Consider the following 72,089-nt stretch of genomic DNA (forward strand, 5'->3'; position numbering starts at 1 on the left):
ATTCCAGAAGATGATATCAAGCTTAGAGCTTTCCCTTTTTCCCTTGAAGACTATGCCAAAGAATGGCTATTCTACTTGCCACCGGGATCCATCACATCATGGGCTGATATGGTAAGAGCATTCTTGAGAAAATTCTTTCCAACCTCAAAAGCCATAGGCATCCGTCGAGAAATAAGTGGCATAAAGCAAAAGCACTCTGAAGGTTTGTATGAGTACTGGGAGAGGTTCAAAAAGTTGTGCACAAGCTGCCCTCGGCATGATATTTCTGACCAATCTCTCATTGAGTACTTCTATGGAGGTTTGCTACCCTCGGAGAGAAAATTTATTGACGCAGCCTGTGGAGGAACAATTGAAAAAAAATCACCTCGAGAGATGAGGGACTTGATTTCCTCCATGGCTGCAGCTTCTCAACAATTTGGAGACCAAGAGCTGCCAACAAGGAATGTGAATGAGGTGAGTAATTCCATTTTATCATCCCAACTTTCTGAACTCACCAATGCTGTCCGTAGCCTTGTTGTGAGTCAAACCCAATAAGTCCAGCAGATTCAGCAGCCCAAGACATGTGGAATATGTGCCAACAACCACCCAACTGATCTATGTCCTTCCCTTCAAGAGGAGGACCAGCAAGTCAATGCGGTTGGAGGCTTTAATGGGCAAAGAAGGTATGATCCCTATGCAAATACTTATAATCCAGGTTGGAGGGACCATCCAAATTTCAGTTATGCAAGGGGACAGCAATATCCAAGCTACCAGCAAAGGAACCAAGCTCAAGCTGCACCTCAAAATTCTAATGCATCCCTTGATGAAGAGATTGTGAAAAATTTGGCAAATACTGTGCAGAATCTTGAGAAACAAATGGGGCAAATGGCTTCATCCTTAAACAAAATTGAATCACAAGGAAAGCTACCTTCCCAAACTGAGATAAATCCAAGGCAAAATGCTAGTGCCATCACATTGAGGAGTGGAAAGGAGTTGCAAGACAATAGGGCTGAAAAAGTGCAAAAACAGGGCATGGAAGAAATTCTGCCAGAAAGTGATCAGGGCAGTGATTTGCCCAGTTTGCTTGTAGAAACTGACCCGATCGCTGGGCAAACTAAGCTGTCCAGCAGTGATTTGCCCAATTCTCCAGAGAAGGCAGACAGTGCTTTGCCCAAATCAACAGACCAGGCAGAATCCAGTCAAAGGCAGAAACAGCAACCTATGGAGAAATTCAAGGCACCTCCTCCCTTCCCAAAGAGATTTGCAAGGTCCCAAAAGGAGAAAGAGGAAAAAGAGATATTGGAGACACTCCGCAAGGTGGAAATCAACATTCCCCTACTTGATGCTGTGAAGCAAATTCCAAGGTATGCCAAATTTCTCAAAGAGCTATGCACCAACCGAAGGAAACTTGCTGAACGTGAGAAGGTAAGTGTGGGGGAGTGTGTTTCAGCTGTCATCCAAAGGAAACTACCAGTCAAATGCAAAGATAGAGGAATGTTTGCGGTTTCATGCAAAATAGGCAATGTGGGAATAAAGAAGGCCATGTGTGACCTTGGAGCTTCAATAAATGTCATGCCTCTGTCTATTTTTAACTTATTGAATGCAGGTACACTCAAGGGCACCAGCATTGTGATCCAATTAGCTGACCGATCCATTGTCTATCCCAAGGGAGTGCTAGAAGATGTGTTAGTGCAAGTGGACCAATTAGTCTTTCCAGCAGATTTTTATGTTATTGACATGGAGGAAGACAAGAGCAACACTACCTCTGATATCCTACTCGGGAGACCATTCTTAAGCACAGCAAGAACAAAAATTGATGTGCATGATGGCACATTGACTATGGAGTTTGAAGGGGAAGTTATCAAATTTAATGTTTATGATGCCATGAAATTCCCCAATGATGTTTCTCATGTTTATGGCCTTGATGTTATTGATGATTTAAGTCAAGAAATTTTTGATTTTGATCAGGAAAACTTACTTTATGAAGGTCTTTGCAGGAAAGGAAAAGTGGACAGCAACATCTCTGAAGAAGACAAAACAGCAGACTGTTGTAACTTGCTGGATGTGGGTGATTTGCCCAGTGATTTGCCCAAAAATCTGCTCAAATCACAGCTCAAATCAGACAGCATGCAGACTGAAAACCAGCAGACAGAAAATGCACCAGATCTGAAACCCCTGCCTAACCACCTCAAATATGCCTACTTAGGAGCTGGAAATACACTTCCAGTAATCATCTCCAACCAGCTCAACCAAGAAGAAGAGGAAAAGCTCCTGGATGTATTGAGGAAGCACAAGAAGGCAATTGGGTGGACATTGGAGGACATAAAGGGTATCTCACCAGCAACATGCATGCATAGAATTCTCATGGAGGATGAATGCAAACCTATTCGTGAGGCGCAAAGAAGGCTGAATCCACCTATGATGGAGGTTGTTAAGAAGGAGATTGTGAAGCTCCTAGACATTGGGGTAATCTACCCCATTTCTGACAGTAAGTGGGTAAGTCCCATCCATGTGGTACCGAAGAAGACTGGGATTACCATTGTCCCTAATTCTGAAGGAGAGCTAGTACCCACTCGTGTACAAAATGGGTGGAGAGTTTGCATGGACTACAGGAAGCTCAACACAGCCACAAGGAAGGATCACTTTCCCTTGCCCTTCATGGACCAAATGCTTGAGAGACTTGCTGGAAAAAGCCATTACTGCCTCCTTGATGGATATTCTGGATTTTATCAAATCCCCGTTGCACCAGAAGACCAAGAGAAGACCACTTTCACATGCCCATTTGGCACATTCGCATTTAGGAGGATGCCCTTCGGTCTTTGCAATGCACCAGCCACTTTCCAAAGGTGCATGATGAGTATTTTTTCTGATTATGTGGAGAAGATCATTGAAGTCTTCATGGATGACTTTACTGTGTATGGCAACTCATTTCATGAATGCCTAGCCAACTTGGAAAAGATACTTCAAAGGTGTTTGGAGACAAACTTGGTTCTCAACTATGAGAAGTGCCACTTTATGGTCAGCCATGGCTTAATCTTAGGCCATATTGTCTCAGCAAAAGGAATTGAGGTGGACAAAGCTAAAATTGACACCATCAAAAATCTGCCCTACCCAACCAGCATTAGGGAGATTCGATCATTCCTTGGACATGCTGGTTTTTACAGGAGGTTTATCAAGGATTTTTCTAAAATAACTCAGCCTCTTTGCAGATTGTTACAGCAGGATGTACCATTCAACTTTGATGACAGCTGCAAATCAGCCTTTGATTTGATCAAATCACTCCTCATTTCTGCCCCAGTCATCCAGCCACCTGATTGGACCCTTCCATTTGAGATCATGTGTGATGCCAGCAACTTTGCTATAGGTGCAGTATTGGGACAGCGCATAGGTAACTCTCCTCATGTCATTCATTATGCCTCACGCACCCTAGATACTGCACAATGCAATTATTCCACCACGGAAAAAGAGTTGCTGGCTGTTGTGTTTGCATTAGAGAAGTTTAGACCCTACCTACTTGGTACAAAGGTGATTATATACTCAGATCATGCTGCACTAAGGTATTTAATCAAGAAAAAGGAGTCCAAACCTAGGCTGGTGAGATGGATATTGCTGTTACAAGAGTTTGACTTGGAGATCCGAGACAAGAAAGGCAAGGAGAACCTTGTGGCTGACCACCTCAGCAGAATTCTTTCAAAAGAGGAACCATGCCCCATCAATGAAACCTTCCCCGATGAGCACCTCTTTGCTGTCCAAGAAGAAGAACCATGGTATGCTGATATTGCTAATTTCCTTGCCACAGGTGTTTTACCTACTGGTTTGCCCAAACACATGAGAGACAAGATCAAGAAAGATGCAAGGTATTTTGTGTGGGATGAGCCTTACCTATGGAAGCATTGTGCAGACCAAGTCATAAGGAGATGCATCCCAAACCATGAGATTACATCTGTCCTAACTTTCTGCCACTCTTACAGCTGTGGAGGACACTTTGGGCCACGCAAGACAGCCTTGAAAGTCCTTGAAAGTGGATTATTTTGGCCTAACATATTTAGAGATGCTTATTTATTTTGTAGGTCATGTGCCAGATGCCAACACACAGGAAACATTGGCAAAAGAAGTGAAATGCCTCAAGCACCCATCATGGTGTGTGAAATCTTTGACATATGGGGCATTGACTTCATAGGACCATTCCCACCTTCCTTTGGCAACACCTACATACTACTTGCTGTGGATTATGTGTCCAAGTGGATTGAGGCCAAAGCAACAAGAGCTGATGATGCAAAAACAGTGTGCGATTTTGTAAAATCCCACATTTTCTCAAGATTTGGACTGCCCAAAGCCATAATCAGTGACCGAGGCACCCATTTTTGCAACAAGGTAGTAGAATCTCTCCTCAAGAAGCACCATGTCATCCATAGAACATCTACTGCCTATCATCCTCAAACAAATGGGCTGGCTGAAGTATCAAACAGGGAGATAAAGTCCATCTTGGAGAAAACGGTCTGCCCAAATCGAAAGGACTGGAGTACACGCCTCAATGATGCATTATGGGCATATAGAACAGCATATAAGACTCCAATTGGGATGTCCCCATATAGGCTGATTTATGGGAAAGCATGCCACCTACCTGTGGAACTTGAACACAAAGCCTATTGGGCTGTGAAGAGCTGCAATCTTGATGAAAAAGAGGCTGGAGTTCACAGAAAATTACAGATTCAAGAGCTTGAGGAGATTAGGCGTGATGCATATGAAGCTTCATGGGATTATAAAGCAAGGACCAAAGCTTTCCATGACAAGAACATCTCCAGAAAACACTTCCAGGTTGGTGATAAGGTTTTGCTCTTTGATTCCAGGTTCAAATTATTCCCTGGAAAGCTTCGGTCTAGGTGGATTGGGCCATTTTTGGTTGAGCATGTTTATCCACATGGAGCTGTTGACATTAGAAGCCCACAAACAAGCAAAGTTTTCAAAGTTAATGGGCATCGTTTGAAGAGATTCTATGAAAGTTTTACTGTCCATGTTGTGGAGGAGGTTCCCTTGGATCCCCCTTCCCAAGACTGCTGAGCAAGACACTGAAGTCCAGCCCAAGACAGAAAACAGGGCGCTACTGGGAGGCAGCCCAGATGCAGTGATTTGCCCAATACTTGCTCAAATCGCCGGGCAAATCGACTGAATGTACCATAGTCACAAGTGATCGGGGCAGTGATTTGCCCAATTGCCCAGATAATTTGACCAAGATCACCGGTCCAATCGCAAAATCAAGCACATCATCAGAAAAGGGCGTGAACAGTACCAACCCAGCAACTGCAAAGGAGAAGCGGTCTGGCCAAGTGATTTGCCCACTGCTTACCCAAATCACTGGGCAAATCACCCTGTCATAAATCCAGAGGGCCAGCATTTAATGATCAGGGCATATCACATTCCCTAATCACTTTAAGTAGTCTTTTCTTTTATTTTTACTCTTTAAGCTAAACTACTGTTTTATCTCTTCTTCTTCTTCAAGATTTCTCCTTTCCTCTCCGACCACCACTCACCCACCGGCACCATGGTAAGGATCAAGATGAAGGCCACCGGCGGACCGTTCATGTGGAAGAAATTAGGGCTTCCGAGACCCGTCCCTTCCGACAGCGATGACGAGGCGCAAGATGCCCCTCCACCAGCCACCGCCAGCGCCGAAACACCACCGGCCACAAGCACAGGAACAGGACGCACCGATTCACCGGCCGTCCAGATATATCGCCGGCAAAAGAAACGGCCAAGAACGCCGCCATCCACATTAGCCCCGACGGCAGGCCCTGAGGGCAAAAAGTTCCCCGAAACCACCACTCCCACCGGCCACAGCCAGAAACGGCCAAGAACTCAATCGCCACCGAGGTTCGAGCCAGAACCGGAACCTACCATCGCCAAAGACACTGATGCGCCAACTGATTCCACCAGCGATGTGCCCAACGCTGTGCCCAGCCATATGCCAAGCAATGTGCCTAGCGATGCGCCTACTGACTTCACCAGCGCTATGCTCAGCGATGCGCCCAGGGACTTACCAAGTGATGTGCCTAGCGATGTGCCCACAGACACACTCAGTGATATGCCCAGCAATTTGCCCAGCGATTTGCCCAGGCCAACACACCCAGATCACATCGTCAAAGCACTGACATTCAACAAAATTTCTGAACGCACCAGGCTGCTTAAAATTTCATCCTTACCATATCATCCAGGTAAGTATATCCATCATGCCACCCTTGGAGCACTGAAACTACATTCCCAGGTACGTTCTCTAATTTCTGCTATTGGCTGGGACACTTTCTTCCTCCTGCGCATGCCATCCTTCCTGGAACTCACACAGGAGTTTTTCACCACATTTTATTTTGATAAACCTGCCATGCACAACATACACACACCTGGCACCATTAGATTTAGATTGTTGGGGAAGCGATTTCGCTTATCCCTGCAGGAGTTCGCCATAGCCATGGGCTGTGAATGCCCACAGTCAACCTGGGACTTCCCTGCTGAGTTTGATCAAAACTCTGCGTACTTGGAACTCAGTGATAATCCACCTGACTCATACTCACCCACTAGGTCCAAGGACCTATACCTCAGCAACCCCAGTCTGAAATACCTTCACAGATACCTGGCCTACACATTCTCTGGGAGGAAGGATGCCTCCAACATCCTGACCAGAACTGAGTTGTATTTCCTTTGGTGCATGCACAGGGGCAGGAAAATACATCTTGGATATTGGGTTGCCACCCAACTATCCAGCATTATACAATATAATAGGCCCTTGATTTTTGGTCCTTTGATCACTGCCATTGCAGTGAATCTCAAGCTATTGCACCCCGCATATACTGACCTCTCCCCCACCCCCAAAACAACCCCCTTGGACTTACGCACATTGGATGATATGGGGTTGCTTTGTAAGGTGGGGGATGTTTTTTCTATTGCACCTGCAGGTCCAGTAACGCCACGCCATGAGCGTGTTTTCAGAAGGAAGAAAGTCACCATAAGCACCAGCACACAGCAGCCAGCCTCCACCGCAGAACCAGTAAATGAGGCAACCCAGGCAATAGGCCAAGGACCAGCAAATGAGCCACCACCAGCAGCCCCTCAGCAGGATGCTCCTCAGCCACACGAAGACGAAGCCCCCAACCAGACAGTCGAGGCTCATCTCAGTAGGATTGAGGACCAAATGCAGAGGATGGAGCACTTGTTGAACCTGCTGGTGGACCACTTTCTGCCCCAGCACCGTCACTGATAGCGATCTGCCCAGTCATTTGCCCAGTACTTGCTCAAGTCACTGGTCAAATCACCCTCAGGCCAGGAAATATCTTTCCCTTTCCTTTTTCATTCTTTTATATATATACTTACACATTGAGGACAATATGTGGGATAGGTGTGGGGGTACTGGAGAGTCTTTATTCCATTCTTTTGATCTGTCAATCCTTTTGATTTCTTTTTGTTTCTTTTTGTTTTTTTTTACCCCTTTTTGCACACACCAGAATTTTTTTTCACACTCCTATCACACACACACAGAATTTTGTAGCTAGTTGCTTTACTCAACATAAATAACAAGGTTGAAAGAGTGCCCTTATCTCATGACCCCATTGATTGGCCACCCCTCTAAGCCTTAGTTGAATTACTCACAGTATGCTACCTTCACTTAGGAAGTTCTTTACTTGAATTGAACCCTTAAACTTGTTGTGGTCAAGGGAAATTAAAATACAAATACATGCAAACACAAAGTGAGTGTAACTCCCTATGAGCTGATTTGCCCAAATTATCATGAAAAACCAGCACAAAGCACAAATCACAAACTTGTTCCAATGGTCTAAGACTATGAACTGAGCCTAATAGCCACTTGGAGAAGTAACTGACTGAGTAACCGGGGGTGTATCACCCATGTACACAATCGCGTAAAAAGGTCAGTAATTTTTTCAAGCAAATAAGTTTCGATGGTCTAGACTATGAACAGAGCTAGTAGCCACTTGAACAAGTGACTAACTGAGTAACCGGGGGTGTATCACCCATGTACACAATCGCGTAAAAAGGTTAGTGACTTTTTCAGGCAAGAATAAGAATAAGTGCTGCTGAAAATAAAAATATAAATAAAAAGGAGAAAGAGAGAAGGTGGCAGGTCACTCCTAGGGGTTGCATTAAAACTAACATAAAGGAATAAGCATGATTGATTCAAAAACCTTTCTCTTGACCATGGTAGGTGAAAGGAAACAAGGAAAGGAGAGGATGACCTTAGTGCATGTACTCTATACTGTGATAATTCAGATTAGGAGTCTAGGGGGAGCTGATTAAGTGGTACTTAGGCTCTAAGGAAAAGGGGCTTGATTGGCTAAGTTATTTGTTGCTTGAGGACAAGCAAAAAGCTAGGTGTGGGGGTATTTGATCAAGCACAATTTAGCCACATTTTTATTATCTCTTTTATTGCTTATTTACACATTTTCTAGCTTAATTTATGGTTTTTATCTTGTTTTTACAGAAAAGGAAGAATCTAGAAAATGGGAGAAAAAGTGCAGAAAATTTGCAAAAGGATGATTTGCCCAGTGATTTGCCCAAAAATCTGCTCCAGTCACTGCCCAGATCAAGCTAAAACAGATACCCAGAGGCAACAGACAGCAGTGACATGGGCAAGCGATTTGACCAAGACAATCGAGAATCACTGGCCAAATCACTCGCAGAGGCATAGAGGACTGACTCACAGAGAAGCGATTTGCCCAGTGATTTGCCCAAGAAACTGGTCAAATCGCCGGGCAAATCACTTTGATAGCAGAAAATTACAGCAGAGCGGGAAAATGGACAGCAAACAGAAATCCGAATTTTCAGAAGTCCAAATCCAATCCAATCACTACCAACACTTATCCAAGAGCCACGAAAGAACTTCTCATCCAAGGAAATCCAATTGCAATCAAATTCAACATCAAAAGAGTAGTCCAACATCAAATCAAAAAGGGATTTCAAAACCCTAGACAATTCTTCAGCTATAAAAGGGTAGTCTCAAAACCAGCAAAGGCATGATCGAGATAGCAATTCAGCATACTCTCCCCTTCGCCAGAAGCTCTGCAACTTTTCCCTTTTCTCTTCTTTTAATCTTTTTGTGTATTTTAGTCACCATGAGTGGCTAAATTCATTATTTTCTAGCTGAAGTTGAGAATATTCAGATTTGTGATGAATTGGGAGGTTTAATACTCCATTGTTGAACTCTTGTTTGTTTCAATATTTATGCAAACTGATCTTTTCCATAATTATTACTTTGCTTTTAGAATCAATAAGGGCCCATTGCTTTTAAATTGCTTAAGTAATATTGTTTGAATGATTTAGGTCCGTAATTGCTTAGGTTGTTCAAATACACATTTAATCAAGTTGCATAATCTAAACTTGACCACGCGGTTGGCAAGGATAGAATTGGGTTTTTCTAAGTCTTAATGCAATCAACAGTTGTTCGATGCTACAATGCCCCAAGGACATTCCTTGGCAACTTGTTGATTAGTGTTTGATTAGCGAACGTTTCCTAATCAAACTAGAACTAAGGAAGAATTTGGATTGTGAGAAGCGTCTTCCACAACCAAAACTGATTTATTGAAATCAAATAGGAGTCTTTAATAATCAATGATCAATTCTGAACAAACTGAATTAGACTCACACTTCAGCTAGAATCTCTTTCTCATTGAAATTCTCATCTATTTAAATTATTGCTTTCTTTTGCTATTTAATTTTAATCATCAAATCAAACCCCCATCTTTTAATTATTTGTTATTTACTCATCTTGGTTATTATTAGGAAGATCTTTAGTGTCAATTCCCTGTGGTTCGACCCTATTGCCACTATCTACAAGTTTATTGTTGATTGTTTAATAGGTTTATTTTTGACGGCTTCGACAACCGCCTATCAGCGGCCGAACCTGGACTTTCCTCACTTATGCTTTCGGAGGCCTAAAGCACACCCGCAACGCATGCATGTTCGGCGGCCGAACTTGAGTTTCGGCGGCCGAACCTGAGTTTCCTCCTAGGGTGTTTTTATTCTAAAAACTCATTTCCTCTTTACTTAAAATGATCAAAAACATTAAAACATTTCATGAAAACATAGTTTTACCCTTCTAGAGGTCTCCAACATCCGAAATTCCACCGGACGGTAGGAATTCCGATACCGGAGTCTAGCCGGGTATTACAAACTACTCGGAGATCCACCACCGGCTATTGTACTTTTCTAGGTTCACATATAATTTCATGGTGTGCCAAGAAACAGAATACAGTGGCTCGTTCCAGCACCGAGGCGGAGTATCGAGCTATGGCTCATGCTGCCGCCGAGCTCACATGGTTGGGCTATTTATTGGCTGATTTACGAGTTTCCATCCATCATCCTCCGGTTCTTCATGGTGACAACTTAAGTGCCTTGTATCTTTTTGTTAATCCTGTACTACATGCTTGTAGCAAACACATTGCTCTAGACTATCATTATGTAAGAGAACGCGTTGCTCAAGGGGTTTTAACTACTAAGCATATTCCGTCGTCATTACAACTGGCTGACATTTTTATAAAGCCCATGACAAAGGCTCGCCTGGCTCAATTTTGTCACAAACTTTGTCTGCAGCCCCGACAAAGTTTGAGGGGGGATAATGACTTAAGGGGTTATAAGGATGCAAATATCCCTCTGGAGTTATAAGGCTGGATGCCATGTGCTAGAGCTGTGGAGAGATAAGGTGTATTATTGTAAATATGTTTAGTTTGAATAAGTCTTAGTGGTTAGGATCCCACGGGTAATGGGTTTGATTACCTGAAATAGCTTAGTCATTTTCTCCACTTTCTTCGCTTTCTCTTATTTAGTTGCTACAGCAGTTGTTATTATTATTTTATTTAAAGCAGTGTATTATAGCTCATTGTAGGATTGGAGCTACATTTAATATTATATTATTCACTTCTTCATAATTTCTTGCTGAAACTCCTGACGGAGTCTAAATAGTCCTTTATCAGATTGGTATCAGAGCAAAGTTCGACCATGGTAGATAACCAAGAGGTGCGGCTTGTTGCGATTGAGGCATCTTTGGCAGAATTAAGGGAGATGATCAGACAATTGACCCTACAGCAGGGAATCCACCAACCCGCCGCCGCCGCACACCCTCAGCCAGTCGCCAATCCTGTGGCCTCCAATCCTGAGGTCACCTATGTGGTGAAGAAAATCTTATGTTCAAAAAAACAGGAGGATGAGACGCAAAGGAGGAAGATTTTCCAGGCAAAGTGTCGAGTAGGAGAGGCAATTTGCAGGCTAATCATAGATAGCTGCAGTTGTGTGAATCTGATAGCTAAGCAATTGGTGGAGAAATTGCAGTTGCCTACACAGCCGCACCCTTCGCCATACAAAGTCGGATAATTAAGGAAGGTCCGATAATTGAGATCAATAAAATCTGCAGCGTGCCTATCTCGATCGGTAAATCTTATGCTGAACTTGTTAATTGTGATGTTGTGGATATGGATTGCTGTGGAATTTTGCTAGGTTGCCCTTAGCAGTTCGATGTTGATGCATTGCACAAAGGAAAAAAGAATTCATACATGTTCACGTGGAATCAAAAGAAGATTACTATCTTGCCTTCCGGTTCTGTTAAACATTCTAAAATGGAAGGCAAGAATATTGTTGCTGTTTCCACGGGAGTACAGAGGCTATCAGGCATAGTTGAGAAATCTGAAGGCACACTGGCCTTATTGGTGAGAGCAAAAGGTACAATGGAGGATGCACCATCTTTAACACCACCCGTCAAAGAGCTATTGAAGGAGTTTTCTAAGATAGTGGAGGAATCATCCAAGCTTCCACCTCTGCGGGATATTCAATATCAAATTGATCTCATTCCTAGATCAAAACTATTGAATCTGCCTCATTACAAGATGAGTCCAAAGGAGAGTGAAATCCTCCAAGACCTGGTGGAATTTGCTAACAACAGTGTTGTCCATAGCTCCGCAAAGATGTCACCATTTGCTGTTGCGTACAGGAAAGTCCCAGCGCATACAGTTGATCTTGTTGCCCTTCCCACAGGTTCTCACAACAGTATTGTAGCAAGCAACTTGGCAAAGCAGCATGTGAATGTTTCAAACAGGTGCAACAATGTCTTACAGAAGCCAATGACAAATATAAAGCTACAGCTGATAAACATAAGCGTTTCAAGTCCTTCAATGTCGGTGACCAAATTATGGTGTATTTACGCAAGGAGCGTGGTGGAGGACAGAAAAAATTTGACACCAAGAAGATTGGTCTATTCCGGATCATTCATAAGATCAATGACAATGCCTATGTTCTTGACCTCCCACATGAGATGAAAATTTTCAAGACGTTTAATATGACAGATCTAGGAATTTAGGCCTTTATGCGAACATATTAATTTTTTTTTTTTACATCGCAGAGAAAAAAATTACAATTAAGCAATTAGGCCTTTATGAGAATTAAATATAAATTAATTATGTTATATTGATGATTTTTAATAATAAAATAAAAAATTGTCTTATTTATTGTTAACTGTAACATAAATTTTGCTAATTAAATTTTCTTTGTCTAAGTTTTTCAATTTACAAAATTTAGAATGCAATTGTTGATAGTATGATTAATTATATTTGAAGAGATATAATTAATTTTTTTTTTTACAACAAAGAGATATAACTAATTAATTAATTAATTAATAAGAAACATGAAATTAAAAAAATAAGAGAAATAGAAAAAAAAAACAAAAAATATATAATTTACTGAGGAAATTTTAATGTTTACCAATAAAATTTAATTAATAATAATTTTAAAAAAGAATACTTTTTGATAGAAAGAAAGTAGAAAAGGGATATAATAATATCATTCTATCATCAAATTATGAAGTATCAACATTACTAAAAATAGAAATTTATTAATTAATTTTAATTCAATAATATTAAAATAATAATAAAATGTGAAATAAATTTAAAATATAAAAATTCAGATAAAAAACTTTAGATACATGAAAATTGATCAATTGAAATTGAAAAAACAGATTGAATTGTTATAATTTAGAAATTTAATTTGATTTTAAAATAAAAATAGTTCGGTTTATTGATTTAATTCATCAGTTTGATAATTTTGATCTTATTAGTTTGATTATTGGCTAAAAATATTTCGTACAAATTAAACTGAACAGAGAGCTCCTACATTAGATTTAAATTATTGGTTTTTAAATTTAAATTATAGTAAAATTTATGAAATAAAGAAAAATTAAGATGTAATTAAATAAAGTATAAGAAATCAGCTCAACCAATTTTAAATTAAATTGAACAAAATCAAATTGATTTGATTTTCTCAGCATGCACTTTCTATAATTAAACAATTCAATTATGTTCCTTTAATTAGTTAGATTCAACAGTAATCTGAACCAACAATCTATTTTTAGACGTTAAAAAAATTATAATTTGTAAAAATTTTTATAATTTGTAAAAAATAAAATCTATTTGTAAGTATCTATTTGTATTATAATCAAATTCTTAAACGGGTTATTTGTTTGTATTGCAAATAGAATTTATATTTATAAAATATTTACAATATATTTATATTACAAACATATTTTTTATTTGTAAAATATTTATAATATGTTTGTATAATAGATTGACAAATTCGGTTTAAGATTATTTACCTTATAAATAAATTTTTTTCTAAAATCTATTTTTAATTTCTCTATTTCCATATATTAAATTATCAATCAATTCATAATCATTAAAACACCTATTAAATACATAATTAAATAGATGATTTAACAATAAAAATACACATTTAAAATTATACTTATAATAAATTTAACATAATACTATCAACAAATACTTTATTATAATAATAAAATAAGTCATTTAGTCAACAAATACTTCATTATAATAACTCATGTGCAATTATGCTGAACCTTCTAAAAACACAAATATCCCAAAATGTATTTAATATGTTAAATATAAAAAAAAATCAAATAAGAGATTCAAGATAATCATGTGAACCATTATTATCAGCTCTAGGATGCGAAGTACCTGTGGAGGATATGATGGTCCTTTTGAAGTTGAGAAGAACATGGTGGAGGAGTTTATGCACGCTGGACTACGAGCTGACTCATAATATGCAATAAGTTTTTAATAACATACATCATAACCAAAAATGGGCCAAAATGTTTTCTTCTTTTTGTGAGTGACTTCAAATAGCTTGTGCGAATGTGGCTCTTTTCTAAGCATCTTCGGCTTACCACAACGTTTACTATTATTATTAAATAATATAATTACAAAAATCATTAAATTAATCAAATTCATTATTATAATAACTAATTACCATCCTTTACCTGTGTATAAACTGTGTGAAATAAATCTATAACTATGTTTAGATATTCTGGTGCCAGATTCACCAATCTCATTCATCCAGTTTGAGGCAAATTTTGAATACTTTACTTTGTATTTATTTGTGGTCCATGCCTCTTGCCATTTCTTCCGTACATGGTTGACGTACTGCTATATTGTTTGTTTTCCTCTTCCTTGTTTTACATATTAGCCACTTACACCGATCAGAAGCCTTCTTCTTTTTCCATGGCTTCTTCTTATAAAAAATGTTTTTACAAAACTTTAGAGTTAAAATAGATTTCATCAAATATCTTTATATTATCACTTTATATCCAAATATGTTATACTTGACTTTTACATATAATTTTTTTATCTCCTTCAACATTATTTTCTAACAACAGCGCTCTCTACAATTAGATGCTCCTTAAATGTCAATGTTATTCGTCGTGAACAAATCTCTGAAGGGTATCTTGAATGATTTTTTTTAGAAAAAGAAAAAGCCTAAGCCATTTTTACAGTATTTTGAGGACATTTACATTCATTAAAGGCATTTGCAACATTTTTCCTCCCATATTCACTCCATAATGGAGTAGGGAAAAATTTATACAATATTAAAAATAAATAAATTATATATATATATTAAATGACAACTAAGCCCATATCACTTCTTTATAAGGAAAGCGATGCCAACAGCCTTTCTGCACCAATAGTTTATCAGTGATCATAACATCTCCAAAAACCTTTTCTCTCTCTTTCTTTTTGTTGAAAAACAAAAATGTCATTATCAGGCAAATTGGAGGCAAATTTAAAGGCATTTACTTTAATTTTAAAAAATGTTTCTACCCTTTTGGAAAATTATTAAAATCTGAAACAATTTATTAAAAATGACAATATATATTATAATTAAATTCTAAAAATATATTTATAACGAAATTACAAAGTCTTCCTCATTTTGTGTGAATCTATAATCATTAAATATAAATTAACTATATCAGATTGATGATTTAAAAAAAAATAAAAATTTATTTCATTTGTTATTAATTATACTTTAAATTTTAATAAAAATAATAAAATTTCCTTCATCTAACTTTTTCAAATTTAGAATCTATTTTATAAAATTTAAATTTAGAAGGTGATTAAGTTGTATTTAATTATTATGATGTTTGTAAATTTAAAATTTTAAGAAATTATGAATTGAGTCTAAATATTTAATAATATTTATTAACAAATTTCTTTTCAACCACACAACCAATCCTCTTTTTACCATTTGATCATATGCATGTAAATTACACGTGTCCCGCTTCCGATAATACTAGTCTCTCTCTATCCGTAATGCAAGAAAGGGACGAAGCGTCAATCCACAAATTACTCAGATATTGGAGTGTTCCTGGTATCATGAATAAGTCTAGCAAATTCAAATCTTCTGACAGACCATGTCTTGGAGAATCATCGCCAAAAAGATTCAGCTTCCCAGTTGGAAAGGAAATTCTCAAGAAAGCTATGCCTCGCCATAATTTGTTTCTTTGTTGGTTTTTATTTCCTAGGGCTGCTTTGCATGGCTTTCCGTCAGCTTCTTCTGTTTTCCTGATTCTTTTGTACTTTTTATGTGGTTACTCTATCATCATCATCAATAATTATTATCTTTTCTATAAATAGATATGACGGATTTAGTGTTTCAAAGTTATAATTAAATTATTTATTTAGTGAATATTTGGTTTATTTTTTTTATTTGATAATTATCAGTTTCAAAATAATTAATCTATGTGTCGATAAACTTCTAAAAAATAACTGATAATTAATAGATATTTTGTAAGTGATTTTTTCAATCAACTTTAATTTTAATTTTTTTTAATATTTATTTATTATATTTTTTTATTATTATAAATTTTAATATATATTAATAAATAATATACTTATAAAATACATATAAATATTATATGGTTATTTATTTTTATAGAAATATATATAAATACATTAAAAATAAATTTTATTTTATTAAGGATCATGTTTTAAGTCTTATATCTATTGCATCATAAATTATTATGCGTATTTTAATAATAAATAAATTATTTAATTTATTAATCCATCGAATTCGTATTTACTAATTAAAATTTGATTAATTAATCTATTATAAGAGAACAATTCAAAACTTAATTAATAATAATAAATAAATTATTTAAATTAAATCACTCAAATATATTAATTGTTATTTGTATTAATTTAATTAAATAATTAAATATTTATTTGAGTTAATTAATAATACATTATTTAGTTGAGATATTTAATAAAAAAATAACAATTTGAGGTGATATTTTTTAGAAATAGAAAAATAATAAAAAAATAAAATTAAAAAATATATATAAATTTTAATATAGACTCTATGTTTATAAATTAAAATATATAATATAAAATAAAAACTGATTTTATATATACATAATGACTTCTAAATACCAAAAGTACCCTTATTTATGTAAGAAATTCCTTTACCTTTTAAATCTCTAAATCATTTGATTGAAAGCAATTAAAATAAGTTTAGGGTTGGATTATGTTTAAGTTTTATATATGGAGTAACTATTTACTTGAATTCTTTTATATAAATAATTAAATATTATAAATTTTTTTTAATAATATCTATAATATTTTTTATATATTCTAATTTAAAAAAATAGAATAATACGAATATTAAATTTTAAAATAGAAATTATAAATGAAAAATTGAATTTATATATCTTATTATTTAAAAAATAAAAAATTAAGTTTGTAAATTATTCAAGACGTAGTAACCGGATTTTAAAACAGATTTGATTATTTTAATTCAACACTAAAAATAATAATTCACTTTGAAATTCGAATAAATTTCACAACTTATCCTATTATTTTTAGCCGTGGTAGTTGTTTTGTCCAACTAAGCTCAACCACGTGGAAGATATCGCGTGGAGGAGCTTGCTTGAATGTTGGATTTATTGTTAGTTGAATTTCAATTGAATTTTTTTAATGATTTTATTTAGTTAAATAATTCTGTTTGGTTACCAATAAAATAAATGGAAGGATTTGAATTTTATGTAAAGAAATATTAATAAGGGTTAGTTATTCTACAATTAGATAATGAAAAGTTGATAGAAATTAAATGTTGAATTATAATTCAGGAATTAAAACATTTGATTTTCTTTATTAATTAATTTCAGGACTGGAAGTTTTTAAACTGTACAATAAATATTTGCTCATAACCTTACATCACCTTAACACAAAAAATAAATAAATAAATAAATAAAATTCTATATGGAGATTTCATATTTATTTGCTCCCAATAATTTAGAAACACCTTTTTACAAATATTATATGTGATAAAAAAATCTTATCACTCACTATTATTGTCTTTTTTGTAAAATAAAAAGTATATTATAAAGTTTTTTTTTATAAATAATTATTTTATTAATATATTAAAAAACTTAATGCATCATGTGGATACTAACTTAAGTTAGCATGAAAAAATCTATGCGGAGATTTCGCATTTATTTTCCCCCAATAATTTAAAAACACCTTTTATTACAAGTGATTAAAAGAAATCTTATCACTCAATATTATTGCCCCTTTCCTCAAAATTTTTATTTTATTAATATATACAGAAAAACTTAACATAGTCAATATTTCTCTTCATACATCCAATTTAGAAATTAACATTTTAAGTGGAAAAAAAATATAATTTTTAAAAATAATAAAGAAAGAGCTTGGAGGGTTTAGAAAAGTTAAAATTAAAATTTAATTAAATTATGCAAATGAATAATTTAATTAATAAAATATTTACATGCTTGAAATTAATAAATTTTATTTTGAAGATTTATCAGAATAAAAATAGTTGCATTTAAATGTTCAATTAGAATAAAATACTTAATTCATTTGATAAGTTATATTGAGAATGATATTCCCCCAATTTGATATTAGTTTAATTATCAAGATATCTAATGCATTGAGAAGATATCAAGAATATATATTAATTAAAATATATTTAAAATATCTCAGAATAAGGTATCAAAAATATTTTAATTGCAAAGAAAATTATTTAAGGCATTTGCAATATTTTTCATCCCATAATACACGTTCTAATTGAAATTAATTAGAATAGTCACAGCTTCATAATTGAGTAGGAAAATATCTCAATTAGGCTCATGCCACTTCTATATAAAGAAAGCAATGTCAAAGGATTTTTTGCACCATTAGATTCTTCAGTCACCATAAGCATCACAAGAAACTCTTTCTCTTTATAAAAACAAAAATGACACTGGTGGGCAAATTAGAGGGTGTCGTTGAGATTGATGCTCCAGCAGTTGAGTTTCATGATGTTTTCAGTTGCAGACCACATCATGTACCTAATATGACTCCTGACAGAATTCACGGTTGTGATCTCCATGAAGGTGAATGGGGTAAAGAAGGCACCATCGTCCTTTGGAATTATTCTCATGGTAAACCTTCAATCTTCTTCCATTCACACTTTTTTTTTTCCTTTACTTTTTCTAAAATTTATTAATAAGTATAAAAATAAAAAATAGATGGATCTCGCAAAGTGGCAAAGGAGTTAATTGAAAACATAGATGATGTGAATTTATCAACCACTTACAAAGTGATCGAAGGAGATATATTGAAGGAGTACAAGAGTATCAAGGGTACTGTTCAAGCTACACCCAAAGAAAAAGGCAGTTTAGTGCGTTGGACCTTGGAATATGAGAAGCTGAATGAAAATATACCAGATCCCCATACATTACTCGAATTTCTTATTCATTGCAGTAAGGATATTTCTGCTCATCTCATGGAATGCCAGAAGAAATGACTATGAAATATATTACTTTCTGGTGTGTGGTTTGCCTAATAATTAAATAAGTGCTCTATAATGAAGCACCAATGTGAACGACATTTTTATGTATGAACTTATACTTATAATATATTAAATTATGTTTTCTTTTCTTAGTATTTATTTAAATCTTTGATTTTCTATGTAAATTTTTTTCTTATTTATTACTATAAAAAATTGAGAATTAGAGTACAGTAAAAAAAACAACTCTAGTAGTTTAAAATTTAACATAGAATGAAAAATTAACCTCACATATTCATATCTAAGAATCTCTTTGCTGATTTTTCAGACAATAAATAATTAATTAGTAGTATCTATTTATTGATCTAGTTATTTTTTTTGAATTTTTATCGATAATAAATAATTAATTAGTAGTATCTATTTATCAATTTAGTTAATTTTTCTAAAGTTTATTGATCCATTTTAAATTTATCATGTTGATAATTAATTATAATATATAAAATGAGAGACCATGATCTTATTCACACATATTGTAATAGAGATCATAATTTGGAGGTAGGATTTAGATTCTATTTATTTATAAAAGAACTATATTTATAAAATATTTTTCATAAAAAAATATTTTAAAAAAATAATTAAATTTTTATTTTTATTTACTTTGTTTTTTAAAAAAAGTTATTGTGTTTAAAAATAATTTAATGTTTTTATCAGTAAAATAATTTTTATTAATTATTTCTTTTGAATATTCTAAACATAAAAAATTGAAAGATATTTTCGCAGCATAATTTACTCTCTGAAATTCATTCAAGCTAGAAGTAGCATATCACTTTTAGATTATCATATATATTCACATTTTCATTTATTAATGATATATATATATATATATATATATATATATATATATATATATATATATATATATATATATATATATAAATTAAATGCGAGATTTACTATAATTTAAAATAACATATTATTTATTTATGTATCAAAATTATATATTAAAATTTCTTTGAAATTTTTCATCAAATAATGCTAAACACCTCTATGAGTTATGGCACCCTATTCGAGTAGCTAGAAATACCTAATCTTACATAAAAAATAAATATTTTACTTAAACTTTAATATAAATATTTTATTTAATTATTAAGACTAACTCACTGTTATATATAAATTTGAATAATTTAAATTAAATTTTAACTAAATTTTAAAATAAATTTAACATTAAAAAAATAAATCTAAATTCATAACTTATCTTATTATTTTTATTTGTAGTAATTATTTTATTTCACAAAACTTAATTATAGTGAATGAGAAACATATATTTAGGGATAAGCAGTATTCAGTTTAAACAAAACATATAAATCGAATTGCAGTAATTTGAAAATTTAATTTGATTTTTTATTTATTTTAATTTAATTTTTAATTTTAAAAATTTTAATTATTTTGATTGGATTCGGTTTTGATAAAAAAAAATTAAAAAATTTAACCGAACCAATTAATGATAATATTATATTATTTTTAATAATATAGAGAAATTAAATCACATTAATTTTAAAATATTCTAATTAAACTTTAAAACATTAAAAATAAAACGTAAAAAATAAAAAATTTATTAAAAGTTTAAACCGATCAAATCGAACTGAATTAAATCAAATTAGATCGATTCATTTTAATTCGATTTCTGATCAAAATCAATTCAATTCAATTTTTATAAATACTAAAATTTCAATTTTTAGTTTATTAAATTCGATTTGATTTTAAATCAAACTCACTAAATAATCACTATATAAAAATGTTAGATTCATTATTATTTGAGTTTCAATTGGATTTTTTTAAATTATTTTATTTAGTTAAAGAACTCTATTTAATTACCAATAAAATATATGGAAGGATTTGAGATTTAGGTAAAGAAATATTATAATTCAAGAATTAAACTATTTGATTTATAAATAAAAAAATATTTTTATTAATTAATTTAAGGACTGAAAAGTTACTTTATTTAAACCATACAATAAATATTTGCCCATGACTTTAAATAATCTTATCACAAAAAAAAAAAAAAAATTCAATAATTTTAAAACACTTTTTACAAATATCGTAAGAGATTAAAAGAAATCTTATCACTCATTATTATTGCTCCTTTTCTTTAAATTTTTATTATACTCAAAATATAAAGTATATTTATAAATTTTTTTTATGAATAATTATCATATTATAATATCCAGAAAAAAATATCACAAAAAACATTTCCCCCAAACATTTGAAAATACACTTTCACAAATATTGTCCCCGACAAAGGAATCCCTCTATATATTTAATTATTTTTATGATTTAATTATTCATATATTAAATTTATTTTGAATATATTTTTATTTATATTTTTATTGAAATATTGAAATATTTATAATTTCAAATTAGTTTATAAGTATTTATATTATCATTTTAATTTATTTTCTATTATTTAACTATTTAAATTATTAAACTTACATAAATTATTATCATTCTCTTTTTTAAATAATTTTAAAATTAATTTTTCATTGCAAATGAAATTTAATTTATTATTTAATGAAATGTCAACTATATTACATCTTATTTTTCCTCTATCTTTTTGCCTTTCCCATCTCCTTAACCAATATTTTAGGATACATTACCTTAATAATAATAATAATAATTTTAATGAAAGAAAATTATTTTAGGCATTTGCAATATTTTTCATCCCATAATACACATTCTAATTGAAATCACTCAAAATAGTCACAGCTTAATAATTGAGTAGGAAAATATCTCAAATGACAATTAGGCTCATGCCACTTCTATATATATATAGAAAGCAATGCCAAGGGACTTCATGCATCATTAGATTCATCAGTGATCATAAGCATTACCAGAAACTCACTCTGTATCTTTTTTTTTCAAAAACTAAAAATGACACTATGGGGCAAATTAGAGATACATTTTTGGATCGATGCTCCTGCAGATCAGTTTCATGATGTCTTCAGTTTCCGACCATACCTTATACCCAATATGTCCCCTCACAAAATTCTTGGTGTTGATCTTCTTGAAGGTGAATGGGGTAAGGAAGGCGCTATTATCTGCTGGAAATATTTCTATGGTAAGCGTTTAATCTTTTTCAATTGTAATTTTCTTTGTTTTAAAAAAAAATTATTAATCAAGTATAAAAATGAAAAACAGATGGGTCTGTTACAGTGGCTAAGGATCTAATTGAAACCATAGATAATGTGTATTTGTTAACCGTCTTCAAAGTGATCGAAGGAGATGTGTTGAAGGAATATAAGAGTTTCAAGTTGACAATTCAAGCTACGCCTAAAGGAGAGGGCAGTGTGGCGCGTTGGACCTTAGAATATGAGAAGATCCATGAGAATATACGAGATCCTTACTCCTTGCTAGAGTTTATTGTCCAATTTAGTAAGGATGTTTCTGCTCATCTCGTGAAATATCCGAAGAAATGATCATGAACATGTTATGCTTTAATATGTGATTTGCATAATAATTAAATAAGTGCTCTATAATGAAGCACCAATAGCAAACATATTTGTGTATGAACTTATATCTACAATGTATTACATCTTAAAACTATGTTTGTGTTTTTTTTTTTAATGATTACGCTTCCTTTATTAATATCTATCTAAATTTTTAATGTCCGATTGATGTTGATTCGACTTGATTTAAATCTATTTTTTTAATTTTTTATTATAAAAAATTAAAAATTCAAAGCGAACTCTTACAACTTAAAATTTAACATACAATGAAAAATACTCATGAAAACTTATCGGCATAAATTATGATATTCATATCCAGAAATCTCTTCACCGGCCATTTTCTTTGTTTCAAACAATGATTAGTAGCATCAAATCTAATTTTCCTAGAATTTTCAATCAATTTTAAGTTTATCAAGATATATTGAAAAATAATTAAGTATGATACGTAAAATTAGAAGACTATGATCTTATGAAGGCACACTGATATATATCATAATTTAGAGGATGTAGCCTTTGTTTGTTTATAAAGAATAAAATTTTTAAAAATATTTATTATGAAAAATATTTTTTGAAAATAAAAATAAATTTTAAGAAAATTTTTATTTATTATTTATATTAATATAAAAAAAATAAAAATATGCAGCAATCGCACAGATATATATATATATATATATATTGTTTAAAATAAAAGAAGAAAATATAAATTTATTTTTATTAGAATGAGATATATAATTATATAAGGCATTGTAACATTTTCCATCCCATAACACAAACCCTAATTGAAATCACTCAGAATAGTCAATGCTTAATAATTGAGTAGGAAAGATCTCTACTATATTAAAAATACATATATGACAACTAAGCTCATGCCACTTCTATATAAAGAAAGCAATGCCAAAGCACCATAAGCATTACCAAAAACTCTCTCTCCATATCTCCTTTTTCTTGAAAAGCAAAAATGACGCTATTGGGCAAATTGGAGGCAGATGTTGAGATCGATGCTCCAGCAGACCAATTTCACGATATCTTTAATTGCAGACCACACCATGTATCCAATATGAGTCCCGATAAAATTCATGGTTGTGATCTCCATGAAGGTGAATGGATAAGGAAAACACCGTCGTTTGCTGAAATTATTCTCATTGTAAAACTTTTTTTAGTTTTTATTTTAATTTTTTTAATTTTTAAAAATTATTAATTAAGTATTAAAATGAAAAACAGATGGATCTCGTAAAGTAGCTAAAGAAATAATTGAAGTCATAGATGATGTAACTTGTCAACCACCTTCAAAGTGATTGAAGGAGATCTATTGAAGGAGTACAAAAGTTTCAAGTTGATCATTAAGCTACACCCAAGGGTGAGGGAAGTTTGGATCCATGAGAATATACAAGATCCTAATACATTACTGGAACTATTTATCCACTTAAGTAAAGATGTTTATGCTCATCTCGTGGAATGTCAAAAGAAATTATCATAGATTATGTTAGATCGTAACGTGTGATATTTTGTGTAATAATTATGTGCTCTATAATGAAGCACAAGTGGCTGGGATATTTTGTTGCAGAAAAACTTGCCTAAAATCTATGTCATGTGTTTGTGTTACTCTATTATTATATGTCTTTTAATTTGATAAAATTAAAAAATAGAGATTAAATCATTTACTTTTTTTATAAAAAAAAAATTAACAGCATAAAGTAAGGATTAAACTGTTAATTTTAAAATTTTATGCAGTTATATATTAATTTTGACCTAATTATTTTATAACAATTAATTGCAATGGTCTCATCCGTAGGAAATTCGTAATTAATATATTTTATTTATTTTTATATATTTATTGTGTGTTGAGTATATTATAATAGGTTCCAACATGCAAGTAATAATTCAAAATTTGAAAAATGTGATCTATTATTTTGTCCCAATAAAGGGTTAATAATTGCATGCATAGAAGATTTACTCCAAATGGAAATTAATAAGATTTTTTTCCATGGAATTTTTTTTTTAACATTGCAGGGAATAAAATTACAATTAAGCAATTAGGCCTTTCTGAGAATAGGCCTATTAATCTGAAGGCAATATTTCTCAAAAACACAAATTTGTAATGATATGAATAATAGTGTTTGCGCACGTGGTGATGTTACATAACATTAACTCAAAATAAGTTATAAGTTGTCATCATAAAATAAGGATTATGTGGTAAAATTTAACAAATGGAAAACGTTGTCGCATTACAAGAGGAGACCCGAATACTTTAACACAGATTACCGTCAAGACTCGCCCTCTCCAGATAGGCCGAGTCTTGACACAAGGTTATCGTTATTAGGCACATTTCTATTTTGCCAGAGATCGTGGGATTACTAATCTAATTAGCTGACGATGTCCATTATCGAGTAGTTGATCACATTATTGTCGGATTTTCAGGAAATATTATATTTATCTTCATCCCCTTACATCCCCTTACAGTATAAAAGGAGAATAATTTTAGAGGAAATATATGCTATTTCTAATATTATTCAAATTCTAAGTAATCCTTCACATTCCTTCTGTTCTTCTAAACACTAACTTCAGCATTGGATAGAATGTCCTGGGCACCCACCATCACCTCACATCTCCTCTCTTGTAGGTTCTAGCCAATTACACCCACCACCACCTCACAATTAAATTGTATGGGTAAAAACTTATAAATTAATTACTCTTGTTTTCTAGAACATAAATTATGAAAGGATAATAAATTAAGAATAAATTATTAAGAGTAGCTTTATTAATTATCATTCACCTATAAAGTGTAGAGACTTAGAATTCGAGGCGCTTCACTCTATTTATTTATTTTAAAATTATTAATATTTTATAATAAAAAAATAAAATATCTATTAATATTCACATATTTAATTTGATGGTAAATACATTTGAGTAAATTTGAAAGTCTCGAATTCTACTATTTAAATATTTAATTTTTATTTCAAAAAAAAAATACAAATCTTTTATTGCGTCAATCATCACTTATTACTTTAATAAATTTAAATGATACTTAGAGCTATACTATCATTTAAATTACTTTTTATCTGATATCATTTTTAATATATTAGTTAAAAGAGCATTAAAAAAATTACCTTAAGGGTTTGCAGATTTAATTATAAAAATTCCACCATTTACTAGTATTTGAAAAATTAAAAAAATATTTTTAATAAAAAAAATTTAAGTCAAATTTAAAGGTAATTAAGTACCTTATTTTAAAAAAAAGTTTCTAACCTGTTATAAAATTATTAAAATCTGAAATAATTTATTTAAAAAATGACATTATATATTAATTAATTTCTAAAAATATAGACAGCCCAAAAAAAATACGAGTCCAATAATATAATTTAAAAATAAAAGAAAAGCAGCCCAAGCCCATAATACGAAAGTCCAAAAGAAAAGCCCACTAAATAACTCTACCCGATCACAAGCTAAACGGATCTCACAATCCAAACAACTGAACCTCAAAAGAATCACTAAAATTATAATTTATTAAATATTTAAATTTATAAAAATTATGAGAATTAAATATAAATTAATTATGTTATATTGATGATTTTTAATAATAAAATAAAAAATTGTCTTATTTATTGTTAACTGTAACATAAATTTTGCTAATTAAATTTTCTTTGTCTAAGTTTTTCAATTTACAAAATTTAGAATGCAATTGTTGATAGTATGATTAATTATATTTGAAGAGATATAATTAAATTTTTTGCCTCATCATATTGTCTCCACTCAATAATTGAATCCCTCAATTAGTCTAATCTCTTTGAATTTAATAATTTAATATCTATATTTTAACTCTATTATTATATGTCTTTTAATTTGATAAAATTAAAAAATAGAGATTAAATCATTTACTTTTTAAAAAAAAAAATTTAACAGCATAAAGTAAGGATTAAGCTGTTAATTTTAAAATTTTATGCGGTTATATATTACTTTTGACCAAATTATTTTATAACAATTAATTGCAATGGTCTCATCCATAGGAAATTCGTAATTAATATATTTTATTTATTTTTATATATTTATTGTGTGTTGAGTATATTATAATAGGGTCCAACATGCAAGTAATAATTCAAAATTTGAAAACATGTGATCTATTATTTTGTCCCAATAAAGGGTTAACAATTGCATGCATAGAAGATTTACTCCAAAGGGAAATAAGATTTTTTTCCATGGAATTTTCTTTTTTTTGTTTTTTACATTACAGGGAAAAAAATTACAATTAAGCAATTAGGCCTTTCAGAGAATAGGCCTAATAATCTGAGGGCAATATTTCTCAAAGACACAAATTTGCAACAATATCAGTAAACGGGTTGCGAACATAGTGGTGTTACATAACATTAGCCCAAAAAAAATTATAAGTTGTCACTGTAGAATAGGGATCACGTGGTAAAATTTAACAAGTAAAAAACGTTGTCTTACTATAGGAGAATCCTCAAGACTCGTCCTCCCCGAATAGGCCGAGTCTTGACACAGAGTTACTGTTATTAGGCACATTTCTATTTTGCCAGAGATTGTTGGATTACTAATCTAATTAGTTGACGATGTCCATTATCGAGCAGTCGGCCACATTATTGTCGGATTTTCAAGAAACACTATATTTATCTTCATCCCTTAGAGTATAAAAAGAGAATGATTTCAGAGGAAATGTATGCTATTTTTAATACTATTCAAACTCCAAGTAATCCTTCACATTCTCTCTGTTCTTCTAAACACTGACTTCAACATCGGATAGACTGTCGTGGGCACCTACCACCACCTCACGTTTCCTCTCTTGTAGGTTCTAACCAATTATAGCTCAGCTCCATTTCGGCTACGTCATCAATCCAATCTTAGCAACATCATTTGGTTCCATTGTCGGGAAAAATCCATTAAACTCACTCTTGGATCAGGCCCAGTTTCCTATCGTCTTTCCTCACTCAAAATGGCCGGAAACCTTAAAGTTGCTGACAATACCATTACCAATGAGAGGGTCATCATTTCCTTTATCCCAAATAACCGAGAGAACATGCATCAAGTGATCAATGAAGTAGACCTTAATAATTTGAACAATGAGCATATACTCCAGTATATCCAAAAGTTGTAGGCCACTCTTGGGCAGTATAAGACCCGAGAAGAGGCGTCTACGATGGACTCCGAAAGAAGAGATGAGACTTCCGTAAACACCCCCAAAGCTAAGACGGAAGCACCTAAAATGCGGCATAAAGGTAAGTGTGAATTTGAAGATAAATCAGATGAGATTTCAAAAGAAATGGATTAGAAGCTAGTACGGGCCATACAAAGATATTAAAGAGAACAAGAAGAGGATTTTAGTTTGGATGGGGTCTCGCCTCTTTCGGAAGAAATACTGGCGGAAACTTTTCCCGCTAAGTTCAAGTTGCCCTATTTGGATAAGTATTACGGGACGGCAAACTCTTGAAGCCATCTAGCCATTTTTAAGACGACCATGGAGTTTTAAGATGTAAATGATTATATGTTATGCCGAATATTCCCATCGACACTCACGGATTTCTGAAACTTATTAATAAATATAAAAATAAAAATAGATGGATCTCACAAAGTGGCAAAAGAGATAATTGAAACCATAAATGATGTGAACTTATCAATCACTTACAAAATGATCGACGGAGATCTAATGAAGGAGTACAAGAGTTTCAAAGCTACCGTTCAAGCTACACCTAAAAGAAATGGCAGTTTGGTGCATTGGACCTTGGAATATAAGACGATAATTGAAAATATATCAGATCTTCATACATTAATGGAAATGATATTTCTGCTCATCTCGTGGAATGTCAGAAGAAATGATCATGGAATATGATCATCACATATTCATATCTAAGAATTTCTTTGTTATTTTTTCAGACAATAAATAATCAATTAGTAGCGTCTATCGATCTAGCTAATTTTTTCGAAGTTTTCGATCAATTTTAAGTTTATCAAAGTGTGTTGATAATTAATTATGATACATAAAATCCGAAACTATGATTTTATTCATACATATTATAATAGACATCATAATTTGGAGGCAGGATTTAAATTTTATTTATTTATAAAAAATAAATTATTGTCTTTAAAAATAATTTAATATTTTTATCAGAAAAATAATTTTTATTAATAATTTCTTTTGAATATTCTAAACATAAAAAATTGAAAGATATTTTAGCCGGCCTAATTTCCTCTGTGAAATTCATTCAAGCTAGAAGTAGCATAGCACTTTTAGATTATGGTATATATTCACATTTTCACTTATTAATTATATATCTATATAAATTAAATATGGGATTTACTATCATTTAAAATAATATATTATTTATTTATGTATCAGATTTATATATGAAAATTTCCATGGAATTTTTCATCAAATAATGCTCAACTCCTCTATGAGTTATGGCACCCTCTTCGAGTAGCTAGAAATACCTAATTTTATTTAAAAAGTAAATATTTTACTTAAACTTTAATATGAATATTTTATTTAATTATTAAGATTAACTCGCTTTCATATATAAATTTAAATAATTTAAATTAAATTTTAAAATAAATTTAACATTAAAAATGAAATAAAATTATCTTATTATTTCTATTCGTGATAATTATTTTATTTCACTAAACTTAAATAGAGTGTGAGAGATGTATCATATGAAAAAACTTGCTTAAACGTTAGAGTTTCAATTAGATTTTTTTAAATTATTTTATTTAGTTAAAGAACTCTATTTAATTACCAATAAAATATATGGAAGGATTTGAGATTTAGGTAAAGAAATATTATCAAGCGTTAGTTATTTTACAATTCCATAATGGAAGGTTGATAGGAATTTGAAGGGTTTGAATTGTAATTCAGGAATTAAACTATTTGATTTAAAAATAAAAAATTATTTTTATTAATTAATTTCAGGACTGAAAAGTTACTTAATTTAAACCATACAATAAATATTTGCCCATGACTTCATCACAAAAAAAAAAAAAAAATCAATAATTTTAAAACACTTTTTACAAATATCATAAGAGATTAAAAGAAACCTTATCACTCATTATTATTGCCCCTTTTCTTAAAATTTTTATTATACTCAAAATATAAAGTATATTTATAAATTTTTTTATAAATACTTATCATATTAATATATCCAGAAAAAAGAAATTATCACAAAAAACATTTCCCCCAAACATTTGAAAATACACTTTCACAAATATTGTCCCGATTGAGGAATCCCTCTATATATTTAATTATTTTTATGATTTAATTATTCACATATTAAATTTACATTAATTATCGTTATAATCTTTTGAATATATTTTTATTTATTTTTTATTGAAATATTTATAATCTCAAATTAGTTTATAAGTATTTATATTATCATTTTAATTTATTTTCTATTATTTAACTATTTAATTATTCAACTTACATAAATTATTATCATTCTCTTTTTTAAACAATTTTAAAATTAATTTTTCATTGCAAATGAAATTTAATTTATTATTTAATGAAATGTCAACTATATTACATCTTATTTTCCCTCTATCTTCTTGCCTTTTCCTTTTCCTTAACCAATATTTTAGGATACATTACCTTAATAATAATAATTGAAATTTTAATGAAAGAAAATTATTTAAGGCATTTGCAATATTTTTCATCCCATAATACACATTCTAATTGAAATTATTCAAAATAGTCAAATCTGCATAATTGAGTATGAAAATATTTCTATAATATTAAAATAAATAAATACATATATAAATGACAATTTAGCATAATTAGATTCATTAGTGATCGAAGGACTTCATGCATCATTAAATTCATTAGTGATCATAAGCATCACCAAAAACTCACTCTGTATCTTTCTTTTTTCAAAAGCTAAAAATGACACTATGGGGCAAATTAGAGGCACAGTTTGGGATCGATGCTCCTGCAGATCAGTTTCATGATATCCAGTATGTCCCCTCACAAAATTCATAGTTTTGATCTTCTTGAAGGTGAATGGGTAAGAAAGGCGCTATTGTCTGCTGGAAATATTTCCAAGGTGAGCGTTTAATCTTTTTTCAATTTTAATTTTCTTTTTTTTTTCTAAAATTTATTAATCAAGTATAAAAATGAAAAATAGATGGATCTGCCAAAGTAGCTAAGGAAATAATTGAAACCATAGATGATGTGAATTTGTTAACAGTTTTCAAAGTGATCAAAGGAAATGTGTTGAAGGAATATAAGAGTTTCAAGTTGACAATTCAAGCTACGCCTAAGGGAGAGGGCTGCGTGGTGCGCTGGACCTTAGAATATGAGAAGCTCCATGAAAATATACAAGATCCTTACTCCTTGCTAGAGTTTATTGTCCAATTTAGTAAGGATGTTTCTGCTTATCTCATGAAATGCCAGAAGAAATGATCATAGAACATGTTATGCTCTAATATGTGATTTGCGTGATAATTAAATAAGTGCTCTATAATGAAGCACCAATGACAATGCATTTTGCATATGAATTTGTACTTACAACATATTAAATTTTAAAACTTTATCTATGTATTTTTTAATAATTACGTTTCCTTTATCAATATCTATCTAAATTTTTAATATTCGATCGGTGACCATCAACTTGATTTAAATCTATTTTTCCAACTTTTTATTATAAAAAATTAAAAATTCAAATTTTAACAAATAAGAAAAATATCATATACAAGAGTGAATTCTAGATACTCATGAAAACTTACTGACATAAACTATGCTATTCATATCCAGGAATCTTTTCACTAGTCATTTCATCTATTTCAAACAATAATTAATAGCATTGATCAAATCTAATTTTCCTAGGATTTTCAATCAATTTTAAGTTTATCCAGATGTGTTTGAAAAATAATAAATATGATACGTAACATTAAAAGACTATGATCTTATTAAGATACACTGATATATATAATAATTTAAAGGATATAGCCTCTATTTGTTTATAAAGAATAAATTTTTAAAAAATATTTATTATGAAAAATATTTTCTAAGAATAAAAATAACTTTTTAGAATTTTTTTAATTTATTATTTATATTAATATAAAAAAATAAAAATATGCAGCAATCGCGTGTATATATATATTGTTTAAAATAAAAGAAGAAAATATAAATTTATTTTTCTGAGAATGAGATATATAATTATTTAAGGCATTGTAACATTTTCCATCCCATAACACAAACCCTAATTGGAATCACTCACAATAGTTAATGCTTCATAATTGAGTTGGAAAAATCTCTAAACATATATATATATAACAAACACTAAGGATCCAACACAAAAAAGATTGATTCAGAGTTATTATCAAATTATATCTGGTACGGGACGTTGTAACCCAGGTTTCTTCTACGGCACAACAATTTGCCAGATTGAAGAGGTCTGGTTTTCCAGTCTATATATCAGAGATTATATTTTACTATAAAATGATTAAAAATGCAAACAATTATCAAATTATATCTGGTACGGGACGTTGTAACCCAGGTTTCTTCTACGGCACAACAATTTGCCAGATTGAAAAGGTCTGATTTTCCAGTCTATATAATAGAGATTATATTTTACTATAAAATGATTAAAAATGCAAACAGATTTTTGATGTGGAAGATCAGCCTAGGCCGCAACCGCAGAGCATACTTATGATGTTTTAGTTTCATTTTAGAGGTTAGGGTTCCTGCAACCTTAACCTGGGATTCCCCAGAGTTAAGTCAGAGTGAGGGGGAAGAAGAGAAAAGTGCTGTCAACACGAACTTATATAGTAACAGTATAATGAGAGAAATAAAAAACTTACTATATTTTTAAAACTTAAGAACTGATACAGAAATCTGAAAATAGAGAGAGAATACACAAAGGAAATGTAAAGGGAACTTAGAGAGAAAGAGACAGAGAGGGATTACAAGTGTGCCTTCACAAGGGGAGATGCTCCCTTTTATAGAAAATTTTAAGCTTTACTGTTGAGTCACGGGAGTCTTTACTGTTGAACCACGCGAGCTTTTACTGTTCATGAATAGTGACTTTCTGACTTTCTGCCATTATTCTGCTCCTTTTTACTGTTGGTGAATAGTCTGTCTGCCACTTTACTGTTGGTAAACAGTGACTTGCTTGCCACCGAATCTTTACTGTGCTGGATTTTAATTTGATTCTGAAGATGAGGTGTCCCGCTTCTTCTTTTCTTTTCCTTTCTTTTTTACTTTTTCTTTCTTTTTCTTTTCCTTTTTTACTTTGTTAGTCTTGCTTTTTATCTTGATAGCTGGAAGTATGCCGTAACAGTCATCTTCATTACTATCACATGAAGATACCGGGTTTTCAGAGGATGACGTCTCGGACGCTGTCGACTCCGTATCCGAACTGGACTATTTTTTAGACTTTCTCCTGCTGGATTTTTTCTTTAACCATCTTTTTACTGGAAGACCGTTTTGATGATTCTTTACTGCTGGATGACTCTTGATTTAATTTTTCTTTCTTCGATGAAGTAAGCTGATTATACATTTGCTGACAAATCAGCTTAAACTCTTCAGGGTTTTTAGATGCTGTTAGTAAGGCCTGGCATTGGGCCTTTTGGGCTCCAAATGATGGCTCTCCTTGCAGAGTTAATTTTCCAGCATAAGACACAGTAGGAAACTGTGCTCTTTGAAGTATCCATTGCTTTACAACCATCTCTGTGGTGGTATTTCTGAATGAACCCCACCATTTGATTTTATGTTTTCTGACAATAATAGGTATACTAGTTCCTGATGAATACTGAAAATCAAAGAACCATTGGTATATCCAGGGAAAAAAAAAGTTTATGCAGAAATACATCAAGGGAGGAATATACTTTTCATTTTGAGGAGGTTTATAATTGGTTTTAAAATACTGATATATTTGAAATACTTCAGGTGAAATAATCTCTTCCAAAAGACCTCTATACTGCCCCCATTTTAAAAACCAATTTGGAAATTGGATAGTAGTTTTAATTTTTGACTGGTCAAAATATATCAACCAGGAATGAGTATAGGCTGGATTTTGAATACAGAAAATATTTTCCCAAGCATCCATATAATCAAAATAATTATAAGAAGTAGAATGCTTTTTTAAGGTTTTAAATGTTATTTTTGTGTATAAATTCGGGGTTGGCCAGTCTCTTGGATGGATAACCCTTTTTATTTACAAAGAAGAATAGGCTACCAATGTTTTATCATGCTTATCAAAATTATGTTTTATTTTTACAGAATCTGTTTCTTCTAAGATACTTGAATAGTATTCATGAGATTTTGAAAAATCTTTGGGAAGAAAATACCAATTCTCAGGATAATATTTTTTAATGACTGCCCATGGGTTTATATCATTATAACCATTTTCAATTATAATTTCAAAATTAAAGAGTGGTTTTATAATCCATTTATGAAAACTACACCCATGAGAAGATTGGATTTTTGGCAAACCCACAGCCATCAATGGATTTGATTTGTCTTTACTGTCTACCATTTGAGACAGACTAGTCGTACCATGAACGAGTACGATTGCTTTAGGGTTTGAGTTCATACCTGAGTTTGATGAGGATACTATATTCTGTAATGCTTTAATTACCTCTGGCAATTTATTTAATTCTTCTATCCACCTCTTTAAATCTTCTGGGTTTTTATCTTGGGTATTTGTGGTTTTACTGGGTTCAGAAGGTTTTACAACGGTTTCCATGATTTTTTCCGATTGTTCGGAAAGGGCTTTAGTGGGGGAACTGGAGCTGGACTTTATTTCCTTCTGTTTATTCTTCTTCCTTCCCATTTTTCTGTAAGAATTCTCGAGTTAGAAAATCGGGAATATTATTTTGACTACCTTTAATATACTCAATATCAAAATAAAAAATACTCAAAATAGCTTGCCATCTGGCAAAAATCTGCTTAGAGGCAAGGTTTTTAACATCTTTCTTTAAAACATCTTTTGCCGATTTACAATCAATTTTGACTAAAAACTTTTGATTTAACAAATCAGACTGGAATTTATTTATGCAAATTACAATACTTAAAATTTCTTTCTTAATTGTAGAATAATTTAATTGGGCAGAATTCCAGTGTCCCGAGATAAACTGGATTATCTTTTCTTTACCATCTATTTTTTGTTTTAGAATTCCTCCATATCCTACATTTAAAGCATCAGTTTCCACAATTTTAAAGGCTTCTGGATTAGGAAGATATAAGTATGGAATTTCCTTTACTAGTGATTTTATATGTTTTATAATGCTGGTATGTTCCTCATTCCATGGTCTAGTATTTTTTTTAAGTCTGTCATGTAATGGTTTTATCATTCTATTTAAATTTGGATAAAAATCTATAACATAATTTAGACATCCTAGAAATATTTGTAATTGGGTTTTATTAGTTATTTCATCAGGAAATTTATCTCCAAATACCATTGTCCTTTCAATTGGTTGAATAATACCTTGTTCTATATAATGTCCTAAAAATATGATTTTAGTCTGAAATAAATTCATTTTAGTTTTACTTAAGGCTAACCCATTTTTCCTTATTATCATACAGACCGTTTTTAGGTGTTTAAAATGTTCTTCAATACTTTGCTTAAAAATTAACACATCATCTATATAAACAATGCAAAATTTTGAATAAGGGTTAAAAATATCATTCATTATTCTTTGAAATTCTGAAGGTGCACTTTTTAATCTAAAGGGCATTACGTTCCATTCATATTGTCCAAAGGGAACTGTAAATGCTGTTTTATATCGAACTTTAGGGTCGATTTGAATATGCCAATATCCTGACTTCATATCAAACTTACTAAACATATTTGCATTATATAATCTATTTAAAAGATCTTTTTTATTGGGTATTGGGTACCTAATCCATTTTAATGCTGTATTTAAAGGCTTATAATTTACAACTAATCTTGGTGTACCTCTTTCTATTTATGCACTTTTATTAACATAAAAAGCTGCACATGACCAAGGATTTCTGGATTTACTAATCAATTTTTTATCTTCTAATTCTTTAATTTCTTTCTTACAATGCTCTAATAATTCAAGTGCCATCTGAATTGGTCTAGCTTTAGTTGAGATTGATTGTTCCTTAAATCCTTCTTCATATGACAAATCTATACCATATGTTGTTTTCTGATCCAAAAGGCATTAGGATGATCTGCACATAATTCTTTCTCCATAGAATTTTTTTAATTTTTCGATTCTAGTTTTTATAACTTCACTTTCTAATTGATTTTTAATCCTAGTTAGATGTACATTATTTTTTAAGTCTTTTAAATCCTCTGTTCTGGATTTTATTATTGAATTTATTTCCATTGTCCTAATGGAATGTGCTTTTATTAAATTTAGATTTTTTGTTTTAGGTTTTTTTGTAAAATTCATTCTAATATTTTTATTCTTGGTTTTAATTTCTATACGGTCTTCTTTTACTAAATAAGGTGTTATTAGGTTTATAAAGGGGTTCCTAATATTACCATGTGATTTATCTATTGGGATAATAAAAATACAGTTTTTATTTCCAAATCCTGATTTACTATTAATGTTTCTGTTTTTCCTAGAATATTTAAATTAGTTTTATTTGCTGTTTTTAGTTTTTCCTTAGTCTCTTGCCAAAACCTTTTAGGTACTAAGCTTGATTTTATACAATTTAAATCTGCTCCTGTGTTAAATAGGGCTATAGTATTTATCCTGAAATCCTCTGATAATTTAATAGTTATCTTTACTAAATATTTTCTAGAAGCTATTTCTTGTAATAATAGAATAAAATTATTATCTACTTCTTCATTATCTAATAAACTAATTTTATTATTTTCATTATCTTCTTCTCCTACTTCTTCAGATGAAGAGGATGATCCTGAAATTAATTGTTCTTCTAGGAATTTTATTCTTTTTGAATCTTTTTGAAGCTGATGCCTTAAATCTTTTACTTCAGCTTTTACCATTCTGATTTCTTTTTGTAATTTTCCTATGGATATTGTTTCTTTAGGTTTCTTATTTTTATTTAATATTTTAGTTAAATCATAAGTTTGTTTTTCTATTTTGGGAATACTATCTTTAATCTCTTCTGTTTCATCAAAACTTTTTATTAATTTTTTAAGAAACTTTTCCTTTGTACTACTATCTTCTATATTATTTATTAATTCTAATAATGAGCCTTGCTCTTTAGTTAGAACATTTATTGATTTTTCTGACGAGCTAGTTCCTAACTCATCTATCTGATTCTCACTTTCTGTTATCTCTGATTCTGAAAGTTCTGAATCTATATATAATTCTTGAATTTTATTTATTATTTCTTCATCTAATTCTAACTCATTTAGTTTTTTTATTAAACCTACAAAATTTAGATGTATGACCCTTTTGCCCATAATTAAAACATATTAAATCTTTAAATGAATTTTTATTTTGGGTCTTATTTATTGAAGTTCTCTTCCTGTGCCTTTTATAGGGTTTATAATCTTTCTTTTTATAATATTCTTCCTTACTTGGTTTTACTATGTATTTTTTCTTGTAATATTTTTCTCTTTTATAATATTTTCTTGGCTTAGATTTAGAACATTGACCATTACAACTTTTATCTTGGGTTATTCTATAATCAAACTGTTTACATAAAGATCCTAGTTCTTGCTTAGTCCTATGCATTTCATACTTTAAGGTTCTTTGTAACTTTAAATCCTGACAAATTTGTAATCCTTCTTTCTGAATTATACTTACCAGTTGGCCATATGTTAATCTTTTATATGATATTGGATGACTAAATTATTGTTTATGTTATTCCTAACTTTTTTCCCCTAGAAAATAAGGAAGTCCTGCTAGGAATTTTTCTTTCAAAAAATCTTGATTTGAATCTTCTCTTAACATTAACCTAGTAAAAAATGTAGTTTTATAATACTGAAAATCACTTAGTTTTTTACATTTTAAATTACTTAATAACTCAGCATTTTTATCTTTTAAAAGAGAGGGGTCTCCTATAAAATGTAATGAAATTATTAAGATTAAGGTTGATACTGCATCTTGAATAGTTTCTCCTAATTCATTATATATAGGTTCGCCTTCACTATCCACTTGGATTGAATTTAAGATCTCTAATTGTTGTATGTCTGTTAGATGGTAATCCCACCAACCTTTTAATTGTCTTGTGAAACCTGTTATAATTATTTCAGTTATTGCTCTATCTAAAGCAAAAGACTGAGTTTTATATGCATTAGCTGCCATAGTCATTTGTTGTAATAAACTTAAAATATTGTATTCAGATAGTCCATCTATGTTCCATTCATATACTGTTGAAGCATTATATTTAAACTGAGATGTAATATTTGGCTTTTCCATTAATCTTAAATCTGGTGCTTTACTTACTATTTCTCTATGTGATATAGGATTTATTTCAAATTGCTTTATATCATCTGAATCTGGCTGACTTTGCTCAGTTTCAGATTCTGACTCTTCTTCTAATGCATTTACATTTCTAGATTGAGGAGTTTCTGGAATTATATTTTTACTTGATCTGAAGTTTCTATTTTACTTAACTGGTCTTTTAGACTTTGCAAGAATTCATTTTTATTAGCTTTTAATTCCTTTTGACTCGATCTAGATATTTGATATGGTTTAAATATATGTGGTTTTATTTCTTTTTTCTCTTCTATATCTACCTCTTTTTCTTTATCATTTTTTCCATCTTTTTTAACTGAGTACCGATACATATTAAACTTGCATTACTAAAATTATTTTGCTCTATGACCTTTTTATCTGTATCATTTTCTTTAGCTATTTTATATGGTGCACAAATTATTTCATTTTCTCCATGTTTTATCTTACTAATCGTTTTAGGTGGAAACTCACTCTGGATTACTTTATCATTTACAATCCATTCTGGCCTCTTATCCCTTATTGTTATTGGGTTAATACATTTCCTTTTATATAATTTAAACCACTCAAAAAATCCTATTTCTCCTTTATCTTGGTTTATATAATTAAGATATTCTTCTTTTAGATTTTCAAACTTATGCTCTTTAATAATTTTATTTAACTTACTTAAATTCTTTGTCTTTGTTATTTCCTTTAAAAATTTCTTTTCAATTTTTTCTTTAGTAAGAACGTTTAATTCTCTGTCTATATTATTTATATTTTCGGTTATGGCAGATGCTGATGGTGATTCTGGTGATGAAGCTGCTATTTCAGCCTGTTGATTTAAATAATTTTCTACAGGGTTATAAACTGCCTGGGGTACTGAAGAACTATAATCTACTCCTTTCATTTTATGATGTCTATCTGGGATATCTGATGTTGAAAATCTGGGTTTTACTATAGTCTGAATTACTGGTTTAGGCTCATCTCCTTTATAAGTTGCATATATTACTGATGGTAGGTTTGAAACTCTTCCTATGTCTTCTGTTATTTCAGAGGACAAAGATCCTGTATACCTACTGCTCATACTCCTATTAAATTTTAGTGATACTTTGCCATCTTCAAACTGCTCTATTCTACTTAAACTCATATTTGGTTTTACCTTTTCTTGTTCTGGAGGGGTACTATCCCTTCTAATATCCATTCATCTGGCAAGGTTATATCCTTCCATTGGATTGTTTTAGGAATTACTGTATTTGTTTTAGTTAGATCTGTCTGTAAAAATTTTGTTTCTCCCCTTTTTGGTTGTAATTTATATTTAGTTCCAAAGGCTGAATTCATAGCTTTATAATGGATTTTATATATTAATGCTATTGGAATAGACCCTTGCTTCATTTTATAATTATGGATTTTTATTTCTAAGACTATACTGTCTAAAATATTTAAATCATTTAAAGAGATTGTCATATCAGGGTAGACTTCAAAAGATATTGGTCCTTCACTTAGACTGGTTTCTATGGATCCTAATAAAGAATCCTGGAAATTTAAAAATCTTGCATCTTTTACTACTGCTAGTATACTAGTGTTTAGTCCTTCTCTAGTTAAAGGTTTTATTCCTACTTGTATTAATCCTATATGAATATACTTATATTTTTTACTCCTATGATGATTTAATGTTCTTCCTGATAAAAGAATTATTTTCTCAAAATGTTTACTTAATTGAAAATCCCTTTCTTCTGTTTTAATCACATAATCCGTTTTAAAAACATTAAATTTTGGAATTTTATAAATATGTTCTTTATCTACCTTAGGAATTTCCCATTCATCTATTGCTTTTACAAAATCTTCCAAAATTAAATCATTTTTATTTATTACTTTTTTTATTTCTGAAGACTCTGAATCATTACTGTACTAGCCGATTTACACAAAAAAGGATCCATTTTTGAATTATGTCGTGGCCACTGCCTGTTATACCCTATGACGCCTAAACCTTGGCTAAAACGGGTTCAGTTGGCATACCCAAAACATACTTTCTCAAGATTTTTAATTATAGATTCCTTCCCATGCATAAATTTTCCAAGGCTCTGATACCAACAAACACTAAGGATCTTGGAAAATTCCTAGAAGAACAATTAATTTCAGGATCATCCTCCTCATCTGAAGAAGTAGGAGAAGAAGATAATGAAAATAATAAAATTAGTCTATTAGATAATGAAGAAGTAGATAATAATTTTATTCTATTATTACAAGAAATAACTTCTAGAAAATATTTAGTAAAGATAACTATTAAATTATCAGAGGATTTCAGGATAAATACTATAGCCTTATTTGATTTAATTTTTCTTTCTCCGATGAAGTAAGCTGATTATACATTTGCTGACAAATCAGCTTAAACTCTTCAGGGTTTTTAGATGCTGCTAGTAAGGCCTGGCATTGGGCCTTTTGGGCTCCAAATGGTGGCTCTCCTTGCAGAGTTAATTTTTCAGCATAAGACACAGTAGAAACTGTGCTCTTTGAAGTATCCATTGCTTTACAACCATCTCTGTGGTGGTATTTCTGAATGAACCCCACCATTTGATTTTATGTTTTCTGACAATAATAGGTATACTAGTTCCTGATGAATACTGAAAATCAAAGAACCATTGGTATATCCAGGGAATAAAAAAGTTTATGCAGAAATACATCAAGAGATGAATATACTTTTCATTTTGAGGAGGTTTATAATTGGTTTTAAAATACTGATATATTTGAAATACTTCGGGTGAAATAATCTCTTCCGAAATACCTCTATACTGCCACCATTTTAAAAACCAATTTGGAAATTGGGTAGTAGTTTTAATTTTTGACTGGTCAAAATATATCAACTAGGAATGAGTATGGGCTGGATTTTGAATACATAAAGCATTTTTCCAAGCATCCATATAATCAAAATAATTATAAGAAGTAGAATGCTTTTTTAAGGTTTTAAATGGCAACTAAGCTCATGCAACTTCTATATGAGGAAAGCAATGCCAAAGCACCATAACCATTACCAAAAACTCTCTCTCAACATCTCCTTTTTCTTGAAAAGCAAAAATGACGCTATTTTGCAAATTGGAGGCAGATGTTGAGATCGATGCTCCAGCAGATCAATTTCACGATGTCTTTAGTTGCATACCACACCATGTATCCAATATGAGCCCTGATAAAATTCATGGTTGTGATCTCCATGAAGGTGAATGGGTAAGGAAGGCACCGTCGTTTGCTGGAATTATTCTTGAAACTTTTTTTAACTTTTATTTTAGATTTTAAATTTTTAAAAATTATTAATTAAGTATTAAAATAAAAAACAGACGAAACATAGCTAAAGAGATAATTGAAGTAATAGATGATGTGAACTTGTCAACACCTTCAAAGTGATTGAAGGAGATCTATTAAAGGAGTAGAAAATTTTCAAGTTGATCATTCAAGCTACGGAAATTTGGTGCATTATACTTTGAAATATGAAAAAATTCATGAGAATATATCAGATTCTAATACATTACTAGAACTACTTATCCACTTAAGCAAAGATGTTTGCTGCTCATCTCGTGGAATATCAAAAGAAATTATCATAGATTATGTTATGTCATAACGCGTGATATTTCGTGTAATAATTAAATAATAACTCCATAATGAAGCACAAGTAGCTAGAACATTTTGTTGCAGAAAAATTTGCCTAAAATCTATGTAATGTCTTTGTGTTACTCCAATATCAAAATGTCTAGTAATATTTATATATCAATCTAAATATTTGATTTATAGTCATTGCTCATATTAACTGCTTTAAACTCTTTTCATCAATTTATTATTGAAAAAATATATATATATTCAAATTTTGACAAGCAGAAAATATATTACATGCCAAAAACAAACTCTTAATAGCTCAAAATTTAATATAAAATAAAAAAAAATCTCAAGAAAACTTAGCAGTATGAACTATGATATTCATATTTAGGAATGTCTTTCTCCAAACATTGAATAATCAATTAGCATCAATGAATTCAATTTTTTTCAGTTTTTCAATAGATTTTAAGTCTTCCTAAAGTAATTGATAATTAATTGAAAAGTTATTTTATTTAAACTGTACAATCAATCAATATTTGCCCATAACTTTACATCATCTTTTACAACAGAAGAAGAAAAACAATGGAGATTTCACATTTATTTGCTCCCAATAATTTAAAAATATCCTTTTCAAAAATATTGTGTGTGATCTTATTACCCATTTCGTTAAAATTTTTATTCTACTGCTCAAAATAAAAGTATATTACAAAATTCTTTTAAAATAATTATATATTATATTCATATTAATTTAAGTCAGTATACTTCCCTACATACACTTAACTTAAAATCTAAAATATTAGTAAAAAAATCTAGAAGAAAAACATAATTTTTTGCCAAATCATATTGTCTCCACTCAATAATTGAATCCCTCAATTCTAATCTCTTTGAATTTTTGGATCAAACTTTAGACTAAACGTATATATTTAATAATTTAATATCTATATTTTAACTCTATTATTATATGTCCTTTCATTTGATAAAATTATAAAATAGAGATTAAATCATTTACTTAAAAAAAAAATTTAACAGCATAAAGTAAGGATTAAACTGTTAATGTTAAAATTTTATGCGGTTATATATTAATTTTGACCTAATTATTTTATAACAAGTAATTGCAATGGTCTCATCCGTAGGAAATTCGTAATTAATATATTTTATTTGTTTTTGTATATTTATTGTGTGTTGAGTATATTATAATAGGGTCCAACATGCAAGTAATAATTCAAAATTTGAAAAATGTGATCTATTATTTTTTTAACATCACAGAGAAAAAAATTACAATTAAGCAATTACGCTGAATAAGCCTATTAATTTGAAGGCAATATTTCTCAAAAACATAAATTTGCAATAATATCAGTAAAAGTGTTTGTGATTGTGGTGATATTATATAATATTAGCCCAAAATAAATTATGAGTTGTCACCATAAAATAGGGATCACGTGGTAAAATTTAACAAGTGGAAAACGTTGTCTCATTACAGGAGAAGACCCAGATACTTTAACACATAGAGTACCGTCAAGACTCGCCCTCCCAGATAGGCCGAGTTTTGACACAGAGTTACGATTATTAGACACATTTTTATTTTGCTAGAGATTGTGGGATTATTAATCTAATTAGCTGACGATGTCCATTATCGAGCAGTTAGCCACATTATTGTCGGATTTTCAGAAAATACTATATTTATCTTCATCCCCTTACAATATAAAAAAAGAACGATTTCAGAGGAACTGTATATTATCCCTAACACTATTGACTTCAACATCGAATAGACTGTCGTGGGCACCCACCAGTACCTTACGTTTCCTCTCTTATAGGTTCTAACCAATTACAGTTTAATACCATTTCGGTTAGGTCATCAATTCAATCTTAGCAACATCATTTAATTTCATTGCCGGGAAAGATCCATTAAACTCGCTCCTGGATCACGTCCAAATTCCTATTGTCGTTCCTCACTCGAAATGGGGTATTTGCAATATTTTTCATCCCATAATACACATTCTAATTGAAATTACTCAACATAGTCACATCTGCATAATTGAGTATGAAAATATTTCTATAATATTAAAATAAATAAATATATAAATGACAATTAGGCTCATGCCACTTCTATATATAGAAAGCAATGCCAAAGGACTTCATGCATCATTAGATTCATTAGTGATCATAAGCATCACCAGAAACTCTGTATCTTTCTTTTTTCAAAAGCTAAAAATGACACTATGGGGCAAACTAGAGGCACAGTTTGGGATCGATGCTCCTGCAGATCAGTTTCATGATGTCTTAAGTTGTCGACCACACCATATATCCAATATGTCCCACAATATTCATGGTTGTGATCTTCATGAAGGTGAATGGGGTAAGGAAGGCGCTATTGTCTGCTGGAAATATTTTCATGGTAAGCGTTTAATCTTTTCCAATTGTATTTTTCTTTTTTTTTTTCTAAAAATTATTAATAAGTATAAAAATGAAAAACAGATGGGTCTGCTAAAGTGGCTAAGGAAGTAATTGAAACCATAGATGATGTGAATTTGTTAATCGTCTTCAAAGTGATCGAAGGAGATTTGTTGGAAGAATTTAAGAATTTCAAGGTGACCGTTCAAGTTACGCCTAAAGGAGAGGGCAGTGTGGTGCGTTGGACCTTAGAATATGAGAAGATCCATGAGAATATACCAGATCCTTACTCCTTGCTAGAGATTATTGTCCAAAATAGTAAGGATGTTTCTGCTCATCTCGTGAAATGTCAGAACAAATGATCATGGAACATGTTATGCTCTAATATGTGGTTTGCATAATAATTAAATAAGTGCTTTATAATGAAGCACCAATGACAATGCATCTTTGCATATAAACTTGTATCTATAGGACAATGCATCTTTGCATATGAACTTGTATCTATAATGCATATGAACTTGTATCAGTAACGTTTTAAACCTTAAAACTATGTCTGTGTGTTTTTTAATAATTATGCTTCTTTTATCAATATCTATCTAAATTTTTAATATCCAATCGATGGTTATCGACTTGATTTAAATATTTTTCTTCAATTTTTTATTATAAAAATTAAAAATTTAAATTTTAACAAGTAAGGAAGATATCATATACAAGAGTGAACTCTAGTAACTTAAAATTTAAATACTCATGAAAATTTACCGGCATAAACTATAATATTCATATCCAAAAATCTCTTCACCAGTTGTTTTTCAAACGATAATTAATAGCATTGATCAAATCTAATTTTTCTAGGATTTTCAATCAATTTTAAATTTATCAAGATGTATTGAAAAATAATAAAATATGATACGTAAAATTAGAAGACTATAATTTTATCAAGACACACTGATATATATCATAATTTAGAGGATATAGTCTCTGTTTATAAAGAATAAATTTTTAAAAAATATTTTTTAAGAATAAAAATATTTTTTAGAAAATTTTTTATTTTTTATTTATATTAATATAAAAAATAAAAATATGCAGCAATAGCGTGTATAAATATATATATTGTTTAAAATAAAAGAAGAAAATATAAATTTATTTTTATTAGAATGAGATATATAATTATTTATATAAGGCATTGTAACATTTTCCATCCCATAACACAAACCCTAATTGAAATCACTCAGAATAGTCAATGCTTAATAATTGAGTAGGAAAGATTCTACTATATTAAAAATACATATATGGCAACTAAGCTCATGCAACTTCTATATAAAGAAAGCAATACCAAAGCAGCATAAGCATTACCAAAAACTCTTTCTCCATATTTCCTTTTTCTTGAAAAGCAAAAATGACGCTATTGGGCAAATTGGAGGCAGATGTTGAGATTGATGCTTCAGCAAATTAATTTCACGATGTCTTTAGTTGCAGACCATACCATATATCCAACATGACTCCTGATAAGATTTATGGTTGTGATATTCACGCAGGTGAATAGGTAAGAAAGACACTATCGTTTGCTGGAATTATTCTCCTAATAAAATATTTAAAATATTAATTTAAGATTTTTCATAAATATTACATTTTATCATTATCATCATATTTTAAAAATAATTTTATTTAAATATTTTTATTAATTATTTTATATGAATTTTTTTAATCCTCTCTATAAGTCTAGATGCACCACAAATTAAACCCTACTCAATGATTGCCCCTTATTTTTTATTTCCAGATTTCGTTTTTTGCCACATCATATTGTCTCCACTCAATAATTGAATCCCTCAATTAGTCTTATCTCTTTGAATTTTTGGATCAAACTTTAGACTGAACGTATATATTTAATAATCTAATATCTATATTTTAACTCTATTATTATATGTCTTTTAATTTGATAAAATTAAAAAAATAGAGATTAAATCATTTACTTTTTTTAAAAGAAAAAAATTTAACAACATAAAGTAAGGATTAAACTGTTAATTTTAAAATTTTATGGGGTTATATATTAATTTTGACCTAATTATTTTATAACAATTAATTGCAATGGTCTCATCAGGAAATTCGTAATTAATATATTTTATTTATTTTTATATATTTATTGTGTGTTGAGTATATTATAATAGGTCCAACATGCAAGTAATAATTCAAATTTTGAAAAATGTGATCTATTATTTTGTCCCAATATAGGGTTAATAATTGCATGCATAGAAGATTTACTCCAAACAGAAATAAGATATTTTTCCATGAATTTTTTTTTCTTTTTACATTGCAGAGAAAAAAATTACAATTAAGCAATTAGGCCTTTCGGAGAATAGGCCTATTAATCTGAAGGCAATATTTCTAAAAATACGAATTTGCAATAATATCTATAAAAGTGTTTATGAACGTGGTGATGTTACGTGGCAAAATTTAATAAGTGAAAAACGTTGCCGCATTATAGGAGGAGATTCGAATATTTTAACACACAGACTACCGTCAAGACTCGCCCTCTCCGAATAGACTAAATCTTGATACAGAGTTACCGTTGTTAGGCACATTTCTATTTTGCCAAAGATCGTGGGATTACTAATCTAATTAGCTGATGATATCTATTATCGACCAGTCGGTCACATTATTGCCGAATTTTCAGGAAACACTATATTTATCTTCATCCCCTTACAATATAAAAAGAGAACGATTTCAGAGAAAATGTATACTATCTCTAATACTATTCAAGCTCTAAGTAATCCTTCACATTCCCTCTGTTCTTCTAAACACTCACTTCAGTATCGGATAGACTGTCGTGGGCACTTACCACCACCTCACGTTTCCTCTCTTGTAGGTTCTAGCTAATAACAATTCAGTTTCATTTCAATTACGTCAGCAATCCAATCTTAGCAACATCATTTAGTTCCATTGCCGAGAAAGATCCATTAAACTCGCTCATGGATCACGCCCAGTTTCCTATCGTCTTTCCTCACTCAAAATGGCTGGAAACCCTACATTTGCTGACAATACCATTACCAATGAGGGGGTCATCATTTCCTCTATCCGAAATAACCGAGAGAACATGCATCCAGTGATCAATGAAGCAAACCTTAATAATTTGAATAATAAGTAGATACTCCGGTATATCCAAAGATTGCAGGCCACTCTCGGGCAGTATAAGACCCTATATAAGGACTCCATGGCCGAAGCGGATGAGTTTTCTCCCCATTTTCGGCCAACGGTGAGTCCATGCTCTCCCATGGTCGTTTTTGATGATTTTTCCTCCAATCTTTCAAGTTTTAACAAGTGTTTGCTTGGCTTTTGAAGATTTGTGAACTTAGAGCAAGTTTTGGAGCTTGGAGACCAAAGAGTGGATTTCTCCCCATCTCCAAGTTAGGATCGTCTTCCCTCTTGATCTTCAAGAGGTAAGCTTAGATCCTACCTCTCTTGTATGTTTTAAGCGAGTTTTATGAAGTTTTATGGGGTAGAAATGCTTGTTTAAGTTTTAGTTGAGTTTATGGGTTTATGTTGTGGTTATGAGCAATGTATGTTGTATATGCATGTTTGAGGTGTTGTAGTTGGGGTGTAGGATAGTTTGAGACCCCTATATGCTTGTTGGCTTGAGTTGCTTATTGTAGAATAGGTAAATGCATGATTAAATGGTTTGGGTGGTATTTGTGCACATAGGAGGCTGAGTTCTGCCCTTTGGAAGACCTCAGGTTCGGCAGCCGAAGGAACTTTCGGCCGCTGAACCTGCCTGTGGAGGCCAGCCTTTGGCTGCCGAACCCTGCCCCCAAAAGTGGACTTTCGGCTCTGGAAGGGAGTTTCGGCCGCCGAAGGTGCCGCCGAACATGCATGAGTTTCATCTCTGGAGAGAACCTTCGGCCGCCGAAAGTGCCGCCGAAGGTGCATGACTTTCGGCTCTAGAGGGACTTTCGGCCGCCGAACCTGCCGCCGAAAGTGCCCTGTCCAGCCTTCTTTTGCATGATTTCTATGATTGTTTTAAAGTATTTTAGGGGGTTTTTGGGGAGTATTTTAGAGCCATGTTTGTGTGTGTTTGGTCCCTCATTTTAGTCCACCCGTGTAGGTTCGGACCAGAGGAACCGAGGACCCCAGCAGTGAGATAACTGCTCCCGAGTCTTGTCAGAGCTAGCCAGAGGTGAGTGGAATAACTCTATATATTTCAAAGCCAATAATAGAAGTTTCAGCATGATTCATGCATCATAAATACCATATGATATGTATTAAGTTGTTTGCATTAGTGATCAAGCACAATTTAGCCACATTTTTATTATCTCTTTTATTGCTTATTTACACATTTTCTAGCTTAATTTATGGTTTTTATCTTGTTTTTACAGAAAAGGAAGAATCTGGAAAATGGGAGAAAAAAGTGCAGAAAATTTGCAAAAGGATGATTTGCCCAGTGATTTGCCCAAAAATCTGCTCCAATCACTGCACAGATCAAGCTAAAACAGATACCCAGAGGCAACAGACAGCAGTGACATGGGCAAGCGATTTGACCAAGACAATCGAGAATCACTGGCCAAATCACTCGCAGAGGCATAGAGGACTGACTCACAGAGAAGCGATTTGCCCAGTGATTTGCCCAAGAAACTGGTCAAATCGCCGGGCAAATCACTTTGATAGCAGAAAATTACAGCAGAGCGGGAAAATGGACAGCAAACAGAAATCCGAATTTTCAGAAGTCCAAATCCAATCCAATCACTTCCAACACTTATCCAAGAGCCACGAAAGAACTTCTCATCCAAGGAAATCCAATTGCAATCAAATTCAACATCAAAAGAGGAGTCCAACATCAAATCAAAAAGGGATTTCAAAACCCTAGACAATTCTTCAGCTATAAAAGGGTAGTCTCAAAACCAGCAAAGGCATTATCGAGATAGCAATTCAGCATACTCTCCCCTTCGCCAGAAGCTCTGCAACTTTTCCCTTTTCTCTTCTTTTAATCTTTTTGTGTATTTTAGTCACCATGAGTGGCTAAAGTCATTCTTTTCTAGTTGAAGTTGAGAATATTCAGATTTGTGATGAATTGGGAGGTTTAATACTCCATTGTTGAACTCTTGTTTGTTTCAATATTTATGCAAACTGATCTTTTCCATAATTATTACTTTGCTTTTAGAATCAATAAGGGCCCATTGCTTTTAAATTGCTTAAGTAATATTGTTTGAATGATTTAGGTCCGTAATTGCTTAGGTTGTTCAAATACACATTTAATCAAGTTGCATAATCTAAACTTGACCACGCGGTTGGCAAGGATAGAATTGGGTTTTTCTAAGTCTTAATGCAATCAACAGTTGTTCGATGCTACAATGCCCCAAGGACGTTCCTTGGCAACTTGTTGATTAGTGTTTGATTGGCGAACGTTTCCTAATCAAACTAGAACTAAGGAAGAATTTGGATTGTGAGAAGCATCTTCCACAACCAAAACTGATTTATTGAAATCAAATAGGAGTCTTTAATAATCAATGATCAATTCTGAACAAACTGAATTAGACTCACACTTCAGCTAGAATCTCTTTCTCATTGAAATTCTCATCTATTTAAATTATTGCTTTCTTTTGCTATTTAATTTTAATCATCAAATCAAACCCCCATCTTTTAATTATTTGTTATTTACTCATCTTGGTTATTATTAGGAAGATCTTTAGTGTCAATTCCCTGTGGTTCGACCCTATTGCCACTATCTACAAGTTTATTGTTGATTGTTTAATAGGTTTATTTTTGACGGCTTCGACAACCGCCAATCAATTAGAAACCACGAATATGTTGCATTGCATATCTTGATGTTGATGTGGATGGATGTTGAATGACCCATTAGTCCTCAGTACGATGAGATATGATATGTTATGATATGGAAGTCCAGGCGTGCCTGCACTACGCCCCTGGCACAATGTAAGAGAAAGACCAGGTATAGCCTGCACTACGCCCCCGGCACAATTGGATATGCATGATATGTTATGTGTAAGAGAAAGACCAGGTGTGGCCTGCACTACGCCCCTGGCATAATTGGATTATGTAGAGGGCTATTGGTGACAAGTCCATCCTTGATGTGAAATGTTTGTGATGTGATGCATTCCATGATATCATATGTTTTAAATACAATGTTTTATTATTCTGCTCACTGGGCTCTAGTAGTTCACCCCACTCCATTAACCCCAGGTTTGCAGGTACGGGATAGACCAGGAGGTCAGCTAGAGTAAAGTCATGTTTGTGTAATAGCTAGCGGTGGACATGATAAATTATTGAAATGTAATGTATTGTTTAGGAATGTAATAAACAGTTTTGAACAGTTATGCAATGTAATGATGTTATTGAGGATTAGAGTTGTGCTTGACCCTAGTTTGTATGTTAATCCCTTTTGATACATGATCTTTCAAATGTAATGGTTTAATGATGTTTTTATGTAACCAAGCTTATTGTATGTGATGTTACCCCATTGGAGCATTTTATGAGGGCTCCAGTGTGGGGATTATGATTATGAGTTGTGCATGCACAGGGTAAGCTTGGGAACTGAAAGAAAAGTTTAATTTTTTTTATATAATTGTGTGATCATGTGTGGGATTTAACAGGTGTACAGGTTGTATGTTAGGCTTGCTACGGGTCCCGGTGGTCTTAAGCCGATCTGGATCCTAGCGCCGGTAGCAGTCCGATTCCCGGGTCGTTACAGATTGGTATCGGAGCACTAGGTTCATATGGTTGGACCTATAGTGTGTCGGGCTCATAGATGTTCTAGAAGGTCAAGCACAATAGAAAAATCATGTCCACTAGGATAGGATGTAGAGTCCTGTCTTGAATGATGATGTGAAATGCCATGATTTTATGCATGTGCATTGATGATATGCTATGTATGTGATGTATGTGATGTGGGTTCATGTGTTTCCACATGAACCATTTGATGCTAATGTTCTATGTGTTGTGTGCTGTTTTTCAGTAAACAAGATGAGAGGAACTCGTCGATCTACACGATTGACTGGAGTACCACCCCAGGACGAGGGCACAAATGCCCGTCCTCCTGCATTGCCAAGGGCAATGTCCTGCCGGTCTAGCAGGGAGAGAGCATCAAGAGACCCTAGAAGGTTTTTTGATGTGAGCAGAAGGGAACAGTACAAGGTGGAATGTCGGAAGATGTGGGAGATGGTATGGATGTGGATCAGAGGAGGGACGACAGTCTTGGAGTAAGTATGTCTGAAGAGGGTATGGGGGAGTCTCAAGGAGGCACTCAGGCCTCGGGATTTATTCAGCCACCCCAGTACCCACCCTTTTCACAGAATCCCGGGTATTCGATGGGAGGTACATCAGATTACCCCAGTTTTAACCCTTATCACTCACATGCCCTACCCACCTTTTTACCCACCATACTCACAGTACCCTATGTACCCACCCCCATCTTTCTACCCAGGTCCAGCAAACCCTACCCCAGGGGATGCTGCACCTCCTCCACCACCAGCAGAACCTACTGTCCAAGAAACTCAAATGCCTAAGCCTAGCTCATTTGGAGGGAACAAAGTCAAGATGACCGATTACATGAAGTTGGATGCTCCCCAGTTTGATACAGGTGATGACCCGTTTGTGTACCTTAAGAGGGTCAAGATGATTACAGATGAGATAGGAGCTGATGACAGTAGAGTCATTCAGATGGCTGGGTTCACTCTGAAGTGCAAGAAGGCCCGAGAGTGGTTCAAGAACTATGTGAACCCGAGGTTGGATAGCCTATCATGGGAAGAGTTTGCTAATGAGTTTGCTGGATGGGCTTTCCTTGACAGTTCAAGGGAGTTGAAGATGATTGAATTTGAGCAGTTGAGGTAGACGGAGGAAATGAGTGTGGATGAGTATACAGACAGGTTCTTGGAGCTGTTGCCGTTTGCTGGACAAAATCTTGACACAGACCAGAAGAAGTCAAGGAGGTATATCATGAAGCTTTATTCCAGGTATTCCTCATTGATCCAGTCAGAAAAGAGGGACAGTTTCCATGCCATAGTGGATATGGCTCGGAGGATGGAGGCTAGTGCCATAATCGAGGGAAGAGTTAAGCAGTCAGTGGCACAGTCTTCTGGTTCCAAGACCCCAGGTGGGGGAAAGTTGGATCCTTCTTCCTTGAGTTCAGCAGCTTCAGGCAGTAAGAAGTGGGACAGAGGTTCCCGGAAGTCCAAGAAGAACAAGTTCTGGAGCAAGATCAAGTCAGGTCTGGGATTAGAAAGTGGCTCGAGCTCAGGTGCAGATAATGCAGTATGCATGAAGTGTGGGAAGCCGCACAAGGGAGTATGTCGGTTTGGGACGACAACCTGCTTTAGATGTGGGCAAGAAGGATACATGGCACGGGAGTGTCCTAGAGCAGCTTTTGTGACACAGTCTCAGCAGACAGCTTCTGGTAGTGTGGCTCAGCCAGCAGCTCCAGCCGTGACTCAGGCTAGTGGCAGAGGTCGAGGGAGAGGGGCAGCCTCTTCTTCAGCGGGTTTCAGGGGTGAAGGTCCATCAGCTCCAGCACGGATCTTCACCATGACTCAGCAGGAGGCAAATACATCTAACACCGTGGTGTCAGGTAATCTCGTCATTGGTTGTTCAGATGTTTATGCCTTAATGGACCCTGGTGCATCTCATTCTTTCATTGCTCCGAGGGCCGTCGAGAGGTTGGGTTTGATGGTCTCTGGGTTAGAGTGTGATAGCGGTTGTCGAAGCCGTAAAAAATAAACCTATTAAACAATCAACAATTAACTTGTAGATAGTGGCAATAGGGTCGAACCACAAGGATTTGACACTACGGATTTTTCTAATAATGACTTGGACAAGTAAATAACAAGAAATTAAAAGAGGGGGTTTTGTTTTGATGATTAAAACTAAATAGCAAGAGAAAGCAATAATTTAAATAGATGAGAATTTCAATAGGAGAAGAATTCTAGTTGAAGAATGGATCTATTTCAGTTTGTTTAGAATTTATAATTGATTCTTTAACACTCCTATTTATTTCAATAAATTAGCAAGCACGGACTGGCAGCAAGGCTCTGTAAGAGAATGACCAAAGCATCGGTTGCTTCCACTTGTGGCCTTCTTCGACCGCCTTGACACCTTAATATCAAGGAACCCCCCCTCTCTTCTTCTCTTCATGTATGTGGGCTGCTTTAGGATGTGGAAGACGCTTCTCACAATCCAAATTCCTCCTTAGTTCTAGTTTGATTAGGAAACGTTCGCTTATCAAACACTAGTTAACAAGTTGCCAAGGAACGTCCTTGGGGCTTTTAGCATCGAATAACTGTTAACTGCATTAAGACTTAGAGAAACCTAATTCTAACCTTGCCAACCGCGTGGTCAAGTTTAGATTATGCAACTTGATTAAATGTGTGTTTAAATAATCTAAGCAATTACGGACCTAAATTATTCAAACAATTGTTACTCAAGCAATTAAAAGCAATAGGCCTAAATTGATTCTAAAAGCAAAGCAACAATTATAGAAAGGTCAAATAGCATAAATATTGAAAATAAATAGAAGTTTAACAATAGATATTTAAATCTCCCAAGTCATCACAAATCTGAATTTTCCAACTTCAACTAGAAAGGATGGATTTAGCCACTCATGGTGGACAAAATCTGTAACGACCCGAAAATCCGAACCGCTACCGGCGCTAGGATCCAGGTCGGCATAAGGCCGCTGGGACCCGTAGCAAGCCTAACATTCATCTTATAAACCTGTTTAATCCCATACATGATCAACACATACATAAAAGTTTTGAACTTTTCCTTACATTCATTCATTCTTTCATCCATTCACCAAACTCAACCTGTGCATGCACTATACATAAACATAATCATAAACATTAACCCCTTTTTGGAGTCTCATCAATGCCCCAATGGGGTGACATAACATATATTGAGTTTGGTTACATAAGCATCATTAAAATCATGTACTCAAAGAGATTAACAACATACTAGGGTCAAGCACAACTATAAACCTCAATAGACATCATTACATTACATTTCTATACTATACTTTTACATTACATCACATTCATGTCCACATCTAGCTATTACATACAATATAACTCTACTCCTGCTGACCTCCTGGTCTACCCTGTACCTGAAATCCTGGGGGTTAAGGGAGAGGTGTGAGCTATAAAGCCCAGTGAGCAGAATAAATAAACATTCAATTTAAATTTCATACTTTCATGAGATGTAACACATCACAGATAAATCACATCAAGGATGGTATTGTCACCAATAGTCCTCTACATTCCAAGGTGCCGGGACGTAGAATGGGTCAACCGGTCCTTCTCTTAAACATAACATATCATAACATTCCAACGTGCCGGGACGTAGAATGGTTCAACCGGTCTTTCTCTTACATAGTGCCGGGACGTAGAATGGGTCAACCGGTCTTCCATACCATGCCATACCGTATCATATCACATTGTATTATATTGAGGACTAAGGATCATCCAACATCCATCCACATCATCATCAAATTATGCAATGCAACATATTCGTGAATTCTAATGCAAACAACCTATAATATCTCATGGCATTCGTGATGCATGAACATGTTCAAATCAATATTTAATTGCTTTAAATACATAAGTGTTTATTCCACTCACCTCTGGCTGAAGCTCTACTGACTCTGAAGCGACTGACTTACTACTGGGGTCTCCGGTTCCTCGGGTCCGAACCTACACAGGTGGACTCAAATGAGGGACCAAACATTCATGAACATGACTCTAAAATACTCCCCAAAAACCCCCTAAAACACCTTAAAACAATCATAGAAAACATGCAAAGGAAGACTGCACAGGGCACTTTCGGCGGCAGGTTCGGCGGCCGAAAGTCCCTCCAGAGCCGAAAGTCATGCAGGTTCGGCGGCACCTTCGGCGGCCGAAAGTGCCCTCCAGAGACGAAAGTCCATTTTCGGGGGCAGGATTCGGCAGTCGAAAGGCTTGCCTCACAGACAGGTTCGGCGGTCGAAAGTTCTTTCGGCTGCCGAACCTGGTTTCTCCCAAAAGGGCAGAAACCTAGCTTCTCAATGCACACTTTCCTCCCAAACCCTCCAATTAAGCATCCAACTCTCTCAAATCATGCATAGACACTAGCAACAACACATAGGGGTCTCAAACTATCCTAAACACCAACTCAAACACATCAAACATGCATATCCAACACACATTGTCCATATAATCACACAAAACCTAACAAAGTTCAACTAATCTAATCATGCATTTCTACCCCATAGATCAACTTAAAATTTGTTTAAAACATACAATGAGCTCAAGATCGGCTCTTACCTCTTGAAGATCGAGAGAGAGACGACCTAAACTTGGAAACCAAAGGAATAGAGCTCCTGAGTCTTCCAAGCCTTAAAACTTGCTCTTTGCTCAAAAATCTTCTGTAATACTCGGCTAGAATCCGGCACCGGAATTCCTGACGTTCGGTGGAATCCGGGATGTTGGAATTCTATAGAATGGTAGGATTTATGTTTTTCTAAAATATTATGTTATTTTGAAGGTTTTGAGCTTTAAATGCAAAGTTGTGTATTTTGGAGAGTTTGAAGGAGAGTTGTTTCAAAACTCCACGTTGGGATCATTCATCTACTTGATTTCAGAAGGTAAGTGATCAAGCATAAATTAGCCGCATTTTTATTATCCTTTGTATTGCTTATTTACACATTTTTTAGTTTAATTTATGGTTTTTATCTTGTTTTTACAGAAAAGGAAGAAATTGGAAAATTGGAGAAAAAGTGCAGAAAATTGACAGAAAAGTGATTGGGTCAGTAATTTGCCCAAAACACTCAAATCACCGGGCAAATCACTTTGACAGCAGAAACCTGGAGGCAACAGGCAGAAGTGATATGGGCAGTGATTTGCCCAAGACACTCGAAGACACTGGCCAAATCACTCGCAGAAGACAGAGAGCAGAAAACTGGACTGACTCACAGAAAAGTGATTGGGTCAGTGATTTGCCCAATCACTTGAAGAAACTGGTCAAATCACCGAGCAAATCACTTTGACAGCAGAAATTGACAGCAGAGCGGGAAATTGGGTAGAAAACAGAAATCCGAATTTTCAGATGTCCAAATCCAACCCAATCACTACCAACATAAAACCAAGAGCCACGAAAGAGCTTCTCATCCAAGGAATTCCAATTGCAATTAAATTCAACATCAAAAGAGGAGTCAAACACCAAATCAAAAAGGGATTTCAAAACCCTAGATAGATAGAATTCTTCAGCTATAAAAGGAGAGCCTCCAAACCAGCAAAGGCATCTTCTGGTCATCTCTCAGCTTCAGAAACTCTCCAGAAATGCAGCAATCTCTTCTTTCTTTTTTTTTTCTTTTGTGATTTTGTCCACCATGAGTGGCTAAACACTTTCCTTTCTAGTTGAAGTTGAAAAATTCAGATTTGTGATGAATTGGGAGATTTAAATCTCCATTGTTAAACTTCTATTTATTTTCAATATTTATGCAATTTGATCTTTCTATGATTGTTGCTTTGCTTTTAGAATCAATTTAGGCCTATTGCTTTTAATTGCTTGAGTAACAATTGTTTGAATAATTTAAGTCCGTAATTGCTTATATTATTTGAACACAAATTTAATCAAGTTGCATGATCTAAACTTGACCACGCGGTTGGCAAGGTTAGAATTAGGTTTCTTTAAGTCTTAATGCAGTTAACAGTTGTTCGATGCCAAAGGCCCCAAGGACGTTCCTTGGCAACTTGTTAACTAGTGTTTAATTAGCGAACGTTTCCTAATCAAACTAGAACTAAGGAGGAATTTGGATTATGAGAAGCGTCTTCCACATCCTAAACTAATTTATTGAGATAAATAGGAGTATTAAAGAATCAATGATCAATTCTAAACAATCTGAAATAAATCCATACTTCAACTAGAAGCTTTTCTCTTATTGATTTACTCATCTTTAAATTATTGCTTTCTTTTGTTATTTAGTGTTAATCCATCAACTCAAAACCCCCCTCTTTTAATTACTTGTTATTTACTTAACCTAGTCATTATTAGAAAAATCATTGGTGTCAATTCCCTGTGGTTCGACCCTATTGCCACTATCTACAAGTTTATTGTTGATTGTTTAATAGGTTTATTTTTGACGGTTTCGACAACCGCTTATCAAAAATTGGCGCCGTTGCCGGGGAATTGATTTAAACTAACGTATTTTCCTTTTGTGATCAGGGCTGATCGTAAAGAAGCACTTCTTTACGATCCTGAAATTGAACGCACTGCCAAGACCTTACAAGCATGGCTACGATAAGTATGTCTTTTCTCTCTTCTCAAATTTCTGAACTAACCTCTATTGTGAGAAATTATGGTCAAGCTCGACAAGTTCAACAACTTCAACAAGCACATGCATTTGAAGGATTCTATGGACAGCCAAGACATAATTCCTACCTTGACACATACAATACAGGTTGGGGAGACAATCTGAGCTATGGCTATGCTAGGACAGACCACTACCATGACTACCAAAGAGATCTGCAATATAATCCAGGTTGGAGGGACCATCCAAATTTCAGCTATGCAAGGGGAAATCAATATCCAAGCTACCAGCAAAGGAATCAAGCTCAAGCTGCACCTCAGAACCCCAATGCAACCTCTTGAAGAGATTGTGAATAATTTAGCAAATACTGTGCAAAGTCTTGAGAAACAAGTGAGCCAAGTGGCCACTTCAATGAGCAAATTTGAGTCTCAAGGGAAGCTACCCTCCCAAACTGAGATAAATCCAAGACAAAATGCTAGTGCCATCACATTGAGGAGTGGAAAAGAGCTACAAGACAGCAAGGCTAAAAAATTGCAAAAACAGGCCATGGAAGAAATTCTGCCAGAAAGTGATCAGGGCAGTGATTTGCCCAATTCACTAGTAGAAACTGACCCGATCGCTGGGCAAACTGAGCTGTCCAGCAGTGATTTGCCCAAATCACCAGAGAAGGCAGAGAGTGATCTGCCCAAATCAACAGACCAGGCAGAATCCAGTCAAAGGCAGAAACAGCAACTTATGGAGAAATTCAAGGTACCTCCTCCCTTCCCAAAGAGATTTGCAAGATCCCAAAAGGAGAAAGAGGAAAAAGAGATATTGGAGACACTTCGCAAAGTGGAAATCAACATACCCCTACTTGATGCTATCAAACAAATACCAAGGTATGCTAAATTTCTCAAAGAGCTATGCACCAATAGGAGGAAACTTGCTGAACATAAAAAGGTAAGTGTGGGGGAGTGTGTCTCAGCTGTCATTCAAAGGAAACTTCCCACCAAATGCAAGGATAGAGGAATGTTTGCCATTTCATGCAAAATAGGCAACATAGGAATAAAGAAGGCCATGTGTGACCTTGGAGCTTCAATAAATGTCATGCCTCTTTCTATTTTTAACTTGTTGAATGCAGGTACACTCAAGGGCACCAGCATTATGATCCAATTGGCTGATCGATCTGTTGTCTACCCTAAGGGAGTGCTAGAAGATGTGTTGGTGCAAGTGGACCAATTAGTCTTTCCAGCAGATTTTTATGTTATTGACATGGAGGAAGACAAGGGCAAAATCACCTCTGATATCCTACTTGGAAGACCATTCTTAAGTACAGCAAGAACTAAAATTGATGTGCATGATGGCACATTGACTATGGAGTTTGAAGGGGAAGTTATCAAATTTAATGTTTATGATGCCATGAAATTCCCCAATGATGTTTCTCCTGTTTATGGCCTTGATGTTATTGATGATTTAAGTCAAGAAATTTTTGATTTTGATCAAGAAAATTTACTTTATGATGGTCTTTGCAGGAAAGGAGAAGTGGACAGCAACATCACTGAAGCAGAAAAAACAGCAGACTGCTGTAACTTGCTGGATGTGGGTGATTTGCCCAGTGATTTACCCACATCACCAGACAATCTGCTCAAATCACAGACCAAATCACTGGAGCAGACAGACTTGACAGAGAGTGATTTGCCCAGATCACCAGATAATTTGCCCAAATCACAGCCCAAATCAGACAGCAAGCAGACAGAAAACCAGCAGACAGAGGAAGCACCAGATCTGAAACCCTTGCCTAGCCACCTCAAATATGCCTACTTGGGAGCTGGAAATACACTTCCAGTAATTATTTCTAACCAGCTAAGCCAAGAAGAAGAGGAAAAGCTCCTTGATGTGTTGAGGAAGCATAAAGAAGCAATTGGGTGGACCTTGGAGGACATAAAAGGCACCTCAAGACCATTCGGTGGAGGCTCATCTCACCAGAATCAAAGACAGAATGCAAAGGATGGAGCACCTATTGGACCTGCTGGTGGACCATTTTCTGCCCCAGCACCGTGACAGATAGCAATTTGCCCAGTGATTTGCCCAGTGCTTGCCCAAATCACTGGCCAAATCACCCACAGGCCAGGAAGTCCCTTTCCCTTTCTTTCCTTAATTTTTTTTTATATATGCTTACACATTGAGGACAATGTTTGTCATAGGTGTGGGGGTATTACTAGGTTATTTTTTGCATTGATTTACATTGATTCCATCATCTTTTGCTTTCTACTTGTGTCTTTTTGTTTCTTTTTGCATCTTTTTGCCCCATGACATACACCACACATTTTTTTTTTCTTGGCACACATTTTTTCTTGCACACACACACAGAATTTTGTCTTAGCTTTTGCTCTACTCAACATAGATAACAAGGTTAAAAGAGTTTCCTTATCTCATGACCCCATTGATTTGCCACCCCTTTAAGCTTAAATTGAATCATTCACAGTATGTTACCTTCACTTAGGGAGTTTTTCTCTTGAATTGAATCCTCAAATTTGCTAAGGTCAAGGGAAATAAAAATACAAATACATGCAAACACAAAGTTAGTGTAACTCCCTATGAGCTGATTTGCCCAAACTATCATAAAAAACCAGCATAAAGCACAAATCATAAACTTGTTCCAATGGTTTAAGACTATGAACTGAGCCTAATAGCCACTTGGAGAAGTGACTGACTGAGTAACCGGGGGTGTATCACCCATGTACACAATCGCGTAAAAAGGTCAGTGACTTTTCCAAGCAAATAAGTTTCGATGGTCTAGACTATGAACAGAGCTAGTAGCCACTTGAACAAGTGACTAACTGAGTAACCGGGGGTGTATCACCCATGTACACAATCGCGTAAAAAGGTTAGTGACTTTTTCAGGCAAGGATAAGAATAAGTGCTGCTGAAAATAAAAATAAAAATAAAAAGGAAGAAAGAAGAAAAGGGGCAAGTCACTCCTAGGGGCTGCACTAAACCTAACATAAAAGAATAAGCATGATTGAGTCAAAAACCTTTCTCTTGACCATGGTAGGTGAAAGGAAACAAGGAAAGGAGAGGACGACCTTGGTGCATGTACTCTATACTGTGATACTTCAGCTTAGGAGTCTAGGGGGGCTGATTAAGTGGTACTTAGGCTCAAAGGAAAAAGGAACTTGATTAACTAAGTTATTTGTTGCTTGAGGACAAGCAAAAAGCTAGGTGTGGGGGTATTTGATCAAGCATAAATTAGCCGCATTTTTATTATCCTTTGTATTGCTTATTTACACATTTTTTAGTTTAATTTATGGTTTTTATCTTGTTTTTACAGAAAAGGAAGAAATTGGAAAATTGGAGAAAAAGTGCAGAAAATTGACAGAAAAGTGATTGGGTCAGTAATTTGCCCAAAACACTCAAATCACCGGGCAAATCAATTTGACAGCAGAAACCTGGAGGCAACAGGCAGAAGTGATATGGGCAGTGATTTGCCCAAGACACTCGAAGACACTGGCCAAATCACTCGCAGAAGACAGAGAGCAGAAAACTGGACTGACTCACAGAAAAGTGATTGGGTCAGTGATTTGCCCAATCACTTGAAGAAACTGGTCAAATCACCGGGCAAATCACTTTGACAGCAGAAACTGACAGTAGAGCGGGAAATTGGGCAGAAAACAGAAATCCAAATTTTCAGATGTCCAAATCCAACCCAATCACTACCAACATAAAACCAAGAGCCACGAAAGAGCTTCTCATCCAAGGAATTCCAATTGCAATTAAATTCAACATCAAAAGAGGAGTCAAACACCAAATCAAAAAGGGATTTCAAAACCCTAGATAGATAGAATTCTTCAGCTATAAAAGGAGAGCCTCCAAACCAGCAAAGGCATCTTCTGATCATCTCTCAGCTTCAGAAACTCTCCAGAAACGCAGCAATCTCTTCTTTCTTTTTTTTTTTCTTTTGTGATTTTGTCCACCATGAGTGGCTAAACACTTTCCTTTCTAGTTGAAGTTGAAAAATTCAGATTTATGATGAATTGGGAGATTTAAATCTCCATTGTTAAACTTCTATTTATTTTCAATATTTATGCAATTTGATCTTTCTATGATTGTTGCTTTGCTTTTAGAATCAATTTAGGCCTATTGCTTTTAATTGCTTGAGTAACAATTGTTTGAATAATTTAAGTCCGTAATTGCTTATATTATTTGAACACAAATTTAATCAAGTTGCATGATCTAAACTTGACCACGCGGTTGGCAAGGTTAGAATTAGGTTTCTTTAAGTCTTAATGCAGTTAACAGTTGTTCGATGCCAAAGGCCCCAAGGACGTTCCTTGGCAACTTGTTAACTAGTGTTTAATTAGCGAACGTTTCCTAATCAAACTAGAACTAAGGAGGAATTTGGATTGTGAGAAGCGTCTTCCACATCCTAAACTAATTTATTGAGATAAATAGGAGTATTAAAGAATCAATGATCAATTCTAAACAATCTGAAATAAATCCATACTTCAACTAGAAGCTTTTCTCTTATTGATTTACTCATCTTTAAATTATTGCTTTCTTTTGTTATTTAGTGTTAATCCATCAACTCAAAACCCCCCTCTTTTAATTACTTGTTATTTACTTAACCTAGTCATTATTAGGAAAATCATTGGTGTCAATTCCCTGTGGTTCGACCCTATTGCCACTATCTACTAGTTTATTGTTGATTGTTTAATAGGTTTATTTTTGACGACTTCGACAATCGCTTATCAGTAAGTGAAGATCCTGGTCTTGTTTTCATGTTTTATGGAAGATTTATGGGGTTTTGAGAGAGAGTTGCATGAATAGGGTTATTTGTGAGGTTTTGGAGATTTTGTGTGAAAAGCTTGTTTGTGTGTTTTGATGTGTTGTGTGTTTGGGGTTTTTAGGTAGTCTTTAACCCCTTTGAGCATATACTTGGGTGTATGCATGTTGAGGAATTGAGGAGGTTGAGTTTGGTGCTTTTGGCGTGAGGCAGGGCAAGTTTCTGCCCTGCTGATGAACTCAGGTTCGGCCGCCGAAGGTACATTCGGCCGCTGAACCCCTGAGGAGGTGTAAGGAGGTGGCTTCGGCTGCCTAAGCTTGCCCCCAAGCCTTTGGACTTTCGGCTCTGGAGGGGAGTTTCGGCTGCCGAAGGTGCCACCGAAGGTTAGAGACTTTCGTCTCTAGAGTACCTTTTGGCCCCCGAAACTTGCCCCCGAAAGGGTTCGGCCGCCGAAAGTTGAGATTCGGCCTCCGAAGGTGCATGAGTTTTCGTCTCTGGAGAGGACTTTCGGCCGCCAAACCTGCCGCCGAAAGTGTCCTGTCCAGCTTTTCTTTTGCATGCTTTGCATGAGTTTTAAAGTGAGATTAAGGGGATTCTTGGGGAGTTTAATAGAGTTATTCTTAAGTTAGTTTGGTCCCTCATTTGAGTCTTTCTGTGCTTACACAGACCAGAGGAACCAGAGAGAGCAGCAGTGAGTACTGCTCTAGAGTTTACTGAACCTGCAGAGTCAGTCTAGGACCCCATTCTACGGCCTGGCAGGTATAGGAAAGTCCAAGACCCCATTCTATGGCCTGGCAGGTATAGTAAGACCAGGTTTCCGGTCTATGCCTGGCAAATGGTAAGTACAGGTGTTATATACACGTATACATATACAGGACAGGAAGACCAGGACCCCAGTCTACGGCCTGGCACGGTTTACTGGGACTATGTGGTGACGGGTTTACTCTTGATGTGGATTGTCTGTGATATGGCGCATTTCATAAGATCATATTTTAATGACTTGTTTTACTGTTCTACCCACTGGGCTATAGAGCTCATCCCACTCCCTTAACCCCAGTCTTGCAGGTTCAGAGTTCAGTGTACAGGGGAAGACCAGAAGAGTATCAGGAAGAGAGAATAGCTATGTAATAGCTTAGAGTGGACATGTACTATTAAAGAGATATAGTAGTTGTGTATAAAGTTAGAATTGTGCTTGACATAGTTGTTTTGTCTTGTAAATCTTTTGTTTATGTACATGATCTGTATATGTATATGTTTTTACAGAGTATGTGAAAAACCAGGCTTAACAGGTATGAGATAACCCATCTAGAGCAAGCTCTAGTCAAGGGTATAGGGTACAGAGTACAAAGTACAGTGATAGTGCATGCACAGGTTAAGCCTTGGTTCAGAAAAGAGTTTTTATTTTCACAAAAAAAAAAAAAATGTATGATCATGTATGAGATTTACAGGTACACAGAGAGTATAGTAGGCTTGCTACGGGTTCTGGCGGCCTTAAGCCGACCTGAATCCTAGCACCGGTAACGGTCCGTTTTGGGGTCGTTACGAGTATAGTAGGCTTGCTACGGGTTCTGGCGGCCTTAAGCCGACCTGAATCCTGCGCCGGTGACGGTCCGTTTTGGGGTCGTTACATCTTCAAAACAAAGTAAAAACTTATGAAAATCATGAAAGATTTGAAGAAAAGGACTCAAAATCGGCGAGGGATGGCGGAGAACTCACCTTGGCCGAAAATGGAAAGAAAAGCTCGCCCATTCGAACAAGGGGACCCTTTTATAGGTGGCTGGCCAGGCCACTTTCGGGGGCCTAACGTGCCTCTATTGCATGCCATGTTCGGCGGCCGAACCTGGACTTCCCTCACTTATGCCTTCGGGGGCCTAACGCACTCCCGAAGTGCATGCATGTTCGGCGGCCGAACCTGAGTCTTCTTCTCAAGGCTATTTTTCATTCAAAACTTAATTTCTTTCTTGTTTAAACCCATGAAATACATTAAAACATTTTATAAAAACATGATTTTACCCTTCTAGAGGTTTTCGACATCCGAGATTCCACCGGACGGTAGGAATTCCGATACCGGAGTCTAGCCGGGTATTACATTCTTCCCCCCTTAAGAACATTCGTCCCTGAATGTTCACCAAACAAACATAGCATGGCACAAAACATAAACATACACACAAAGCACATAAAAACTCACCTTAGAAGAGATGAGGATATTGCTGGAGCATAGACTCCTGTGTCTCCCAGGTACACTCTTCGATGTTGTGGTGATTCCAAAGGACTTTTACCATCGGGATATCCTTGTTCCTTAGCTTTCTGATCTTGGTGTCTAGAATCCGTACTGGCTGTTCAACATAGGTGAGATCCTCTTGGATCTCCACATCAGGCTCACTAAGAACCTTGCCCGGATCTGACACAAATTTCCTCAACATAGAAACATGGAAAACCAGATGGATTCTTTCCATTGAAGCAGGTAAGTCCAGCTTGTACGATACATTCCCAACCTTTTGCAAGACTTCAAAGGGTCCGATGTATCGTGGAGCTAGCTTACCTTTCTTCCCGAACCGAATCACCCCTTTCATTGGAGACACTTTGAGCAATACCAAATCCCCCTCCTGGAACTCTACTTGCCTTCTGCGGATGTCTGCATAAATCTCCTGTCTGCTTGCAGCAGTCTTGATCCTTTCTCTGATTATGGGCACCACTCTACTGGTGATCTCTACTAGCTCAGGCCCTGCCAAGGCCTTTTCTCCCACTTCTTCCCAACAGACAGGCAACCTGCACTTCCTTCCATACAAAGCTTCATATGGGGCCATCCCTATGCTGGCATGATGGCTGTTATTGTAGGCAAACTCCACTAAAGGTAGATGCTGCCTCCAAGAACCGCCAAAATCTAGCACACACATTCTGAGCATATCCTCTATTGTCTGGATGGTCCTCTCTGATTGTCCGTCCATCTGTGGATGGAAAGCAGTGCTAAAATCCAACCTGATACCCATAGCGTTCTGCAGACTCCGCCAAAACCTGGAGGTGAACTGGGTCCCTCGATCAGACACTATTGAAACAGGAACCCCATGCAACCTAACAACCTCATCAACATACACCTGCGCTAACTTGTCCACAGAATAGCCACTCCTGACAGGGATGAAGTGAGCAGATTTGGTGAGTCTGTCCACAATCACCCATATGGAGTCCAATCTGTTGGACGCCGTCGGTAGCCCCACCACGAAGTCCATAGCTATATTCTCCCATTTCCACTCTGGAATAGGTAGTGGGTTAAGCATTCCAGCCGGCTTCTGATGTTCCAGCTTCACCCTCTAACACACTTCGCAGGCTGACACAAACTGTGCCACTTCTCTTTTCATAGCTGGCCACCAATACACTTTCTTCAAATCTTGATACATCTTGGTGGCTCCGGGGTGAACGCTGTATCTGGCATTATGAGCCTCTCTCATAATGTCTCCCTTCAGCCCTACGTCATCTAGTACACACAATCTGTTTCCATAGCGGAGGATCCCCTTACTGTCAAATCTGAACTCACTATCCTTGCCTGACTGAACAGTCCTGACAATCTTCACTAACTCTGGGTCCTCATACTGTTTCTGAGCCACCTGCTCCAGAAACACGGGTGCCACTCTCATCTGGGCAACTAAGGCACCTGTACCAGACAACTCCAACTGAAGACCTTCATTGATGAGCTTGAAAAACTCCCTCACTACTGGCCTCCTCTCTACTGAAATATGGGACAAACTGCCAAGTGATTTCCGGCTTAAAGCGTCTGCCACAACATTTGCCTTACCCGGACGGTACTGGATCTTGCAATCATAGTCACTAAGCATTTCTACCCATCTTCTCTGCCTTAAATTCAAATCTCTCTGACTCAGGATGTACTGCAGGCTTTTATGATCTATGAAGATCTCACATTTTACCCCATAAAGGTAATGCCTCCACATCTTGAGTGCAAAGATTACCGCTGCCATCTCTAGGTCATGTGTAGGGTAATTCAACTCGTGCTTCTTCAGCTGCCTAGAAGCATAAGCAATCACCCTTTCATTCTGCATTAGTACACAACCCAGTCCCACACGGGACGCATCACAATAGACTGAGAAGTCTTCATTACTAGATGGCAGAGCTAACACTGGTGTTGAAGTCAACCTCTTCTTGAGCTCCTCAAAGCTTTCTTCACACTGGTCGGTCCACACAAACCTTTAGTTCTTCTTAGTCAGTCTGGTCATGGGAGCTGCAATTTTAGAGAAGTCCTGAACGAACCTCCTGTAGTAACCTGCTAAACCAAGAAGCTCTTGATCTCTGTCACTGTAGTGGGTCTAGGCCAGTTAGCTACAGCTTCCACTTTCTTGGGGTCTACCTCGATTCCATTTTCTGACACCACATGCCCCAAGAAAGAGATGCTCCTCAGCCAGAACTCGCACTTGGAGAACTTGGCATACAAGCCATGTTCCCTCAAGGTCTGCAGAACTAACCTCAGATGATGGGCATGCTCCTCTGCATTCCTGGAATACACTAAGATATCATCTATGAAGACAATAACAAAGTGATCCAGGTATTGACTAAACACTCTGTTCATGAGATCCATGAATGCTGCAGGGGCATTGGTTAACCCGAACGGCATCACAAGGAACTCATAATGCCCATATCTGGTCCTGAATGCTGTCTTCGGCACATCCTCTACTCTTATCCTTAGCTGATGGTACCCCGATCTCAGATCTATTTTGGAGAAACAACCTGCTCCGGCTAGCTGGTCAAATAGATCGTCGATCCTTGGCAACGGGTACTTATTCTTGGTAGTGACTTTGTTCAACTGCCTGTAGTCGATACAAAGTCTGAGAGATCCATCCTTCTTTTTCACAAATAGCACTGGAGCACCCCAAGGTGAGGTACTCGGTCGGATGAATCCTCTATCTACCAACTCTTGCAACTGCTCCTTAAGCTCCTTCAATTCTGCTGGTTCCATCCTGTAGGGAGGAATAGAGATCGGTCTGGTTTCAGGCATCAGTTCAATTTCAAACTCTATCTCCCTAGCAGGTGGTAAACCTGGTAGCTCATCTGGGAAAACATCTAAGAACTCTCTGACCACTGGCACTGAGGCGAGCTCTCTAACATGACTATCCAGCTCTCTCACATGAGCTAGAAAACCTTGACAACCCCTCCTGAGCAACCTACGAGCCTGAAGGGCTGATATCAAACCTCTAGGTGTACTCCTCCTGTCTCCTCTGAAGACAACCTCCGACCCATCCTGACATCTGAACTTGACCACCTTGTCTCTGCAGTCCAAGGTAGCACCATGGGTAGATAGCCAATCCATCCCTAGAATGATGTCAAAACCTGTCAATTCTAGAACCACAAGGTCGGCGGATAGGCATCTTCCCTCCATAAAAACTGGACTACACTGGCAGACTGACTCTGCCACTGACGGGTCACACTTGGGTCCACTGACCCATAGGGGACACTCTAACCTAGAGACCATCAATCCCAACCTCTCGACGGCCCTCGAAGCAATGAAAGAATGAGATGCACCAGGGTCCATTAATGCATACACATCAGGACAACCAATGATGAGATTACCTGACACCACTGTGTTCGATGTATTTGCCTCCTGCTGAGTCATGGTGAAGATCCGTGCTGGAGCTAATGGACCCTCACCCCTGAAGCCCGCTGAAGAAGAGGCTGCCCCTCTTCCTCTGCCTCTGCCACTAGCCTGAGTCGCTGTTGGAGCTACTGGCTAAGCCACACTACCAGAAGCTGTCTGCTGAGACTGTGCCACAAAAGCTGCCCTAGGACACTCCCGTGCCATGTGTCCCTCCTGCCCACATCTGAAGCAGGCTGTCGTCCCAACCAGACATACTCCTTTGTGCGGCTTCCCACACTTCTTGCATACTGCATTATCTGCACCTGAGCTCGAGCCACCTCCTAATCCCAGACCTGACTTGATCTTGCTCCAGAACTTGTTCTTCTTTGGCTTCCTGGTGGTGTTGCTCCACCTCTTACTGCCTGAACTCAGAGAAGAAGGGTCTAACTTTCCCCCACCTGGGGTCTTGGAACCAGAAGGCTGTGCCACTGACTGCTTGACTTTCCCTTCGATTATAGCACTAGCCTCCATCCTCCGAGCCATATCCACTATGGCATGGAAACTCTCCCTCTATGCTGACTGAATCAAGGAGGAATACCTGGAATGGAGCTTCATGATATACCTCCTTGACTTCTTCTGATATGTGTCTAGATTCTGCCCAGCAAACGGTAACAGCTCCAAGAATCTGTCTGTATACTCATCCACACTCATCTCATCCGTCTGCCTCAGCTGTTCGAACTCAATCATCTTCAATTCTCTTGAACTGTCAGGAAAAGCCCATCCTGCAAACTCATTTGCAAACTCCTCCCACGATAGGCTGTCCAATCTCGGGTTCACATAGTTCTTAAACCACTCTCGGGCCTTCTTGCATTTTAGTGTGAACCCAGCCATCTGAATGGCTCTACTGTCATCAGCTCCTATCTCATCTGTAATTGTCTTGACCCTCTCAAGGTACACAAACGGGTCATCACCGGTTTCAAACTGGGGAGCACCCAGCTTCATGTAATCGGTCATCTTGACCTTGCTCCACCCAAATGAGCTAGGTTTAGGCATTTGAGTTTCTGGGACAGTAGGGGCTGGTGGTGGTGGAGGAGGTGCAGCATCCCCCGGGGTAGGGTTTGTTGTGCCTGTATGGTAGGGTGGGGGTGGATACATAGGGTACTGTGGGTACTGTGGATAAAAAGGTGGGTATGGCATCTGAGAGTGATAAGGGTTAAAACTGGGATAATCCGATGTACCTCCCATCGAATACCCGGGATTATGAGAAAAGGGTGGGTAGTAAGGTGGCTGAACAAATCCCGAGGCCTGATTGCCTCCTTGGGACTCTCCCATTCCCTCTTCCGACATACTTACTCTAAGACTGCCATCCCTCCTCTGATCCACATCCATCTGATCCCCCACATCCTCTGACATATCCCCTTGCACTGTTCCCCTCACTGATCTGCTTCTACCCAGATCCAAAGACCTTCTAGGGTCTCTTACTACTCTTTCTCTGCTGGACCTACTTGACATTGCCCTAGGCAATGCAGGAGGACGGGCATCAGTGCCCTCGTCCTGGGGTGGTACTGCAGTCAATCGTGCAGATCGACGAGTTCCTCTCATCCTGTTTTCTGAAAACAGCATACATCACATAGAACATTAGCATCAAATGGTTCATGTGCAAACACATGAACTCGCATCACATACATCACATACATAGCATATCATTAATGCACATGCATATAGTCATGGCATTTCACATCATCATTCAAGACAGGACTCTACATCCTATCGTATTGGACATGATCTTCCTATTGTGCTTGACTTTCTATAACCTCTATGAGGCCGACACTCTAGGTCCGACCATATGAACCTAGGGCTCTAATACCAATCTGTAACGACTCGAAAATCCGGACCGCTACCGGCGCTAGGATCCAGGTCGGCATAAGGCCGCCGACCCGTAGCAAGCCTAACATTCATCTTATAAACCTGTTTAATCCCATACATGATCAACACATACATAAAAATTTTGAACTTTTCCTTACATTCATTCATTCTTTCATCCATTCACCAAACTCAACCTGTGCATGCACTATACATAAACATAATCATAAACATTAACCCCTCTTTGGAGTCTCATCAATGCCCCAATGGGGTGACATAACATATATTGAGTTTGGTTACATAAGCATCATTAAAATCATGTACTCAAAGGGATTAACAACATACTAGGGTCAAGCACAACTATAAACCTCAATAGACATCATTACATTACATTTCTATACTATACTTTTACATTACATCACATTCATGTCCACATCTAGCTATTACATACAACATAACTCTACTCCTGCTGACCTCCTGGTCTACCCTATACCTGAAATCCTGGGGGTTAAGGGAGAGGGGTGAGCTATAAAGCCCAGTGAGCAGAATAAATAAACAATCAATTTAAATTTCATGCTTTCATGAGATGTAACACATCACAGACAAATCACATCAAGGATGGTATTGTCACCAATAGTCCTCTACATTCCAAGGTGTCGGGATGTAGAATGGGTCAACCGGTCTTTCTCTTAAACATAACATATCATAACATTCCAACGTGCCGGGACGTAGAATGGGTCAATCGGTCTTTCTCTTACATAGTGCCGGCACGGAGAATGGGTCAACCGGTCTTCCATACCATGCCATACCGTATCATATCACATCGTATTATATTGATGACTAAGGATAATCCAACATCCATCCACATCATCATCAAATTATGCAATGCAACATATTCGTGAATTCTAATGCAAACAACCTATAATATCTCATGGCATTCGTGATGCATGAACATGTTCAAATCAATATTTAATTGCTTTAAATACATAAGTGTTTATTCCACTCACCTCTGGCTGAAGCTCTACTGACTCTAAAGCGACTGACTCACTGCTGGGGTCCCCGGTTCCTCGGGTCCGAACCTACACAGGTGGACTCAAATGAGGGACCAAACATTCATGAACATCACTCTAAAATACTCCCCAAAAACCCCCTAAAACACCTTAAAACAATCATAGAAAACATGCAAAGGAGGGCTGCACAGGGCACTTTCGGCGGCAGGTTCGGCGGCCGAAAGTCACTCCAGAGCCGAAAGTCATGCAGGTTCGGCGACACCTTCGGCGGCCGAAAGTGCCCTCCAGAGACGAAAGTCCATTTTTGGGGGCAGGCTTCGGCAGCCGAAAGACTTGCCTCACAGACAGGTTCGGCGACCAAAAGTCCTTTCGGCTGCCGAACCTGGTTTCTTCCAAAAGGGCAGAAACCCAGCTTCTCAATGCACACTTTCCTCCCAAACCCTCCAATCAAGCATCCAACTCTCTCAAATCATGCATAGACACTAGCAACAACACATAGGGGTCTCAAACTATCCTAAACCCCAACTCAAACACATCAAACATGCATATCCAACACACATTGTCCATATAATCACACAAAACCTAACAAAGTTCAACTAACCTAAACATGCATTTCTACCCCATAGATCAACTTAAAATTTGTTTAAAACATACAATGAGCTCAAGATTGGCTCTTACCTCTTGAAGATCGAGAGAGAGACGACCTAAACTTGGAAACCAAAGGAAAAGAGCTCCTGAGTCTTCCAAGTCTTAAAACTTGCTCTTTGCTCAAAAATCTTCAAAACAAAGTAAAAACTCATGAAAATCATGAAAGATTTGAAGAAAAGGACTCAAAATCGGCGAGGGATGGTGGAGAACTCACCTTGGCCAAAAATGGGGAGAAAAGCTCGCCCATTCGGACAAAGGGACCCTTTTATAGGTGGCTGGCCAAGCCATTTTCGGGGGCCTAACGTGCCTCTGCATGCATGCCATGTTCGGTGGCCGAACATAAGGTTCGGTGGCCGAACCTGGACTTCCCTCACTTATGCCTTCGGGGACCTAATGCACTCCCGAAGTGCATGCATGTTCGGCGGCCGAACTTGAGGTTCGGCGGCCGAACCTGAGTCTTCTTCTCAAGGCTATTTTCATTCAAAACTTAATTTCTTTCTTGTTTAAACCCATGAAATACATTAAAACATTTTATAAAAACATGATTTTACCCTTCTAGAGGTTTTCGACATCCGAGATTCCACCGGACGGTAGAAATTCCGATACCGGAGTCTAGTCAGGTATTACAAAATCACAAAAGAAAAGAAGAAAAGAAAGAAGAGGACAAGCTGCTGTGTTTTCTGCAGAATTGCTGAAGATGATGAGATGCCTTTGCTGGTTTGGATGCTGCCCTTATATAGCTGGAGAATCCCAATTCCAATTTGATTAGGGTTTTGAAATCTCAATTTGATTTGATCTTCTTTGTAGTATTTGATTCCTCTTTGGATTTTGTATTTGATTGAGAATGGAACTCTCTAAGTGAAGGGCGTGGCTCTTGGGACTGATCTTGTAGTGTTTGAAGTGGATTTTGACTTCTTTTCTTTGAATTTGGATTTTTTTGCTCTTTTCCCGCAGCTGCTGTCAATTCCTGCTGTCAGTGTGATCGGGGCGGTGATTTGAGCAGATCGCTGTCCCGATCGCTTCCTGTGAATCATTCCAGTTTTCAGCTTTATGTTTC

The 72,089-nt window shown here is 34.9% G+C and overlaps 3 protein-coding genes and 2 pseudogenes across 3 annotated transcripts; all 5 read left to right on the plus strand.

The window, feature by feature from the left end:
* The first annotated feature begins 2,106 nt into the window (after positions 1 to 2,106).
* Positions 2,107 to 10,644, plus strand: LOC122722243 (annotated as a pseudogene).
* A 7,863-nt stretch (positions 10,645 to 18,507) lies between these two features.
* LOC110604676 (MLP-like protein 43) lies at positions 18,508 to 19,253 on the plus strand. The gene is made up of 2 exons (XM_021742944.2): positions 18,508 to 18,751; positions 18,839 to 19,253. The coding sequence occupies exons 1-2, from the start codon at positions 18,565 to 18,567 to the stop codon at positions 19,114 to 19,116; spliced, it is 465 nt and encodes a 154-aa protein (XP_021598636.1). The 5' UTR covers positions 18,508 to 18,564; the 3' UTR covers positions 19,117 to 19,253.
* Positions 19,254 to 22,014: 2,761 nt separating this feature from the next.
* On the plus strand, positions 22,015 to 22,728 carry LOC122722176 (MLP-like protein 43). The gene is made up of 2 exons (XM_043952234.1): positions 22,015 to 22,213; positions 22,294 to 22,728. Exons 1-2 carry the CDS (start codon positions 22,027 to 22,029, stop codon positions 22,569 to 22,571), a joined length of 465 nt encoding a protein of 154 aa, XP_043808169.1. The 5' UTR covers positions 22,015 to 22,026; the 3' UTR covers positions 22,572 to 22,728.
* Positions 22,729 to 23,462: 734 nt separating this feature from the next.
* LOC110604918 lies at positions 23,463 to 28,440 on the plus strand (annotated as a pseudogene).
* A 15,184-nt stretch (positions 28,441 to 43,624) lies between these two features.
* LOC110604677 (MLP-like protein 28) lies at positions 43,625 to 44,463 on the plus strand. The gene is made up of 2 exons (XM_021742945.2): positions 43,625 to 43,896; positions 43,977 to 44,463. The coding sequence occupies exons 1-2, from the start codon at positions 43,713 to 43,715 to the stop codon at positions 44,252 to 44,254; spliced, it is 462 nt and encodes a 153-aa protein (XP_021598637.1). The 5' UTR covers positions 43,625 to 43,712; the 3' UTR covers positions 44,255 to 44,463.
* The last annotated feature ends 27,626 nt before the right edge of the window (positions 44,464 to 72,089 follow it).

This window comes from Manihot esculenta, chromosome 17 (assembly GCF_001659605.2).
Source record: "Manihot esculenta cultivar AM560-2 chromosome 17, M.esculenta_v8, whole genome shotgun sequence".
NCBI classification, from domain to species: Eukaryota; Viridiplantae; Streptophyta; class Magnoliopsida; order Malpighiales; family Euphorbiaceae; genus Manihot; species Manihot esculenta.

Bases quoted from the DNA above. Each gene is read 5' to 3' on its own strand.
- LOC122722176 (XM_043952234.1), top strand. From the start codon at position 22,027: ATGACACTATGGGGCAAATTAGAGATACATTTTTGGATCGATGCTCCT. The intron at 22,214-22,293 runs GTAAGCGTTTAA...AATGAAAAACAG, and splicing joins CTGCTGGAAATATTTCTATG to ATGGGTCTGTTACAGTGGCT.
- LOC110604676 (XM_021742944.2), top strand. From the start codon at position 18,565: ATGACACTGGTGGGCAAATTAGAGGGTGTCGTTGAGATTGATGCTCCA. The intron at 18,752-18,838 runs GTAAACCTTCAA...AATAAAAAATAG, and splicing joins CCTTTGGAATTATTCTCATG to ATGGATCTCGCAAAGTGGCA.
- LOC110604677 (XM_021742945.2), top strand. From the start codon at position 43,713: ATGACACTATGGGGCAAACTAGAGGCACAGTTTGGGATCGATGCTCCT. The intron at 43,897-43,976 runs GTAAGCGTTTAA...AATGAAAAACAG, and splicing joins CTGCTGGAAATATTTTCATG to ATGGGTCTGCTAAAGTGGCT.